The sequence below is a fragment of the Microcebus murinus genome, chromosome 16 (genome assembly GCF_040939455.1).
Source record: "Microcebus murinus isolate Inina chromosome 16, M.murinus_Inina_mat1.0, whole genome shotgun sequence".
NCBI lineage: Eukaryota > Metazoa > Chordata > Mammalia > Primates > Cheirogaleidae > Microcebus > Microcebus murinus.
In genome coordinates, this window is record NC_134119.1 from 19,779,031 (window position 1) to 19,851,119 (window position 72,089).

At 39.1% G+C, this 72,089-nt stretch overlaps 1 long non-coding RNA gene across 2 annotated transcripts; it reads left to right on the top strand.

The window, feature by feature from the left end:
• Nucleotides 1–16,638: 16,638 nt before the first annotated feature.
• LOC105880056 (uncharacterized) lies at nucleotides 16,639–29,140 on the top strand. 2 transcript variants are annotated; one of them, XR_001158004.2, is made up of 4 exons: nucleotides 16,639–16,758; nucleotides 18,507–18,622; nucleotides 27,627–27,670; nucleotides 28,933–29,140. It is a non-coding gene; the product is annotated as an uncharacterized LOC105880056 (long non-coding RNA). The 2 variants fall into 2 exon arrangements; XR_012912529.1 differs by lacking the exon at nucleotides 16,639–16,758 and adding an exon at nucleotides 17,602–17,826.
• Nucleotides 29,141–72,089: the final 42,949 nt, after the last annotated feature.

A 72,089-nucleotide genomic window follows, 5' to 3' on the forward strand; every position in this document is an offset into this window, starting at 1 on the left:
TCAGCTGTTATTAATGGGATGAAATCTGGGTAAGACTCAGGGATTTCAGAAGACAAAGGGTGGGTTTGTGTTGGGACTAAGCCCCCTTCAACTCACTTTACCCCAAATCCATATGGGAAGCAAACACCATAAATCACATGCATCTGAATCTCCATCTAATACGGTACTTCTATACTGCTTCCCATATGGATCCATAGAAGAAAATATAAGCCAACAAAAATTTATAACCAATCCCCCTATCCTCCCAACTCAGAGGAGGGGAGTAGAGAGTGGCACAGAATCCTAATGGAATTTAAATCACAAGTGACTGAATTTACTTTGATTGAGCAAGACTAGATTTTTTTTATAACATTGACACAGAGTGATCACTTAGTTATAGAGAAACAAAGTTAATTGTCGGAATCTACAAAATTTGGGGTATTACTATAAGGTAGTGAGGGAAGCAAGTAGGAGAAGCAAAAGAGTGAAAACAAATTGGTGTGGTTTCAGCTGAAGTCCAGACTGGGTGTGATTCCAAGATGAATGGTGCTGTAAACTTCTTGAGGCAAGGGGGCTGGGCTTCTGTATCCCTCATCAGTCAATCATTGGCTGTAGGCTGCTTCTTGGAGGCACAGGTACAGGTGTGTGATATTTCAGGAAAGGCAATTCCCACCAGATGAAGGCAATTCTCTGAGAAGGGGGAAGCTGTGAGCCCTAGCAAACAACGCTCAGAGCAGCTGTTGGTGGTGGGGGGTATCTGCTGGTGAAGGGATCTGGGTGGGCACCAGATCCCATATGCCCTGGGAAATCAGTTGAGTTTTCCCCCACCCCAGAATCCCAACATAGGTGGGGAAAAGCTCAAGGCTCTCTCAAATGTTCTTATTACATTAACTCTCTCGCTTCCTTTTCTCAATTCTCATTCCTCCCACAGCAATTTTCACTAAATCTAACCCAGGAAATTACTTTTACTTTCTTGTGCATTCCTCCCTATTCTACAGCCTATGGTATGGTATGGTTATCCTCTGATAAACTCCTTGGCTCTTAATATTTAAAACCTTTGGACTCAAAAGTCCTGTTTTTCTCTTAAAAACATGGCTCTTGCTATCAAATGTCTCCACTTTCAATACTATAATCTTCACTATCCATTTAAAGAAGCACTAATCAGAAACTTATGAGATTTTTCAAAACCCCTTATCTTTTCTACCCTTTTCAGTCAACACATACCATTCCTTGATTGAGTGAATGAGTGAGGAGCCACCAAAAGATATCTAAAAAGGATGATACCAAGATATCTTCAGAGATTATTTCTGCAAAGTAATTTGCATAATGAAAAAATATTGAGTATTAATTATTATATTTTGGTCTTATCTGAATGAATTAATAGTGAGTGTAATTGAAAAATAAAAAGGATTGATAAAAAGAGAAAGCGTGGGGATTCCCAGAAGACCCGCAGTCATGAAAGACTTCACACAAAGCATACTTTGGGCCATATATGAATTCAGCACCATAGTTGCAATGAAACCTTGAGGTTATTCCATGTTTACTTAATGACTTTAGAAGTGTTCTGAGCAACTTGGAATTCAGTGTTGGTGTTTGGGGGAAGAAGGGTTGCTGAGGAGATCTGGTAAATAAGCATCCTATTATTGCTAGCTATAGCTGGGAACCCACTGAGTGTCTAAGAGATTGAGAAAATAGTGATCAATAAGACTTCAGATAATAATGTATTGTTCTAAGTGTTCAGAAACAATGGCACTTCCTATTACTGAACCACGAAAATCATATTTCAGACTCAGCAATAGGCATCTCTGAACTACCGCAAGTTTCCCAATTGCGGGTATATTTCTGTAAAATCTGCATGAAGAAGATCAGGCTATTGTTTTACTCAGGCAAACTCACTCTCAAGTGGGACGGAAGGGAGGTGGCTGGGCCACATATGTCCAGCTTGCATTCCAAACTCACCAATCCCATAAGTCTTACCGCTCTCCCCAAGTGAGGAGGTGGACTAGAGTCTAAGTGTGTTCAGGAAAAATAACTATTCATGGAAACCAGAGGAGGGAAGAAAAAGCATTTTGACCCTACCTATAATGTTTGAACTACTCATTGACTGTAAAATTATATTAATATGTGTTTCTGGTACCAGTTTTCTAAACTGGCAGGTGAGCTTTATCTAAACGTGATAAAAAGATACAAAGCTGTATGTATTAGTAATTGTAAATGGTCAATCAGTTTTGTTTTTATTTGTTCATATCAGTAAAGGACAAGATATATAAATATTCTTATCTCTCTCTGCTTGTCTATCCCACACTGAAGACATTTTTAGATTCTACCCCATCATGCATGGGGTGCCGTCTGATGACTTGCATGTTCTGGAAATTATTATTTCTGGCGAACAAGAGATATAGGCCAGAGCTTCCTAACTTTTTCTACATCATATAAAAAATGTCAACATTTGTAGATATGCTAATCATTTATGCTAGTTCATATTTCTGGTTTTGCTTCTTCTGAGTACCTTGAAGTATTATATCTTATGTTCTCCTGAAGGTAGGCATCACCATGTCCTCTACTTTAGCCACTGAAACATGAGAAGTGATATGTGTCACTTCTAGGCTGAAGCTTCCAGAGTCAGTGTGTGGTTTACCAAGTTCTCCAACCTGTGCCATAACAATTAGCAATATTCGAGGTGGTGGAGGCTTTATATGCCTATATCCCAGAGAGCTGATATAATGAGTGAGATGTGCACCATCTAGGGGATGGTCATGATGGAGACTCAGACTTTTGGGGGGAGGGGGGGAAATGGGCATTTATTGAAACCTTAAAATCTGTACCCCCATAATATGCCGAAATAAAAAAAAAAGAAATAAACTGTTCGAGTTTAACCTACTTTGATACTGAAAAGTGTTACCTAGCTTATCCTGGCTGATACAGAAAACACTCTGGGGTTGGGGTAGATAGAGGAGGAGATTGCTCTTGCTAGAACTGACCAGCTCAGGGATGTCACCAAGCCCAGGACTTTCTCAGCTGCCTTGAAGGCACAGGGCAGTACAATGTCTGGGAAGCTCTTGCATTGATCATTGCTCTTTTCTGGATTGCTATATGGAAGTCTCCTGTTGCTACCACATTCAAAACGACAGTTGTTCTTTCTTTTAGTTTTATTTTTAATCGACACATAATAATCATACATATTTATGGAGTACAGTGTGTTTTGATTCATGCATACATTATATAATGATCAAATCAGGTTAATTAGAATATATATCACCTCAAACATTTGTTGTTTCCTTGTGATAAGAATATTCAAAATCCTCTCTTCTAGCTATTGTGAAATATACAATACATTATTGTTAACTATAGCCATCCTACTGTGCAACAGAATAACTGAACTTATTCCTCCTTTTTAACTGTAACTGTCAGAGTCGAAGACTAAGAAACAGGGCAGATAGCAGATGCAGGGACTTGCCAGTTGCCTGCAGGTGTTAAAGCAAACAACCCTCAAGCAGAAACTAACTAGAGGGGCTGATAATTTCAGGCAAAAACCAGCTTCAACCAGCTTGTCAGCTGTCTCTGTCACCTTACATAAACTTTGGCTAATTACAATATCATTTATATTGAGGTTTTAACATTTCTCTGCCCTTGAAATAGCCATGGCTGTTCTAAGACAACCATACAAAGTATAAAAGTGAGAGGGAACCCAATTCTAGGAGTTACTACCCAAATTGTTAGTAAAGCCAACTCCTTAGCCTTGAATATTCCTCCCCTCAATTAGTAGGACTTCAAAAGACCAAAACCCACTTTCAACCAGTGCAACTGCTCTTTTCTGAGCCTGCTCACTCTTCCCCCAAGAGTGTACTTTACCACCTGCACCCAGACTGCAGGACCCTGCCTCTGGTCTCAGCTGTTTCTCTTGGTCTCTTACTCTAACGTAAGTTTATACCCATTGACCAACCTCTCCCAATCCCCACTTCTTCCTACCCTCCCCAGCCTCTGATAACCACTATTCTACTCTCTACTCCTATGGGATCACCTGTTTTTAAGATTCCACATGTGAATGAGATCATGAGGTATCTGTCTTTCTGTGCTTGGCTTATTTTACTTACATCATCTAGGTTCGCCTATGTTGTTGCAAATGACAGGATTTAATTGTTTTCTATTGCCAATAGTATTCCATTGTGCATATATACCTCATTTTTAAAAAATTCATTCATCTGTTTGACACTTAGGTTGATTCCATATCTTGGCTGTTGTAAATAGTGCTGCAATAAACATGGGAGTGCAGATATCTTTTCAACATGCTGATTTCATTTCCTTTGGACATGTACCCAGTAGGGGAATTGCTGGATTATATAGCAGTTCAACTTTTAATTTTTGAGGAACTAATTTATATTCCCACCTATAGTGTATAAAAGTTCCCCTTTTGCTTCATCCTCACCAGCATTTGTTATTTTTTTGTTTTTTTGACAATAGTCTTTCTAACAGTGGTGAAGTGATATCTTAATATGGTTTTGATTTGCATTTCCTTGATGATTAGAGATGTTGAGCATATTTTCATATACCCATTTGCCATTTGTATGTCTTCTTTTGAGAAATGTCTATTCAGATCCTTTGCCCATTTTAAAAGCAGAGTTGAGGTTTCTTTGCTATTGATTTGTTGCATAGCTATTGTCCAGAAAAGGTGTCACCCCTGCTGATCCCTAGAAAATTCCCCACTGTTGCTATATACACTCATAGCGGTTTATTCCAACTTGTGGGTCTTCCATATTCAGACAGCGGATGCCATGTGAGGTGCTCTATCCCATCCCTGGTGAACCACAAGCATAGTGTCACCTTATCTAAGAAGCAGCTGAGAACAATGCAATGGATGCCTTTGAGTGATTAAAGGTCTAATTGTTACTTTCATTTATGGCTTGTTGCTTTAAACTATTACTACTTCAGGCATGATATATGATATGTATCTATAATTAAAGAACCAAAAGAACTAGCCACAGTAAAAATTCCTAAATTTCCATATTCCTTCTCTGTCCTCCGACCATATGCCAAGTTGTGGTAGTTCCAAGGCAAAGTGGCAGGGTTTGGTAGTGTGTGCCTTGTGTCTGGAGCTTGCTGTATGTGAAATGATAAGCAGGATTTTTAAAATGACTCCGGGAGCTCTTTCTAATTGCCTGATGATGACTTGGCAGGACCAGGCACTACCTGTACCCTAGCCATAGAGCTTGCCCGAATTCAACCTCTCATGTCTCTGGTGGTGTCCTCCCATTAGGTGCAATTGTGACTTCCTGCAGTTCTTAAGGTTTTCAGAGCCAAGTGGCTGTCTTTCCTAGAGCTCAGATGTATTAGTTAATCTGAATGCTTGCTATTAGTTATCTGAAGGCTTGACTGGGGCTGGAGCATCCACTTCCAAAGTGGCTGGCTCATGTGGCTGGCAGGTTGGGGCTAGTGGTTGGTAGGCGGCCTCGGCTCTTCTCCACGTGAACCTTCCCACAGACTGCCTGAATGTTTGCACAGCATGGGAGCTGGCATCCCCAGAATGAGTGAGAGAGAGCAGGTGGAAGCTTCTGTGATCTAATCTCCAAGGTCAGCACATTCCATCTGCTAGGAGTGGGTCACTAAGTCTGGGAATTCGAAGAGAGGGATGTTCGGCTTCACATTTTTAGAGGTGAAGTGACAAATGATTAGTGAACATATTTTAAAACTATCACATCCTGTAAATTCAGACAGCTTCTACGTGAATTCCAATTTTTTTCTATTCCACTTGTATGTCCTTTTTCAAGCTTGTACCATAAGAAGGTGGAGAAGCAGGAATGAGGCAGATGAGGTGTGCCTGTCAAACCTCAAAGTGCAAACCTACTGTGCCTCTGTTCAGTAATATAGTTTCCTCTTTTGTGAGATGATGGAAGGACAGGAATTGTATGCTTCTTTTTTTTTTTTAACTGATCCTTAGCTTTTATATATACCACATATAGCCTGTTCTTTATTCCATAATGACTTGTCTTATCTTGCCAACTATGCAAAATCTGTTGGGGATTGGTTCCACTGCCCTTGTGGTTACCAAAATCCACCAACACTCGAATTGCTTGTATAAAATGATGTCATATTTGCGTATAACCTAGGCACACCCTTCTGTATACTGTCAAGCATCTCTAGATTACTTACAATAACCTAATACAATATAAATCCTATGTAAATAGTTGTTATACTGTATTGGTTATTCATATTATTTTTTATCCTTCTATTGCTATTTTTCATTGTTTTATTTTTCTGGAATAATTTCAATCCATGATTTATTGAATCCAAGGATGCAAAAATTGTGGATGCAGAGGGTCTACTGTACATAAATAAAACCCATGACACGTGGTCTCCAGGACTACTTGTAATTTGTACCAGTGGGAGTTAATATTCTAGCAATAAACATGAAAAAAGTGGAGGCACTGATACTGTTCTTGACTTCCCAGTCTCAAGGGAGTGGCACTGACATGAAATGCAGCTAATTCTCTTGGTGTATTTACCTCTTCTTCATCCTTTCTTTCCCTCCTCCATCAATTAGTTCTTGAGCAACTACTCTGTACCAGCAAGACAGGCAGAATAGTAGCTCAGTCACCATCTTTCAGTTATTTACCATCTAAAGTTGGTCTTGGAAATCTTCTGAACTATTTATTTAAAATGTGGATTTCTGAAAGCTCTTCCAAATGTATCAAATGAAAACTTCTTGGGTGGCTATTGGGAAATCACATTTAGTAATTTTAAGGACCACTGACTCTTGTTTGATAAAATTCAGTCCTTGTTATCACAATAATAGTTTTTGACTTGTATTTTATGAATCAATGGTTCTCAAACTTTGGCAGGCATTAAATTGCTGGGTCCCATTTCTAGAATTTCTGATTCAGTAGGTCTGGGGTGAGACCAGTAATTTGGATTTCCAGTAAGTGCCCGACTGATGCCAATATTGCTGATTCAAGGATCACACTTTGGGAACCCACAATATAAATACTAATTTGTAATATTTTTCAAAGGCAGATGTGTGTTTGGTCCAATCAGGTCTAATTAAAATCCCCCCGAGTCAGAGAACTTAGAAGCTAAAGTGCATGATGGAGATCATGATGTCGAGATTCCTTCGACACTTGGTTAAACAGATTTAAAATTTCAGTAAATTTGTCTTGGTCCGTAAGCGAGTCAAAGCAGATATAGAAGGATAGCTGGGTTTTCTGACTCGTCTCCCAGTTTGCTCTCTGTTGATCATCCTGCCTAGAAATATTTTTATATACAATAATGTGGTGCATGATGATGTTTCAGTCAACAATGGACTGCACATATGAGGGTTGTCCCATAAGATTATAATACTGTGTTTTTACTGTGCCTTTTCTATGTTTAGTTATCTTTAGATACACAAATACTTACCATTGTGTTTCAGTGGCCTACAGTATTCAGTGCAGTAACATGCTGTACAGTTTTGTAGCCTAGGAGTGATAGGCTATACCTTATAGCCTAGGTGTGTAGTAGCATCTAGGTTTGTGTATGTACACTCTATGATGTTCACACAGTGATGCATTTCTCAGAATGTCAATTTCTCATAATGTCCCAACATTATGCAACCCATCACTGTATGTGCTTCTGGGGACAAATTATCATTGAGATAAAAAGGATAATCATCCCAGCTTAAATCAGTAAAGGTCAGAGAGGATGATGAAATTAGAAGTTTTCATTAAACTGAATAAAAACAACAAGAGGTCATCTGCCTCATAGTTAGAGAAGATGTTGAAAGACTTGTCCTGCCTTTTTGAGTATCTTAGTTAAATCATCAGAGGAGCGATTTCTTTTTATGAGACATTAAGGATAATACAGATATATGAAGCTATTTTAAACAAAGGCTGTAGCTTTGGTTGCAGAGCCTGTGACCAATTGCCAAGAAAAATATTAACATAGAAACTGATAGTCTGAGAGTATATGAATAGTGACATTTCAGATAAATATTTAGCACATGACCCCATGAGGCAAAAATACAGGACAACCTTCCACACTGTGTGGCTGCACAGACCCAAGGGCAATATAATGACTATGTCCAGCTTGTTGCTGACTAAATAAAAAGAAGCTTGATTCATCACAGATGAACAATAATTGTCTTCATCACTAATTATTTATATCATAAGGCCATCTGTGATGGTTTCATGATTTCCAAAAGAGAATGCACTCAGCTTGAAAAGGAGGAAATCTTGCCAGTTTAGAACTGACATCTGGAAGGGTTTGGAATTGAAAGGCTTAGCATGAAAAAGTGGAGCTGCTTACAGGTGCCAAAGCTGAAGCAGGACTCTGAGTAATGGCATCTGTTCTAGAGCTCAGCGTTAGGTTGGGTTCCTCAGAAATAAACCTTAAAACAGGGATGCATGTGCACATAATTTAAATAGGCAGTGCTCCCACGGGAGTGTGGTAAGAGAACAGGCAAAACAGGATGGAGACAGAAGGAAGTCAAACAAGAGTAGAGCCCCAAGGAGGGAAGATTCACCTGCCCCCACAGGGGAACTAGGGACTGTGAGATCTACCTCAAAGTTGTTCCGGGCTTTGATCCCCTTCACCTATCAGCCATTGATCAGAGGCTGCCCCACGTGCTGTGCCTCTGTGTGAACACACACAGTGCTTCAGGAGCCTGGGGAAGTTCTCCATAGAGGAGCCACAGGTGCCGGAAGTTTCAGAAAAAAAGCACACGAAAGCTGGGAAGGGCATACACGATACAAGTCTTCCAAGGGCAGCCCAGTGTGTTCACTTCAAGACCCAATCTCACTCTTGGCTTTAGGGTTGCCCCAAGGGATAAACTTCAGGAGAATTATTAGGGCGTCTGACTGTCTACTCACATGTGATTCATGTTTTCAAATACAGTTTTACTGTTTATAAAGTGATATTTTGATCTCCATCCAATTGATCCCTACATTTTTTTTAGATGGGGGGGGTCTCCCAATGTTGCCCAGGCTGGTCTCGAATTCTTGGGCTCAAGGGATCCTCCTGCCTCAGCCTGCCGAGTAGCTGGGACTACCGGTGTGCGCCACCACAGCTGGCTCTATCCCTACATTTTTTCCCCCTCTCAGTTGGCTTGGAATTATTAATAAAAAGAGGAACAGAAGGTGCTTTTGCTTCTGTTTTATTTTGTTTTAACTCCTTAAACTCTCCCAAATATGTATCAAGGGTTCTCTTGTCTTTGAGTTGATATGAGGGAGCCAGCCTTCTTACAAAATATTTTAGATGACACTGGCTGGTACACAACACTTGGGTGTATCTTAGACAACATCACTTGCTTATCTCATAGTCAAACCTCTAGGCAGCACCTCTGGAAACCCTAAGCAGGCTGCCAAGAATCAATACAGCTGTGCACCAACATGTGCAATATGCTTCCCTCCCTAATTGCTTAATGTAGAACTCTGGCATCCAGGTGCAAGGTCTCTATGCCCTAGTGAGGCAAGACAAAAAAATTCTACATTATAAGACATAGATTTATCAGTCTATAGAAATACATTTCAGTCATGTGTCAATGTCTTGTAAACTTGGCGATTATTTTTTTCAACCAAGTTGGAAATAGGAAGAAAAGAAAAAAAGGTCTGAGAGAGCCATCTTCTGGAGAGATCTGTTATGACCACAGTAGATTGTGCCCCTTTTTTCCCTATATACTTCCTGCACCTCTGCCAAAACTGAACTTACAATCCTTTTTGCCAAGCCTACTTCTCCTCTATAGATGACCTACCTCGATGAAAGGAAGACCATCCGTGCAGTTGCACAAGCCTGGAACCCTTGGAATCATTATAGGTTCCTAGATCTCTCTCCTCGATACATCTAATCTGCCCTCCAATTCTGCCAACTATATCTTTGGCCACTTCTGTCCTTCCCCAACACCAGTGTTCCTTCATATATTTCTTCACCATTAATCATATTGACCAGCTCTCCCATGAGGTCTTCTTATCTTTAGTATTAACTCTATCTAGTACATATTCTATAATGTGTGTAACGTTTTTGTTTTCTCTAAAATGTAGATTTAATTGTGCTGATCTTTGATGTAAATGATTTCATACATCTCCACTGTGGCAGGCAGATAATGGCTTTCAAAGACATGCTCACATCCCCATCCCTGGGACTGTGAATGTTACTTTATTTGGAGAAAAGAGTCTTTGGACATGTAATTCAGTTAAGGATTTTGAGATAAGAAAATTATTCTGTGTGGACCCTAAATACTATCGCAACTATCTTTATGAGAGAGAAGTAGAGGGAGGCAGATTCACAGTGAAGACACTTCGAAGATAGAGCAGAGTGGATGAGGTTGCAGCCACGGAGCTCCAACAGCCAGCAGAAGCTGGCAGGGGCAAGGGAGGGCCTCCCCCCTTGAGCCTCCAGGGGCCGGGCAGCCCTGTGGACACCTGGATTTCAGACTTCCAGCCTCCAGAATGTGAGAGAATAAATTCTTGTTGTTTAAAGTCACACAGTTTGTGGTAATTCGTAATGGCAGCTCAAGGAACCTAACAACCTACTGTCCTTAAGATAATGGTCAAACTATTTTCATGTTACTCATGGCCACTGGTGATCTGGGCTATGCCTTCATTTCCTAATCCAATCTCTTGTTATTTTCCAAATAAACTCTGTGTGTAGTGTCTGGGATAATTGAAAGGTCTTGCTTTGTGCCATTTCCTTCTTCAGCTTCCTGCAATTACATGTGCTCTTACATTTCTCTAAAACTCCCAAATTCTTCTCCTTGTATAATAATCTGCCTAAGTGCATTAGAAAATCTATGTGACAGATGAGTGAGTGGGAGGGGGGGGGAGGATGTGCCAATCTGAAGTTTTAAAAATGAAACTAATTATATGGGGCAATTTGTGTAAGAATGCATTGACACATGTGTGAATTATTGTCATTCAATCATGAATGGAAATGGATATCATAAACTTAGCTTGTACTTATCAGATTTGTAATTATAGTGCTAAGTCATTCTGAACATGATTGTTGATGTTTCAGAAACATAAGTGGATTTTTCACATCTTTAAGGATGAACTTCTGCACACACATGGCCAGAGTGACAGATTTTGTTGGAGTCCAGATCCAATACACTTTACTGAGCGGTGGGACCATGTCCCAGCTGCTGAGGGCCTTGGCTGTGGATGGCTCCCTGCTGTTTTCTTCTTTCCCAGTAACCTGCAGCCAGAGTGACTGACAAGGAGGTACTAAAGACCAGCCCACTTGCCTAGGGCAGGATCAACTCTGTAGTATAGAAAGGGCTCCAGGGTATTCCCTGGGATCATTTGAAGCTTTCTGGCTGAGACCACATCCTTCCTTTGCTCCTTCTTCTGTTCCACCTGTTCCCCTCACCCCATTTCTCCTGAGAGCACTTCCCCAAGAAATCACTTATCCTCAAATTCCCACCTCAGACTTTATTTCTATGAAATGTGACTTAAGACAGGGAAAATTTCAAACTTTATTACTATTAATACCAGTCCTTGTAGCTCAAGTCCTTAATCAGCCAAGCAATGCAGCAAAACCTCAGTTATCTGACATAATCTCATATGCAGTAATGATAATAAATGGAAAGGTAGCTTCAAAGACATCGAATGTCTCATGAAGCCAAATCCTTTTTACATAGCCTTTTACAGAATGCATGAGTGAATGAGTGAATGAATGAGTGTTCTAAAGAAAGAAACAGACTGTAATAATACACTGTGGCAATTTTCTAAAAGCATACACAAGTGCCAACGCTCCTCAGTGAAAGTGTATTGTTACACAGAGTTTGAAACTCAACTTCTCCATAATCTAAGCTTCCTTCTACAACAACAAGGGGAAAAGTGGGTATCCTTTTTTGATCCGCACTTTTCGCCATTATTTTAACAATCACCTGATTCATCAGCTTGGAATCAAAAATGGTTTTAGTAGACAAATCTATGCTTAGGCCCAGGTAACTGGATATTTCCGAGAAGTAGGTACCAGAACTTTTGAAATAACTGTTATTTTAAGAATTATTTCACCATTATCTCACCATTTTTTAAAGGACTATAGCGCTTTTCACCATTATTTTAAGAATCATTTGATTCATCAGCTCAGAACCTAAAATGGTTTTGGCAGACAAATCTATGTTGAAGCCCAACTAACTGGATATTTCCAAGAAGTTGGTACTACAGCCTTTAAAATAACCATTATTTTAAAATTATTTCACCATTATTTTAAGAATGGTAGCAGTTTTCACCATTATTTTAAGAATCATTTGTTGGAGTTGGTTTTTGTGAGAGATGGAAAGTGCAGGTCTGCCGTCAGTCTTTTGTTTGAGTTGATTATTTTGAGAGATGCGAAGTGTGCATTTTTGTGAGAGGTGAAAAGTGTGGATCCTGTTTCAGTCTAGCAAGCAGTGGACCCTAAGAAGAAAACCCATTTCCTTCCTGCCATGTACAGTTTGTATAGCCTTGAGGAAGGTGCTAGATGACATCATAATGTCATGGGGAGGAATCAATGATTCCATACTGTGCATTGTGAAAGTATTACAAAGCACCAAGACCTTTACAAACATGGATCATTATTATTGCTATGTTCAATAGCCAAGAGGCTTATCATTCATCTGTCCTTTATTCATTACACTTACAGGAGTCAAATTTCATGGAAGCAAGTGAATATCTAGTTGTATTAAAAATTAATTTTTAATCTATTTTAGGTCTTAGATTTAATGCAAATTCATTCCACTATTCTACACTGAATGACCAAAAAATTTCCATAATAATGACATTGTATTTAAGTAGAATATGAAATTATGTTTATCAGCCTCTATAGTTCATTACATATACAGAAACTAATTATCTCCTAGGTGCCAAGCACAATCCCAGACTATAAGCAACAGAGGTGAACAAAACATCAGGAATCACTTTGTCCAGAAGGAAAGAGAAGCATTATATTGATACACACGGCAAGGGTCATATATTTACAAGTTGTGGGGACTTTGAGGAAAGAACATAATGAATGCTCTGAGAGAGAAAAGCAGAGGCAGCCTCTGATATACAGTGTTCACAGAAGATCTCTCGGAGGAAGTATTAGCTGACATCTGCATGGTAAGTAACAATTGTCCAGGAGAAGAGTTGGGGGAGAAAACTCAAAATACTGAAGACAACCTCTGAAATGGCCTCAAATAAGAAAAACCTTTGTGCAGTGGACAAATGGACAGGCATGGTGGAATGAAAGTGTCTGTTCTAGGGCAGAGAATGAAGGCATGACATTTTAAAAGGGTAGTCATCAAATCACTGGGGGCAAGATAAACTTCTTTGTGCCCCAGTTTTTTCATTTATCAAATTGAGCTAACAATAGCGCTTACTGTTAAGTTGAAATCAATTAATATGCATAGAGAACTTAAATTTGTGCTCTGCACATAGCCAATGTTTGTACAAGTTTATTATTCTTATTATATTAATATAAACACATCTTGTTATTTTCAAGTTGTTGACTCAGTCATTAATGACAACTCAGAAAATGTAATTATGGTTAAAAGCATAATACAAATGTTTTAAACCTTGGCAAATAGCCCAGCTGAACAGAAATTGGTAGACAGGAAGGGAGAAGAAATGCAGGAAAAGTAGCAGTCTTGATAACTCATCTCACCAAGGAAGAGTCAAAGGCTAAAATCGCTAGATTAGAAAAAGGATAGCAGTGAAAGCTATTCAAAGTTACCAAATACAACCACAAAGGGAATTAAAAACAGAGATATAACTGTTGAGAAGAAGTAGGAAAGGAAGATAGCAGGGAAGGATAAATAGGCTAAATCCACATGAAGCTGAGAATTGCAACCACCTTCATCAGCATCACTTGGTTATTAGGACAAAAAACCAAGACAACCTTTGTCGAAAGGACTTAGTTGTTTGCATCAGAGAAACTTTGCCTGAAAAATATATTATTGTTCATCAGTAAATAACTTTCCTATTGCTCTCAGGAAATGCCAGTAGATCAATTATTCTGGGACAAGAGTTGTCTCAATGACTTACCTGGGAAAATGTTTTGCTTCTCAAACATTTTCTTACCCAGATTCATTTTAAGATCCTCATCTCACAAAGTAACAATCAATGCCCAATCTCAATTGCTTAAACTACTTGAGCGCAGATCCTCAGAACCTATTTAGATGTGTTCTGACTTTCCCCTCTGGGACAGCACTAAAACACTCTCAGGGTGGTATTTTGCCTTAGTGAATTTAGCTTTGCTTTATTAACAGATTGATGATATTTTAGACTTCAACACAGCAAAAAGGCAAGAGATAAGATCTAATTGATAGTTCAAGAGATATTGGTAGAAAATAGTATTTGGAAGATTTGAAGGAAGCACCAAAAAGAGTACAGCAGAAATGTACAGAAATAGTGACTTCAGAAAAAGCAGCTTAGAAACGGTCACCCAAAGAAGGGAGAGTGAAAGCAGAAGACGGCAGCTTTTTATCACAAGATTTTATGCATTATTTCAGTTTCTTGACCTATGGATATTATTTTGACAAAAACTAAAAAAAAAAAAGAAAGAAAGAAAGAAAAAGAAAATAATAGCAACATTAAATGAAAAGAGAGAAATAATTGAAAGCAAAAAACAGCAACAAAATCGTACCCGTCAGTTATCCAAGCTGTCAAACTCTGCAGTCAGGATTTTGCCTGATTTAACTTGGTTCTGCTGGTCCAGCATAATATCTGGCCTCTAGTCAGTATTCATTTAACATTTTTGTAACTTTATATAATTGATGTGTTGCTGAGTTCTCATTAAAGTCACAATGGTTAAAAATGTTTAAGTATCCTCAGTGGTTAAGATGCTGGCTTTTATTATTATTATTGGTCTATTGATTTAAGTTTCAATTGCTCCAGGTGTCAATTTGGGGAGTAAATTTAGAGACCCTCCTTTAGGATCAGGATTAAATGGTCATGGAAAAGAAATGGAAATAATTAACCTTCTTATGTGTCCCTTTACGTTCACTATTGCTATGGACTGAATGTTTGTGTACCACCTCCCCCGCCCCAATATGTTAAAATCCCACCCCCCAATGAGTTGGTATAATACTAGGAGGTAAGGCCTTTGGGAGGTGATTGAGTCATGAGGGTAGAAGGCCCAAGAATGAGATTGGTGTGCCCTTATAAAAAAAAGATGCAAGAAAGCTTGCTTTCTCTCTCTTTGCTCTTTGCTATGTAAGGCTACAACAAAAATATGAGCATTTGCACACCATGAAGCAGGCCCTTACCAGACAGCCAGTCTGCTGGCACCTTGATCTCGAACTCCCCAGCCTCCAGAACTGTGAGAAATTAATGTTTATGATTAGAGTCACCCATTCTATGGTATTTTTTTAAATGTAGAAGTCTGACCTAACTAAGACAATAGTGAATTCTTGAGAATTCAGTGCTGCAAACGTAAGTGTATTATAGCAGTTCCAGGAGTATGCTGCTTAGACATCCCTTTGGGAGAGAACCTTCCATGAGGAGCCTATTAGCTAAGAATGTCCATCTGCTATACCATTCACACAGAGTATCTACTCTTCCTGGGCTATCCCCAGCCTATTTATTGAGTACAGTGAGGGAGCCAGAATCAGGTTATCCCTACGCAAAGCAGAGCTTGTTTTAATGAGCAATCTCTACTCGGGGGCTGCACGTTGACCTGGCCAAGACCTTCTCAGAGCTGTGCTGTGCTCTGAGGCTCCTGGTACCTCCCTCTTCCCTCTCTTCTTTCACAGGTGTTAGACCTACATTGTGGACTGCAGGCTTTCCATCCTGCTCCTTTTATCTGTCACAGGAATTTTCCCCAACACATCGTTCACATCTATTTCTTTGCAGCGAGCTGCTGCTCGGAGAACCTCAATGGCTACCCGTACAGAGTCAGGGACTTTGCCTACGGTGGTGAAACCAGATGCTTACACTTCCTTTCCTGGGAGATGGCAGTGTGGTCCTCTCCCCTCTTCTTTCTTACAAGGAACTTAAGAAACATGTGAAAGCCCTTTTGAAATCTTTCTGGTCAAATGGAGAGGTAGGGCTCTCAATTTGCCATGCTTCTTTTCTCTTGTCAGCTACTTAGGGCTCACATGGACATGTAGATAATAGACATCGAGGCAGCTCCTTTGCATTTTGGTAAATTTTCTAGTGAGAAGAGAGAGAGGACGTGCATCAGTAAAAGCACAGCTTGTACAACACAAATTATAAGAAAGAAAGCACTGTGTGTGAGTTACGGGCAGGGTTTGTGCCACTGTGATTGCCCCCAGCTGCAGGGAGTAGAGTCAGCAGACGGTCTATCATCTCCCCAGGGTCTTCCTCACGAGTTGCCCCCTCCTGGAGCAGCCCATAGCCTGAGAGTGAGTGAAGGGTGGCGGGTATAAAGGCCTGGTCATGTTTGCCAATTGGGGCTCAACTCTGATGGATGATGTAGTATTTACTCCAGAGCTCCCCGCTGGCTGGGCGAGACTTCTACAGGCCTCCCTTTCCATTGAACTTCCCCTCTGTCTTCCACAGGCATTGGTCCTTAATAAACATCTTGAGGGGTATATACACACCTAATGGGTGCAGTGCACACCATCTGGAGGATGGGCACGGTTGAAGCTCTGACTCGGGTGGGGCCAAGGCAATATAGGTAACCTAAACATTTATACCCCTGTAATATGCTGAAATAAAAAAAAACATTAAAAAACATAAACATCTTGAACCCCAAACTCTGTTTCAGCATATGATTCCAGAGAATCCTACCTGCAGCAGTCACTGAGTGTAAACATGAAGGAAAGGAAAAACAGAAAGACAATGAAAATGAATTTGAAGAAAATGTATTTGCAGGATGTGGGCGATAAAGGTAAATATAGATTTGTTGATTTCTTAGAAAACATTTTATCTATCTGGAAAGCCTGTTTGAATTATTATTGTGCACAGGTTACAGAGTGAAAAAAGCAATACCATTGGCCCACGGGGCCCAATAACACAGATACACACAGTGAGTTTTTCCTAAGACCTGGACACAGCCCTAAGTAGGAGAGACACCAGTTTGCCATAGCAATCACTTTTGTCCCCTCAAAGTACACTCTGACAATGGTGGCAAGTCAAATGAATATATTGTCAGTGAACATTGGAGGAACACAAAGCAAACAAGCTACCAAATGAAAATTTATAGGATGGGCATATCCTGAGGGCTCAGAGAGAAAGAGGCATTCGCAAGGGCTTTTTGAACAAGCGATTCTGGAGACAAATTTTGAAAAGCAAGTTTTGTGGACATGAGTGAGGCGTGAGAAATGGTTAGATCACTCCTGGCTCTAAGCTGAGAAGGGGGAATGCTGTCAGCGGCACGCTGCACCAGCACAAACAGGTTTACCTAGAGAGCTCAGGCAGTAGCATCTTTTCAAGGTTAAGGTGTGGCTCATGGAAGTGGGTTCCCATCCAGGCTCTGTCCTGGCTCTGTTACATAGCAGTTCCATCATCAACCTCTCCAGATTTGAACTTCCTCATCACTCAAACAGGGTTAATAATAGCTACCTCTTAGGGTTGTTGTAAGCCTTAATACAATGCACTTGTTTGAGTGAAGTGCTCAAAATGGATTGGTTAATGTTATATTTGGGGATGCCTTGGTCAGTTAGGCAAGGCGTGCCTTTAGGAGGAGGGATATATTGGTTAAAATCTCTTTAGGTGAAATTTACAAAACCATCTGGGAGCTCTGAATATTCAGAAAAGTGGATTCTAGAGGGAGACAGTTACATTCATGGGGTTAAGTCATTATTGTTCCCATCAAAGAGAAGAAATATGCTGAGTCCTCAGAGCTGGCCACTTACTAGGAACCAGCATCTGTGTCCTGGCCTTTTAACAGGAGCTCTCCTTAATGGATGCGGTGATTGGTCCGTTTCCACTTCGTCTTATCTGTGATAATGACTCCGTAAGTATAAATCTCTTTACCAAATTGTATACTGCGGAGACTCAACTGAATACAAGTGCTCAAAAATAGACTGAATTTGAATGCTGGGCAGTTTGATGCCCACCTTCCACACACATACCGCACAATACCTCAAAACGCATTGAAGTCAGCACTTGTGTCCGTGCCATTATTCTCTTTTGAAAAGAAAAACCAAAATGCAGCCAGCAGATGGCGAGAGTGGACCATATTTGAAATACAGGTAAACTAGGTTTTCAGTAGTAGATTTTGGAGACACTACTCTCCTCAACTATTTTTTGTTTGTTGTTTGTTTTGTTTTCCTTTTCCTTTGAATAGAGTCAGGTTTGCACCTCAGAGTGGAATTAGAAGCGTCGTGAAGGTAACTAAGGAAAAATACCAACTCAAAGTAGGGCGTAAGTTCTTTGAAAACATTGTTTTATTTACTCAGGAGGGTAAGCTTTGGAAGAGGAGAAGAGTGAAAGGCCAAATATTTTGGGCAATTGCCCAAATGTAGGTAGCTTGATTAAAATAGTCATTCATTTCTAGAGGACTCAGCGAAACTGCTTCCAAGTTACGTTCTTTGCATTTTACTCTCATGCATAATTACTGCCCCCAAATTGTGGGCTCAGCCCGAGAGGATAAATTTTATGGGTCATAAATGTTCTAAACGTTGTTCTTTTCAGGACTGCACAAAGCAGCATGAATTCCAGGGCTGAGACTTGCTTCAAGTTATCTATCTACCATCTTCAACTGCGTGCCTGCAAATGAGATGCCAAGGGTCACTCTGTGTCAGGACTTGGTAAGAAAAGCCATTGGAATGTTTAATTTTTCTCTGGACATAAAGCTTCTTTGTGCGCACTTGTATTGTAATGCTGGGACACACAGTTGTCCATGGGGCAAAAAAGAAGGGCTATAAAGAATGCAGAAAAAAAAAATAAATAATATAAGCCAAGTGCACAGTTATCTAGGAAGGTAAATGTCGTGATTGGGGAAGTTTACAAAATATGACAATGATAGGAAATAAAACTTATCAACATGATGACTAAATATTTTCTCACTCTTTAAGACACCATTAAAATGGAAGATCCTTAGCTGTTTAAAGGATCCCAATGCTTTAGAATCGTGACTCCACGAGAGAGAAAGAATGCCAATATTTCCAAGTAAGCAAATAAGCAAGGTCAAGTTAGAAGGCCAGAGACAAGAAGCAGAGGAAATGTGGGTATGTGAACGTGTGTGCAGAATATTGTCTTTGCTTTGTGCCACAAATGCTTGGCAAGACTATTGTCTAAGTTTGGCTTTAACATAAAGCTTGTTGTAATATCTATGCCTACATAAAAGGCCCTGCCTCTCTCCAAAATATCCTCTCAGTAATCTGTCTAGTTACATCTATCCACTTTGGGCAATTATTTAAAAACTAAACAACATAGACAGAACTATGAGAAACAATTGTTAAAGAAAGGTTTCAGAATTAATTTTAACTTGGTAATTTTATTCCAATGGATGTCTTCATGGAATATCTTGAACAAAATTTTAAATAGTTAATAATAAAAAGAACTATAACATTTGTTTATTTATAGAAGTGTAAAGACTGGATGTGACTACATAAGAGAAAAAAACCTGAATAAAGTCAATATAAAACACAGATATTTTCAAAACAACTCATTTAAAACTATCTTTTAAAATTCTGAATCTAATAATATTCTTCAGAACATTAGTTGGCTGAATTTAACAAGCTTATTTTTTAAAAAGCAAAAAAAAAAAGGTGCAAAGATTTTGAACATGAACACAGCACTTGTTATATTGGTGTGGCATTCAAAACCATCTTAAGGTTAAAAATCAGGGAAATCATTAGCACACAAAGGCATGTTCATTCATGAAAATGTTTTGTTGTGAAAATAAATAATTGACAGGCAAATTTATTTATGTTCTTAACATTACTGAAAAGTATACGGATACAAAATTGTGCAAACGGTTGGAATATAAGACACCATACATTAAAAAACAATTTCATAGAAAATATGATCCATCAATGAGTCCATAGTAGAAATATTTAGGGGGGTGATGTGATGGTTAACTTTTTCTGAATTGCTGTGTAATTTTCCCCTAAATTTTAATGGCCATGTATTTTCTATAAATATTAAAAAGACATGCACAAACATGTATGCGTACATGTTTTAAGTCACCATTTTGCATAGTTTTATTTCCAGCCTCAGTTTATTCTGCAAAATAAAGACATTCTTATACCCTATGGGTCTTTATCATAACAACCCTCTGAGCACCAAAAAGAGAAAAAAATAGATTCTTAAAATGGCTAAAAAGAGTTATATAGATTTTAGAGGTCATTTTTAATGACAACTATTATTAAACCAAGACTCTTATTAAGGGAGAAAGCATGGATCCTTGGTGATGTGAAAGGAGGCTGATTAGGAAGCTCACTCTTCTCCTATTATAAGGTTTTCTCCACTTACAAGATATTGGTGTCTATATGTGGAACCCTTAGAGACTTACCCCTTTGGATTAAAAATGTTTGCTTCTAGAATTCTTCTTGACAGTAAAAGTCTAGTGGCCTCGAAGAATGCCAGATGCCATTCATTTTTTGCATCATAAGGAGCAGCAAGAGACCGAAGGTGGGGGAGAGGGAGGCACAGGGTTTAAGGAAGGGAGGCTTCTCTCTGAACTAGGGTTCTGCCCCAGGCAGTTTCCAGTTTACATTGTCTGATCACTACAACTTCAACGCTGTTCACAAACTAAAACACAAATAATCTCAGGTGCCTGTAGCCTGCGCCTTAGGGGAAGCAGGATGGCCTGTTGAGACTCAGGCACCCAGGAACCTGAGAATCACCATGCATGATCCCTTACCTCTCCTGCCCTCTCCTCGGCTGTGCAGACAAGCCACCCCTCAGTCTTTGCTCCTCACAGCAGCCTGCCCTGCCTTTGCTGATGGAGAGAGTAGCTGTAGTTAGTCATAGTCAGCAGCTAAGCTAGGAGGGGGAAATGGTTTTGATAAGGGCCATAGGGCTCTACACTTACGGCTGCAAGGAAAGCTGATCTGTGCCTAGAATAATCTACTTGTAGCCCCTCAGCATTAGTGGAGCAATAGTTTGGTGCAAGAATCAAGAACTGTTTATATTCCTCAGGAAAATAAAACACATTCATTTTTAGTAAATTTCCCAGAGCCCTCTTTTCTCCCTCTAAACCCTTCTGTGTGTACTTTTTTCCTACTGCCTATACTAACAATCTGTGAGAAGGTGAGGGGAAGACGGCTGCAAGCTTATTCAGAGGACTTTCTGTGCAAACCCAAGAAAGAGAGACCTATTTGCAACTCTGTGGTGGGGGCTCCCCCCTTTCTGCCCCAACCCTGTCATTCTTTGTCCAGTTTCCTGGGCTTTTGTGGGGGTCTAAAGAACTATTTGTCTTTTTGCATAGCAAGCAAAGGGGCAAGAGGAGAAAGCAGGGTGAGATGTGAGACACAGAAGAAAGGGGGACTCAGTTATGACTTCTTGAGAAAGCATTTAGGATCAGTCATCTTGCTTGTGGGTCTTTGGACCAATTGCTCTGCTTCCAACAAATTCCAGTCTGATTTCCCAATTCTAGTATACGTATTTGGTGTTCCATACTAAGTATTACATGTGCTACAGAATAGTCATAGGATAGAAAACTTCAACATACTCTACCTATAATCAGAATATTTTCAAAGGGTAAAATTCAGCATTTAACATATTGTATATGTAATAAGTAAGATACCCAATCTATGGCCCCTGGAAGCTTCCCCCTCCCCACCCCATCTCCTTTTTCTAATGCATGTTTTATTTTATAGGATCATGATGGTTGCCACAAATGTCTAGTAATTGCTGAAACTTGAGAGTATATATTCGCTGGAGAGCATAAAGAATTCCTAGGATGTAACCAAATTTGTTCATTTGAATTCTTTTGAAATCAGGTACAAAGGCAATAATTAAAATCTTTAGAAATAACCCTAAACTGGCATTGCATGTGCTCATGCAGAAAGCACTTCTACACGTTGTTAAAATCTTTTTGTCTTAAATGCATACGCAAAGGCAATCTCAAAGTGTGTATCACTATTTATAAACATGTTTTAGATATTTCTCCTGCACAAAATCATCTATGATTCCATATGGCCTTCTGTGTGTGTGTGTGTGTCTGTGCATTACTTTTTAGTTAGCTTTGGGGGATTCTTTGGTCTTTCATCTCCCTCACTCTCTTTCTGTCCTTCTCTCTCTTCTCACAACAGGCTGCTAAGTTGTCCTTGAACCAGTTTTAGACTTGAAAGATTTAGTAAACAAAAACACTTTATAACGTTTTTGGTGGGAGTTTTTAACAGATGTATTCTTCCTCTGGAGGCTTTCCCCTCTGTTTGATCTTTTCCTCCAAAGCAATTCATTATAATATGATGGGCAAACACCCAGGCGGGATAATTGTACTGAAACAGGCCAGCAGCCAGCACGCTGCAGCATCCGTCCCTCATGCTGGGGGCTGCCATCCCTGCAAGGCTGCTCCAGCCACTGTGGCTGTGAGCTACTGAGACCCAGCGAATGGACAGGACAGGGAGGCTGTCTGGATTAGGAGATGGGTCAGAAGCTCGTCATTTGGGCTGAGTTTCTATAAAGCTACAGGAATAAGCCTTGCTCACGACCTTTCAGGAACAAAGCTTGGAGTGAAGCTGAGAAGGCAGAGATATTATCAAGATGGCTGATTAAGCAGAAATTTTGAATTATGTTTTTCATTATGTAATGTCGTCAGCTGCTACTCTTTGTAGTCACCAAGTCAACATGGAGAGGAACTCAACTTTTCCAGGACTAGCCACTGCATTTGTGCCTTTAAGCTGTGCTGTTCTAAGGCAAGCACATACCCGTGGCTCTGGGTGGTCGTGTGAAGGGAGTTTGTTGGGGGTAATTCCAGGTAAACACAGACAGAATCCTGCTACCCCTCTCTGGTAGCTTCTGTCACAGGAAGGTACAAATACCTTTAACTTCCCATTTCTTCTCTCAATGCCCAGCCCATATCACGTGGCACTGAGGGCTGTGACACGGAGGGCTGAGACCGTATTCAGTCTGCCCTGTGGTTGGCCTTTGAAGACACCACAGTGTGCCTTTGTTAGCCAAGACTTCTGACGTTGAGCCGTGATGGGCGGAGGTTGGAATGGGGCTGGGCTTCTTCAGGAACACTATTCTGCACCTGTTTAAATCTGACTATAGTCCTTTTGTATCCCATATTACCCCATAACAAATTATCACAGATCTGGTACCTTAACACAAATTATTACAAATTTTTGGCAGCTTAAAATATCTCAAATTTATTATTCCAGTTTCAGTGAGTCAGGAGTCCAAGCACAGGTTAGCTGAGGCCTCTGGTCAGAGACTCACCTCGCTGAAACCAAGGTGCCGGTCAGGGCTGCAGTCTCATCTGAGGTCTACATTCAAGTTCACTGGTTATTACTGACAGAGTTCGAGGCCTTGTGGTTGTAAGACTGAACCCCCAGACCTCAGAAGGCCCACTACTCCTTGTCCACAACGTGGCAGTTTGTTTCTTCAGAGCCAACAGGAGAGTGTCTCTGCTGACTGCCGCTTTCTCTCTGACCTGTAGACCCTCTTCTAAAGGCTTTTCCTGATGAGGTCAGGCACAATCAAAATAATCTCTCTTAAGATCAATTTAGAGTCAACTAACCAGGGACCCTAATTACATCTGCAAAATTCCTTCACTTTCCCCAGATAACATAATCACAATGTGACATCCCACCATAGTCACAGGTCCTTCAAGGGAAGGAGATTCTACAGAGGATGGACTTCAGGAAGCAGAGACCAAGGGAGAGTTCTGCCTGCCACTCTGCTCTGAGAACATTCCCTTTATGTTAAAATTTTAATGTTACAACCAGCTGATGGCCATTTTGGTTTGGATATCCTAACTAGGCATTGTAAATGTTTCATTATCTGCCAATAGTGAAAGAAATTCAAACTAGAAGTACCTCAACTATGATTATCTGTATTGGCATAATTTCACGCTTGCTGAGAATATTTGTAACTCTATGATTAATTGCAACTTTTGTTAACATCACATCACGTCAATCTAACTTGTGTATTTCAGAGAAGCTGAAAGATATAATTTTGAGATAAAGAGAACTTTAGAAATATTTAGTTTAGTGGTTTCAAATTTGGGAGTATCAGAATATATTTATTCTATTAATTACAATTATATAGGTAATAATTCATATACAAGTAACTATTGATTGAAAAAATAAAAAAACATATCTATAATTAATTCAATAACATTTTAATAACCTTATATTTTATTAATCACAAAAATCCATAGACATTAAAGAAATAGTGATATATATATATATATAATATAGATATGTGTGTGTGTGTATACATATAAAATTTGTTCCCTTCATTAACAGTTCATTAACAGTCCTATAGAAAAATTTTATCTATTCTAGTTTACAGATGAGGAATGTATCATTGAATAAATGTGTAAGGAAAATTAGGCAGGTGAATTATGTCATACCCTCAAGGTTCATGAAAGAACTGAAAGTAGAATAAAGACCCCAAGCCCTGTAAAACTTTGAACAGCTGTGCTGCTTCAACTTTGAACCACAGATATCTACGTTTTTCTGCCCTAAGACAGAATGTAAGTTAATAGGCCCTCTTTCCCTGATGTGGCTGAGAAACCACACATTCTCTACAAGGTAGTTGGGAGCAAAGAACAATTGCATGGGCAAGACAGAAAAAGATAAGGAAACTGGGTTAATTCTAAGTTCCTCTTGTTTGAGGCCCTCCTTCCATAACAATTATGGAGGAAGTGAATTAACCGAATCTAGGAAAAATTCAGATTCAACAGTAAGTTGGAAGCCATGCTTTACAAAAAAATGCAGTGATAAATCTCTTTGGATGATCTAGAGTTTGGGATTTTGCATATGGCTGTCCTCTTAAATTAAGATAGATAATGTATATTTGTGTATAACTCACAAGTACATTTATAGATACCTTTATTGAGATATAATTTACATACCATAGAACTCACCTATATTATGATTTTCAGCAAATTCACTGAGTTTTGCAACCATCACCAAAATCTACTTTTATAGCTTTTTTAATCACCCCTGTAAGATCCTTTATATTCACTTACAGTTAATTCCCAATCCACTTCTGCATCTTTTCCTCTGCCTCAGCCCTAAGCAACCATTAATCTACTTTCTGTTTTTATAGATTTGCCTGTTCTCAACATTTCAAATGCATGGAATCACACAATATGTGGTCTTTCATATCTGTCTTTTTTTTGCTTAGTATAATGTTTTTGATGTTTGTCTATATTGTAGAATTTGTCAGAACTTCATTCCTTTTTATCACTGAATGATATTCCCTTGTATGGATAGACCACATTTTGCTTAATCCATTCATCGGTTGGTGAACATCTGATTTGATTTCACTTTGTGTCTATTATGATGATCCTATTATGAACAGTTAAGAGCAAGTCTTTGTGTGGAAATATGTTATTCTCTTGGGTAATACCTAGAAATGGAAGGCTGGGCCATATGGTAAAATAAAGGTGAATATTTTTAAAAGTTGCCAAATTGTGTTCCAAAGGGGCTGTCCCATTTTATTTTGCATTCCCTTCCATAACATAAGAGGCTCCCGTTTCTCTACATGCTCATCAACATTTGCCATTATGCGTCTTTTTGTTTTTTAATCATAGTCACTCTAGAGGAGGTAAGATGGCATCTCATTATGGCCTTAATGTGCATTTCCCTAATGACTAATGAGGCTGAGCATCTTTTCATGTGCTGTCAGCCAGTTATGTATCTTCTTTGGTAAAATGTTTATTGAAATTGTTTTCCCATTTTATAATTGGTAATTTACCTTATGTATTTAGCTATAGGAGTTGTTTTTATATTCTGCATATAAATTTTGTATCAGATACATGATTTATAATTTTCCCCAGTCTATAGCTTGTTTTTTTTTTTTATTTTCTAAATGGTCTCTTTTAAAATGAAAAAGTTTTGAATTTTAGTGATGTCCAATTTGTTGAGTTTTTCCTTTTATGTGTCACACTTTTGGTGTCATATGTAAGAAATCTTTATTTAACTCAAGGTCTTGAATATTTTATCCTATGTTTACATCTAAAAGTTTTGTAGCTTTAGCTCATACATTTCAGTTTCTGATCTATTTTGATGTAATTTTTGTGTATGATGTGAAGTAAAAGTCCAAGTTCACGTTTGGGCATGTGACTATCCAGTTGTCCCAGAACCATTTGATAAAAATACTATGCTATCTCGTTTGACTTGCTTTGTGATTTGTGCTGAACAGCAATTGATCATAAATACAGAGGTATAAACTCACTCTTAAATATGACTCTGGTCTTGACTTTGAACATGAGAGATGTTCTAGGATCTTAGGCCAATAGTAGGATGGTGCTATGAGCAACTGGCAGTTGGTGAGCTTCTACCTGGTTATCACTTCCCTCTCTCCCATTTGATGTTGGTATTATCACTGGCACCACTCCAGCATGTGCAAATTACCAACACGATCTCATATATGTTTTGTTTTGTTTTGTTTCTTAATCAAATTCAAACATGTTAGCATACACCTTCCCTAGGGGGTAAAAACTGATGACAAAATATTGTGATTTCAAAGACATTTCTTCTTCCAACTTTGGATTAGTAGATGCTACATCAAATGAGATAATGCATGTGAAAATGTTTCAAAAACCATAAAACTCCAAACAAATGTTAGGAATTATCATTATTGCATGCAGCGAATAAGAGTAAACAGAAGCAACAGTAATGCTTTTAGAGAGCTTAAGTAGACAGAATAGATGGCAATGTCAACATAAGAAGGTAAAAACCAGATTTGCAGATAATCCACCTATTGATGATTGTTGAAAGTTGACTTTATCTGCATTACCTAAAGTATGAAGGAGTTGGGTCAACATCAAAGAGGCTTCTCTTGTTTAGTTGGATATGGTGGATAAAGCTGTCTTAATAATTGGTATGTTCTCTTGAAGCGAGGTAGAAACTTTGCCCTAAGATATTGATTTCTCTTGTTAATGGATGGCCCTCCTTCCACAGTGTAGGTGGAATTAACAACTGTTTTTATAACGCCAACTTCACTATGTTGAAAGCCCCAAATAACCTAAAATCTTTCCTCTACACAGTGAGATAGACACTTTGCTTAAAATTTCCAGACTTAGTGAACACTTAAGGGCAATTTATGAAAGTCTACATATTTGTATTGAGTTGAGACATTGTAACTTAGACCCCACAAAACACTTTACTAGGATTATAACCCTTATTAATCCACTCACTATCTACTGTCATTCAGCAAACAGCTGAGTCCTGGAGGTTTGCTCATGAGACAGGTCAAATGTGAAGGGAAGGAATTAGGAGAATGTGTGGAACACTATGCAAATTTTTCTGGAGTTGGTAATTTACAGATGGAGAGGTCCAGGCACTTTAATAGGGAAATAAGGTCATTGCTGCTGCAGAGGTTGAAACACAGATCCCAAATGGAGGGCGGGCAGAGGCTGAGGGTTGCACTGTTTTCCTACAGCACAATTTTGCCTCAGGGAAGCCCTGACTTGGTGCTAACGATGAACATTAATGCATTCAGCAGCCAGACTGCTCCAAGTTCTCAAATCTTGAACTGATGACTCTGGTACATCATTTTATTTAGTGTTTCTCTGGGACCCTTTTCCTGAATCCTAATCCTGATTGTTTTATAGCAGTATTTCTTAGCTTTTGTGACCACAGCTCCTAAAGTTTGGTTATTTCTGTTCTCCTTATTTTATAGAACAGAGAGGTTCAGAATCTTGGCTTTCACACAGGACATTAGAGGTAGGTTATGATGATAATTTTAATTCCAAGGCCCTTAACCTACACAGCTTCAGACAATTCTGCCTAAAAAGCTTGAAAATCAGAAACTTGTGAGAAAACCTCTCTATAGCCACTGGGATTTCCCAGTAGCCCCCAATTCACTCCCTAAAATACCTTTTCTGTGAATAGTTAGGCAGTTGGTGCTTATAGCTTATGGCTCAGGAAAATTGGAGCAATGCAGTGATCATTTTTAAAATTCTCTTAGTTCAAAGACACCCTGTAGATTTGTTAATAAATCAAAGCACATATGGGGGGTAAGGAGTCAGAGGAAATGGGGAAGGGCTCCAAGCTCAGAGATAAAAATTGCCAAGAAAGAGCTTGCCTTTAAAGAAAGGGAAACTCGGAGCAGGAAGACAGAGGGGGAGAAATAATAAACAAGAGGTGTCTTCACAGTGCCCTGGTGTGACACACAACAGGGGCTGGAAAACATTCAACATTTGATGCTAGAGAACAGAAGAAGGCAGAAAACACATTCAGAGAATAACCTCACAATCTATCGCAAATGCTTCCATGCTGCTCTCATGCACAAATGCAAAGCAGAACTCTCCATGGACAGGGCCACTGACCACCCCAAATGGTCTTCTCTACCAAGATCATGGGTTAAGCCCTTGTAGAGCAGGCTTTGCACCGGTCCTTTCACATTGCCCAGAGCTGGCCCCTGCCCATCCACTCTCACCCCCTTCATCTTTGTATTTGTCATGCCATTAAGCTCACAGTACGCAGCCAATTCAATAGGGAACACTCATATTTCCCAAATATACACATATATAAAAGTTGGAATTAAAAGGAGCTATTCTCTTTGATTTGGCCCTGGTGTCTTGATTGCTTTTTGTCGGGCCCATCCTGATTTCATCTTGGCCCTAGGCATTTGGGCAGGTACATTTTTATGGCTGACTTGGATTCCCTTTTATTGCACCATCTCCAGTGTTTTTCTCATGAGAATTTCCTTTGGCAGCAATTCTTAATCTTGTCCAACTTACTTTTAAGTGACACTGGATTCTTTTGCTGGCCTGTCCAGGGAACCACATTTAGCAGAGTCAAGAGATAGGGGAAGGTTTAGAAATGTTTAGGAAGGTATTGATACCTTTGGTTACTTATAGATCCTTTTGATTCTACATTTAGGCAATGTCCCTCCTCTGAGGTTCCCCCATGGGAGTTGTACTATTCCATCATTGTGTGGGCATTGACACCAGATTTACTCTCTTCCTTTCCACTTCTTCTAGGCTCAGCAGTCACCCTGGTTGTCTTCACCCACGTGGAAAGTTCCTGCCTTCTTACAATCCCACCCCTTGAGACACCCTGCATCCCACCCCTTGAGACACCCTCTTTCAGGATCTTGGCACTGGTTGGGAAATCTTCAACTCTAATATCATAATTTCTGACCGTAATTATCCCTGCATGTTTTGCCTTCACTTGTTCCCTACATGCAGATTTTCTGGATACTCTGAAATCTCAATTACTCCATCCCTCTTCTTTCTTTCAGTCCACTACTTCCTTCCTTCTACAGCCCACCTCTCCACAGTGAAATATTTACATGGTCAATTTTCATCTTTTCCACATCCTCATGCACAGCAGCGTCAACACAGCCATTCATTTTATCCTTCCAAAAAGTTGCTGATAAATGTTCCTCAAGAAAACCATTCCACTGTGTAGATCTTTGTTGCTATAAATTTTGCCCTCTGATCTCCAGTGAGTCATCATTTGGGCTTGAAAGTTCTTTTACTCCACTATAACTTGCTTACTTCCTCAGTTACCTGAGGATATTCCAAATTGTTAGCAATCTTCTCATTCTCACTTACCCACCTGCTCTTCACTGATGTCACTTGCAGTAGGGGTCCTTGCTGCGTCTTTATGGATAAAACAAGAGCCATGGGCCATAGGCTGCACCAGCTTCTACACTTTCAGTTCAGAGGCAAGAGCAGCTTGTGCTGAATCTCAGCCCTTACCCTGTACTGTGGGTCCTGTTACTCCCACATCTCCTTCATTGCTTGCTCTGTTGCCTGTGTTTTGATCCTCTCTCTCCTCTTCTTCTTCTTCTTAACCTATAAGTACACTCAAATTTATCTTATTTAAAATAATAAAATAGAAAACCTTCTACAATCCTGTATCTTTCTTATTACTGGAATTATATCCTCTTTCATCCCTTAGGGCAAAGGGCTTTGAAAAGATTATTTGTATTCTTGTCCACACATCTCATATATAATTCACTTATTTTTAATATTTCCCATTCTTATACAATTAATACATGCACAAAAATTTAAAAGTCAAATGGTCATTCATGGCCAATCATGAAAAACACCTTGATTCACATCTTCCCCCCCCCCCCCCATTGAGTCTCCATTCCCCAACACTTTTATCTATTTCTTTAGGTACTCATCTCCAAAGCTTCCTTCTCTAGAATGTCCCAACTTTTCTCAGACTCCAGCCAATCTCTTCCATTTGTTTTATCACTCTCAAGGGATAACTTCACTTTTCTTCTCCACAGAGACAAAAGAAACAATCAAATGTATATTCCTGCAACCTTATGCTACCCAATCTATAACCACCCAATCTACATCCCTCTCCATTCTTGCTTCTATAATTTTGTCATGTTTTGGTTTTCATAGGAACCTATGTTTTTATCTAAACCCAATTCCTTCACTGCCACCCTATTCTCTTCCTGTCTAAGCATTCACCACACTGTTGATTATGTCTTTGCTCTCCTGGATTTTCAACCTATTCTTACTACATTTTTGACATCAGCATTATAACATGATCAAGACATTTCCATACAAAAAGCAAAACAAAATGACACCAAAGTATCTTTTTCTCTATCTACAAAAGCACTGTTTATACATTTTGTTTCCATTTCCTTGTCTCCACTCACATCTCAGCCTCTGACCTTAAATTCAGTCTCACTGGCGCAAACAAGCAGTTCTCACAAAAATCATGACAACCTTCCTATCACCAAACCCAGTAGGCATATTTCAGTTTCTATCCTATGTAGATCCTCAATGACATTTGATTCTATTGAATCTTTCTTAGTTCTTAGAACAGTTTCTGGCCTCAGCTTCATATATTAGTGAATTTCCTGCCATCTCCCTGGCCCTTCCTTCACTGTAACCTCTGTAGTTTTATCCTCCTTTACATAGTCATTAAATGTCATATTTCATATGACTTCATCCTACCCCCTCTTCACTTTTTACTATGCTATCACTCGATTGTCACTTCTTCTTCCATGCTCTGAGACACTTATTTTTTTAAAAAAATCTGAGGCTAAGATGAAGGAAGAAACCACTACTTATTAACTGAAACACAAAGCTGAATTTATTACTTACTTCATGGGATTTTTACAGTTTAGAGAATGGGTTGATATCAGTGTACAGTTCAGAGAATGGGTTGATATCAACCTGGAAGCATGATCGCTTGGGGAACACTGCAGTGAGATGGTCAACTTTTTTGTATGTTCACCAGAGTGAAGCTCTTGCCCATTGGTTGTCTTTCAAAAGAAGGACATTATTGCTCATTAACTGGCTTTCAAAAACCTTTCTCTGAGCAAATTATCATGGATTGATTAAGTGGGTTTAAGGCTGATTGTGGTGGTAACTTGTTACTGTAGCTACAAAACAATAAGTTGTTTCTGAGGAGTATAGGAAATTATTAAATTTCTTATTGAGCTTTGTTTTTAAAAAATTGAACTTCAGGCATCCAAATATGTATTCACTGTTCCAACTTGGATATCTCAAAAGCATTTGAACTCAACACATCCAAAGGAAAATGTGTGTTTTTCCTTCCAAACTTTATCTTTCTCTTGAAAGGCACATCTGTCCATCCAGATTAGGATCTGGCAAACTTTTTCTGTAAAGGGGTAGATAATAAATATTTCAGGTTTCGCAAGACATGTAATCTCTATTGTGACTACTCAACTCTGCCACTGTGGTGCAAAGGCAGCCACAGACAGCACATAAACAAATGGGCATGTTCGTGTTCCAATAAAACTTTATTTTCAAAACCAGAAAAAGGCTGGATTTGGCCCATGGGTCATGATTTGGCCATCATGGATTTAGATGATCAAGACATAAACATAGGAAGTATTTTAGATAGTTCTTTCTCTCACAGGTACCATATCTATGCCTATATATTATGAACTTTGCTTTTTGTTGAGCTAATATTGTTTTATTTTCTTACAATATTTCCCCCACACAAAAAAAATATTTAGGAAATATCAGGACTTCCCAATATTAGGACCTTATCTCTGACCTAGTGTTTTTCTAGGGATAAACAAGTGACTCAGGTTTGACTAATCAGGGAATTTCTTTTTAATGGAGTTGACATTTAAGAGAAATTTGTTCTGCTCTGGCTGTGCAGATGGAAACCTAGGACTGCTGGTAGTACGTCGTTCCCCTACCCCCCGCCTCAATCCTCACTTTTGCCTTGTCTGCTGTACAAGTAGGCGGCAAGGAACACAGAGAGATGGTGAGAGGGCCCTTTCTATTATGTTTATCTCATGGCATTTGTATGTGTTGTTCCTTACTTCTGAAATGTTCTTCCCTCGATCCTCTTCATGGATATAAATAGCTCAATTCTGTCATTCAGATCTCAACTCAATTTTCATGTCCCTGGGGAAACATTCCCTCTCTTTACATACCAGATTAGCCCTCATTTTTCTTCACTGTACCTTTTACACTCTGGTGGTACTTCAGAGATTTCAATATATTTATTAGTTATATAACTTTTCATGTTTCATTTTCTATATATCTAAATATTTCCCTACTTCATACATTTTTTGAAGACAAGGATAAGTATCTGTTTTGGTAAATGCAGAATATGAATCTATAGTTCTTTGTGACAGGAAGAACGGCCTTCAAAGATTTCTATGCCTTAATCTTTGGGTCCCACGAATATGTTACCTTCTTCAGCAAAAGAGTCTTTGTAGATTTGATTAAAGTTATGGATCTTAGGATAGGGAAGTTATCCTGGATTACCTAGGGGGGCCCAATCTAATCACATAACTCTGTAAAAGCAGAGGCACTTCACAGAGAGATGTCTCAGAGGGAAAAGGCAGCAGAAGGTGTGGCAGAAAGGAAATCAGAGAGATTTGAAGCATGAGAGGACCCAACTCCTCATTGCTGAAGGTATCACATGAGAGGCATGAGAAAGAATGCAGGCAGCCTCCAGGTGGAGACCATAGCTTGGCTGATGGCCAACAAGGAAATGGGGCCTCAGTCCTCCAACCACAAGAAACTGTATTCTGCCAACAACCTGAATGATCTTGGAAGCAGATGCATCCCTAGAGGCTCCAGAAAAGAACACAGCCCAAAGTGCTGACACTTTGATGTCAACCTTGTTAAACCTGGAGGAGAGAAACCAGCCCAGCCAACCTGGACTACTGACTTAGACTGTAGTGAAGTAGTATATTTGTTGTTGTTGCTGTTTTAAGTTGCTAAATTTCTGGTAATTTGTCACCACAGAAAACTAATATACACTTTGTATGTGCCTGACATGTACTAAGTGTCTAGTAAACTTTTAATGAATGGAGAAACAAATGGGCAACCTCTTTCTTTTCTAAGAAGTCAACTGTTGATGATCAAAGTTGAGTATTCTCAGCCCAAATCTCTCTCCTGGGCTCTAGTCCTTATACGTCCATCAACCTAATAGAAAGATCTAACCCCATATTTTGCAGGCCCCTGAATTTAACATGTCCAGAAGCAAACTCATTTCCTTATCCCACTAACCCTGATCCCCATCACTGATCATCTTCCTTTCTTCACTCCTTTCATTCGATCTATTCTTAATTCCCTTGATTCTGTCTTATTAGCACTCTCATATTCTTTTATCCTTTATTCCATTGCTTCTTTTAGACTCTAACTAAGACTTGACCATCAAAGACTATTCAAGTCTTACATCTGGTTTTCATCTCTTTCTCCCTCTTTCCAGGCTATATGTCTCGACGCATCTACATGCAATATTCTCTCCTGCAGCCTCAGGCCACTGTTTATGGTGCCATCCTGCTGGCGACTCTGGACTCCCCTTTCAAGATACATCTTTTCTTCCAACGTTCATACCAGCTTCTGATCCACCTGCTCATCCAAAGAGATTTGAGCCTTGTCTCCTCTGCACCTCACTCTTCTCTGTGCATGTTTCTTTTTATACAACCTATAACATATTATTACACTTATGTGCCTGCCCTATTGTCCTGGGCTTTATTCAGATGTGCATCACAGAGCTGGACAGAGGGGTGGGACAGGTTGCATGTCACTAATGCTAGATGAATGAATACATGAACCAATGAGCTCTCTGATTGCCTGTTTTTGTGTCTGTGAGCAGCACTAGATAGGTGTGACTTGAAGTGTTGCCCTCTGAACAACAGCAGCAACACTGCCTGGGAACTTGTTAGAAATGCAAATTCTCAGTCCCCACCCACACACCATCTGCCCCCAGCCAACCAGCTTCTCTGGGAGTGGGGTGCAAGAATCTGTGCTTTAATAAGCCTTCCAGGTGATGCACATTAAAGTTTAAGAACCACAGCTCTAGAATACTACTCTAGTTTACTCTTAGAGGGTCCTGTGGAATGCATGTAGCTTAGCTGAGCTTCCCACTACACCCAACCAGGAACAGTGATTAGAGAAGGAGGGGGCAACAGGAGACACCCCAACACTGGAGAAAACTCCTGGCCATAACCAGCAATTGAATAGTCCAGAGTTCATATACAGCAAAGATCTGAAGGCAACCTGAGAATCTCTTTTATGTTCTGGAATTTAAATTGAGGCAGCAAATTTTTGTGGCTTTGCTTTTATGTTTAAATGGCACCACTGGAATTTTGCCTTGCCACAGAGTATGTTAGAATAAAGGAGAAAGGGGTGGAGATCTGTTTTAAGAACTACAGAGAGTAGGCTGAAGTATCAGCACAATTTTTCCTCCAACAGTACATTCTGGCCACAGAGAAAAGTAGCAAAATTCAGAACTAATTTCTCTTTTTCTCAAAACCTGGCACTTTCCCAGCCACCAATTGACTGCTGGCCCCTGAACCTGACTTGTGTGGCCCTGATGCTCTTACAAGAGTAATTTTTCATGAGTCAGTATAATTATCACCAAGGCACATTGAAACAACGCAGATTGGGATGTCGCTTTGCAGAATAGGGAGAAAAGGGGTTCCCCCAACTTCCTCCCCCAAACCCTGCATGTGACAAAATATCTCATATCTTCTTACACAGGATCAGATCCACCACCCAGGAGAATGAATGCATGTGTCTCACTTTCCTTTTTCTTGCAAATATTTGGTTGTGTGGGTTTGTCTGTGTGTTTGTGTGTTTCTGTGTGTGTGTACACATGCAAGTATTTCTCTAAGACCATTATGCTTTTGTGTGGCTTTTGCTATAGACAATAGTATAGTAACAGAAGTACATACTGTTTTCTACCTATACATAATCACAAATGGTGAAAAAAAAATCTGAAAGTTTTTCCAATTATTGATTTATCTTTTCAGCTTCCTTCTTTCTTCCAAGTAGTATTTATATAACACTCTCCGAAAAGCAATGCTTGTAATTGTACCCAAGTGAATCATTGTAGTTTTCAACAATTCCAGGAGGCAATGGAGAAGTATCAAGTCTTTGAAAAAAAGACTGGCTCCATAGAAGTAATTACACTCACTTGACCCAAGTGAGCGTGCTGTGGAAAGAACACTAGCATTCCTCAGACCAAGGCATGCTATTTTCCATTCTTTGAGAATTAAACATATTATCCTAGTCAAAATATTTAAGATTTAAGAAATATCTGTTGGGTTCTTTTAACTGGAGTTTTTAAGCATTTCTTTTCTATAGAGCTTGTGTGCAAGCGTTCATATACAAAATTAGAAAAAAAATCTTTATGTAACTCTAGAAAAGTAATGCTTTTCAAGCCACCCAAAATAAGTCTATAATATTAATATTTGCATTTAAAATTTCTCTAATTATTGTAATGGCATTTGTTACTTATGCCAGCCATTGCCTTCAGTATGGCCTGCAGCTTCAAAAACAACAATGATTGGGCATTCCTTTTACCATCCGGATGGCTAACGAATTAGCAGATTCAACATTACTTTTTGAGGAGATAACTCCCTTTTATTTTCTCTGTGAAAGTCGAGTATAACAGATAAATGTGAGCATATGCCTTCTAATGCTCTACATATTACCAGAAATAAGTGAAGAAAAACTACTCATTTTGGACTTTTATAGAATGATCGGGCTTAGAGGTTTTAGGCATTCATCATCCATGACTCTGAGTCAGAGTGATCCAATCTGCCACTATACCAAAGAGAGCTGGTCCCTGTCCTTATCCCAACTAGTTAGGACAACTAAAAGAAGCTGAGGAGGCAGAGGTAATTCTATCCACAGGAAAATGTCCCCATTTTTTTCTTCTTTCCATATGCTCTGAAAGTGATGGATTTTTTTTCTTCTTCTTGTAGTCACTGTTCAGCCAAGTGTTGTTTTTACCCAGTAAGGAAGTTGTAGCTCTCAGACCACAATAGAAATAACTCCTATACCATTTATTTCTCAAGGAAGAACTCTCTTGAAACATGAAAAGGCTGCTTCCCAGTTAAAAATATAAATAAAATCAAAGTTCAGGGCTTCTACTCAATCCTCAAGGTTGCTTTCCATTAACAAGAGCCTCCACCACCTTTGGTTTCTGTCATCGCTAATGTTTTCCTTTTATTAACTTCTGCACTCATGTGCTCTTTGAACAATTTCTAAAAGTTAACTCTTCTTTCTCTTTTTGTTTCTGTTGCCATTCCTGCTGCTATGTATCGCTTTCTCCCCCACACTTCGGCACTGGTCCAGAGCCCAGAAAATTTCCCTGGAGGAAACCCTAGCATCTAGACCTTATTGCTACCTCATTTAGCCTCACTTCTAGACTGGACAGCATCAAGAGGAATCCTAGCACAGGTGCTCCACTGGAGAGCTGGGGCCAGGGAGAGCAATGAATCCATCAAGTATGTAGGATACTGGTCTAAAATATATAAAATCATCTTGCTGATAACCCTCTGGATTAAATTCTGACTCCTAAGGGAGAGTTCTTAGACAAACTGGAACATAAATTAGGTATCCTACATATTTTTGTTCCTATAGATGAAAAATAATGTTCACAAGACTCCCTAGCTTGGAACCATGTCAGCATTTTAAAGGAGGAACTTCATGGCGTGATGTGTGAATATAAAGAGGTGATCTGGGAAAGGGGTTCAGGCTCTGTGGAAGAAAGTTGAGGGAGGTGTATTATTGGCAAGGAAGGTCTTCCAATCAGCCTACAGAGAGTGTCTCACTTGTCCAGCCCTACATATAACAGAATCTCCTGAGGAAATGGAAAACTATTTCATGTTTAATTGTGCTTTAGGGATGTAAGCCTAATCCGTCAAGATCACCCTGTGCTTTTCAGAGTGCTTTAATGCTCTTCCCATTTCTTAGGCTGTAGGCTCTGCAGTGTAGAGGGGACATTCCTTTCCTGTTTCTCTTCTGTGCTCATTGTGGTTATCCTGCCTGCTAAAACAATATTTCCCCAATTTATCATTGGAACAAATGGTATTAGGCTGATAATTTCCCACTTAAAAGTTGAGCTTCTTGGGACAAATTGTGTCATATACTCATAACATTTTGAACTTGCCACAACTCTCTTTTTGGGTATCTTTTTACAATATGAATTGTAAAGAGATCTATTAATTTGTTTATTTATTTATTTAAGTTTGTGGGCAAGCCAAATACATGTTATATACTCACTCTTTTCTAATGTAGATGAAAGGTTCTCATACTACATATTATACTTCCCTTACTTGGTCAGTTTGTCTAAGAACTGTGGCCATGGAAGAATGATCCTAACAGGGTGTATTAGGCTGGTGTTGGAAAATAATTTTATGGTCTGAAACACTACCTTTCTCCAGTTTTTGCAATTCCAATCATCTTCTTGAACTAATCAGTTGGATTGTTATCCAGGAATTACATTTCTCCTCCCTTAATGTCGGAAAGTTGGAGTCTTCCTTGCTGGCCCCAGACTCCATAAAGAAAGAGATACAGTTCAGGCTGACCAAGTATTATATAAACAAATGACTCTGTAGGAATATATGCCTTTCCTAATGAATTGCTTGAGTATAAATTTCTTGGTAGTTATAATAAAAAAGCTAAAGACTAGTGATATCTTCTATTGTTGGGTCAGTGATGTAAAACATTACTTATAGAATATGGTTGGAAAAATAGCAACATATTTTCATTTATTAAATTTATCTATAATTAGTAACATGAAATATCTTTACCGCTAATAATCTGAGCCCTTTTAAGACCTAGAGAACTTCGAGGAAGATTGCTACTTTTGGATTTCCTTGAATTGTTGACATTCGTGTATTTTATCTGATAAACCTGATTATACATGAAAAATCGTCTTTAAATATGCTTGCATCAAGCAGATATCATACAAATGTTGTCAAGTAGATTTCTAGTGCAAACTGTGGTTTCGTCACAGGGCTCCTTTGGGCATTGGCTTGCTCCAGTAAAAACTTATTTTCTACTACTTTACTTCACTCTGTGTCCACTCATAGCCCAATACTTACCGGTGGTCTATTAAGCTCTTTTTCTATTTGCTCATAGTTTTTTAGCTCTTCAACAAATTTCCCTTCCCTTCTCTAACTACTCTGGTTGGGCCAATGCCTGACTTCTATTTCCTGCTCCTCTTCCTTGGTCAGTAACTGGGCCATGTTGGTGGGTTAGGAGCAGGTGCAGTGGTTCTTCTGGGCTCATCACAACCTCGGGGGCTTTCCATGCTGGGCCCTTGTTCTACACTTTTTTAGGCTCATACCCATTTCCTAAAAAGTGTGTTCAGCTGGAGGAGCTCTTTCCTCCCACCCTACACTTGAAGACTTCTCATGGCTCACTTCTTTAATACTTCATGTGTCTTCTTGGAAACAATATTCCAAATAAGCCTTCTATGACCCCTTATGACTAAGTTGAGAGCCTTTTCTATGTGTTACCAATACACCTGTGTTAGCCTTTATAGCAACACTTAACTCTGTATTTTGTTTCCCAGTTATGACCTGTATGTCTCCCCTGTTAGACTGTAAGTTGTTGGAAAGCCTGGGACTACGGGTTCCCCAGCATAAGCACAAAGCTTTAATAAACACTGAATGGCTAAATGAAGAATAGAAGGAGTGAATGATGGTATTAGTCAAAGAAGAATAGAGGATGATTTTAAGCTTGGGGATGATGCCCCTTGAACCTTGAAAATAAGTTATGCTATAACTCAATGATAATGAATCAATCACAACAGGTCTTTCCAATTTAGCCAGAATTAATACAAGGAGTGTTTTAGGGGTGCATGAAGCATGTGGCCATAAGGTGGCTTTTAAATACAACGTAAGAAGAATTAAATATTTTCTAAGATTTCTATTTCTTCCCAAAAAGTCTAGATTTTCTCAGTATAGAAAAGTCTATCTCTAGTACTATTGACTTTCAGGTTACCAGAAATGTATAAGCAGTGGCTGCAAAAGGGTGTCTATCAGAGGGGCTAAAAGTAGGATCCAGCCATAGATGGGATCTGCTTATAGCATGAGATGGGGAATTCTCAAGAGGCTCCTGAGAAGGCACTAACAAAACGTCACATCTGCTGTCTGCTGAACCCTACACTCCTGTCTACTGGCACTGCACCATAGTGGAATACCTTCTGTTCTGCCTATCCAACCTCATCCAAGCACTTCTCATTGGAGGAATATAAACTGGAACTCTGTAGGCAAAGCAATCTGGGAAATGTAGTTTTCAGGCTTCTAACTCTGATGATAATGGGGAGAGGATTGACAGGATCTAGCAAGGTCATTTTTTTTTTTTTTTTTTTTTTTTTTTTTTTTTTCTTTTGGCATATTATGGGGGTACAGATTTTAAGGTTTCAATAAATGCCCATTCCCCCCCTCCCCCCAAAAGTCTGAGTCTCCATCATGACCATCCCCCAGATGGTGCACATCTCACTCACTATGTATGTATATACCCGCCCCCCTCCCCCCTCCCACCTGCCCAATACCCTATTACTGTAGCACCTATGTGTCTACTTAGGTGCTACTCAGTTAATACCAGTTTGCTGGAGAATATATCTGGTGCTTGTTTTTCCATTCTTGGGATACTTCACTTAGTAGTATGGGTTCCAGCTCTAACCAGGAAAATATAAGGTGTGCTATATCACCATTGTTTCTTAGAGCTGAATAGTACTCCATGGTGGACATATACCACATTTTATTAATCCATTCTTGGATTGATGGGCACTTGGGCTGTTTCCACAGCCTTGCAATTATGAATTGTGCTGCTATAAACATTCGAGTGCAGGTGTCTTTTTTGTAGAGTGTCACTGGATCATTTGGGTAGATGCCCAGCAATGGGATTGCTGGATCAAATGGTAGATTCACTTGTATCGCTTTAAGGTATCTCCATATTGCTTTCCACAGAGGTTGAACTAGTTTGCAGTCCCACCAGCAGTGTAGGAGTGTTCCTCTCTCTCCGCAACCACGCCAGCATTTATTGTTTGGAGATTTTTTGATAAAGGCCATTCTCACTGGGGTTAAGTGATATCTCATTGTGGTTTTGATTTGCATTTCCCTGATGATTAGAGATGTTGAGCATTTCTTCATATGTTTGTTGGCCATTCTTCTGTCTTCTTTAGAAAAATTTCTGTTCAAGTCCTTTGCCCACTTTTTAATGGGGTTATTTGATTTTTTCTTCCTAATTTTCGTGAGTTCTAAGTATATTCTAGTTATCAGTCCCTTATCGGATGCATAGGATGCAAAAATTTTCTCCCATTCTGTAGGCTGTCTGTTTACTTTCATGACTATTTCTTTGGCTGTGCAGAAGCTTTGTAGTTTGATCATGTCCCATTTATTTATTTTTGTTGCTGCTGTGATTGCCTTTGGGGACTTCTTCATAAACTCTTTGCCCAGGCCGATGTCTAGGAGAGTGTTTCCAACTTTTTCCTCTAGAGTTCTAATAGTTTCATATCTTAGGTTTAAGTCTGTTATCCAGCGTGAGTTGGTTTTTGTGAGAGGTGAAAGGTGTGGGTCCTGTTTTAGCCTTCTACAGGTGGCTATCCAGTTTTCCCAGCACCATTTATTGAAGAGGGATTCTTTTCCCCAGCGTATGTTTTTGTCTGCTTTGTCAAAGATGAGATGGCTATATGAGGATGGTTTTATATCAGGATTCTCACATCTGTTCCACTGGTCAATATTTCTGTTTTTGTGCCAATACCATATTGTTTTAATTACTACAGCTTTGTAGTATAGTTTGATATCTGGCATATTAATGCCTCCCATTTTGTTTTTGTTGCCTAGAATTGCTCTTGATATTCGGGGTCTTCTTTGGTTCCATACGAAGCGTAAAATTATTTTTTCTATATCTGTGAAGAATGCTGATGGGATTTTAATAGGTATTGCATTGAATCTGTAGATCAGTTTGGGTAGTATAGACATTTTGATGATATTGAGTCTGCCGATCCACGAGCATGGTATGGATTTCCATCTGTTTACATCCTCTGCTATTTCCTTCCTCAGTGTTTCATAGTTCTCCCTGTAGAGGTCTTTTACCTCTTTGGTTAAATATATTCCTAGGTACTTTAATTTCTTTGTTGCTATTGTGAAGGGAATTGAGTCTTTGATTTGGTTCTCAATTAGATTGTTGTTGGCGTATATGAATGCCTCTGATTTCTGTGTATTAATTTTGTATCCTGAGACTTTACTAAATTCATTGATCAGTTCCAGGAGTTTCTTGGTTGAATCCTTGGGGTTTTCTAGATACAATATCATATCATCAGCAAACAGTGAAAGTTTGATCTCTTCTGCCCCTATTTGGATACCTTTGATTCCATTTTCCTGTCTGATTGCTGTAGCCAAGACTTCCAGCACTATGTTGAACAGAAGTGGAGATAGTGGGCAGCCTTGTCTGGTTCCAGTTCTAAGTGGGAATGATTTCAATCTTTCCCCATTCAGTATGATGTTGGCTATGGGTCTGTCATATATGGCTTGTATCATTTTTAGGTATGTCCCTTCTATGCCTATTTTCTTAAGTGTTCGTATCATGAAAGGGTGTTGAATTTTGTCAAAAGCTTTTTCTGCATCTATTGAAAGGATCATGTGATCTTTGTTTTTGCTTCTGTTTATGTGGTGAATTGCATTTATAGATTTACGTATGTTGAACCATCCCTGCATCCCTGGGATGAAGCCCACTTGGTCGTGGTGGATTATTTTTTTGATAAGTGTCTGTATTCGGTTAGCTAAGATTTTGTTGAAAATTTTTGCATCTATATTCATTAAGGATATTGGTCTGTAGTTTTCTTTTTTTGTTGCATCCTTTCCTGGTTTTGGTATCAGGGTAATATTCGCTTCATAAAAGGTGTCGGGGAGGTTTCCGTTCTTCTCGATGTTGTGGAATAGTTTCTGCAAGATAGGTACTAGTTCTTCTTTGTAAGTATGGTAAAATTCAGGTGTGAAGCCATCTGGACCGGGACTTTTCTTTTTAGGGAGATTTTTAATTGCTGTTTCTATTTCAGCTGTTGAGATTGGTCTGTTCAGGGAATCTATTTCTTCCTGGTTGAGCCTAGGGAGGCTGTGTGTTTCTAGAAATTTGTCCATTTCCTCCACATTTTCCAGTTTGTGTGCATAAAGATTTTTGTAGTATTCATAAATTGTATCTTGTATCTCTTTGGGATCAGTTGTGATATCTCCTTTTTTATTCCTGATGGAGCTTATTAGAGATTTCTCTTTTCTGCTTTTCGTTAGCTTAGCCAACGGCGTGTCAATCTTGTTTATTTTTTCAAAGAACCAACTTTTTGTTTTATTAATCTCCTGAATAGCTTTCCTGTTTTCAATTTCGTTTAGTTCTGATTTGATCTTGTTGATTTCAGTTCTTCTGCTGGGTTTGGGGTTGGTCTGTTCTTCTTTTTCCAGCTCTTTGAGTCGTTTCATTAGATTGTCTATTTGTGATCTTCTTGCCTTTTGGTTATAGGCATTTATGGAGATAAACTTTCCTCTCAGAACTGCTTTAGCTGTGTCCCAGAGGAGTTGATAACTTGTCTCTCCATTGTCGTTTTCTTCATAGAAGTTTTTTATTTCCGTCTTGATTTCTTCATTTACGAAGTAATCATTTAGTAGGAGGTTGTTTAATTTCCACGTTTTTGTGTAGAAATGTGAGTTTCTGTTAGGGTTGATTTCTAGTTTTATTCCACTGTGATCTGAGAAGGTACATGGTATGATTTCTATTTTTTTAAATTTCTTGAGATTTTCTTTGTGTCCTAGGATATGGTCAATCTTAGAGAATGTCCCGTGAGCTGATGAGAAGAACGTATATTCAGTGGATTTTGGGTAGAATGTTCTGTAGATGTCTGTCAGACCCAATTGTTCTAGAGTTTTGTTTAAGTCCATTATTTCTTTATTAATTTTCTGTTTGGAGGATCTGTCTCGTGCCGTCAGTGGGGTGTTGAAATCCCCGGCGATTATGGAGTTGCTATTAATCCATTTGCTTAGCTCCAGTAAGGTTTGCTTTATGAATCTGGGTGCACCTAAGTTGGGTGCATATATATTTAAAATTGTTATCTCTTCTTGTTGGACTGTGCCCTTCACCATTATATAATGACCCTCTTTGTCTTTTACTACTTTTGTTGGTTTAAAAACTAAATCGTCTGAAATTAGAACTGCCACACCAGCCTTCTTTTGGCTTCTGTTTGCTTGGAATATTGATCTCCACCCTTTTATTTTTAGTCTATGTGCATCCTTGCAGGTTAAATGTGTTTCCTGAAGACAGCATATACTTGGCCTGTATTTTCTTATCCATTCAGCCAGCCTATGTCTCTTGAGTGGAGAGTTTAAGCCATTCACATTTATTGAGAGAACTGATAGGTAAGGTAGATTACTGATCATTCTGTTGGGTTGGATGTTGTTGCTATGATTTGTGTCTTGAGCCATTGTAATATCTGGCCTTTAATATCTTTGGGTTTTGGTTGTTTTTATATCCGTGGATTATTATTATGATGTTCCGTGCATAACGCTGTTTTAAGTACTTCTTGTAGGGCTGGTCTTGTCTTGGTGAATTCTCTGAGCCTTTGCTTGTCTGCGAATGTTTTTATTTCTCCTTCATGTATGAAGCTTAGTTTTGCTGGGAATAATATTCTAGGCTGGGCATTGTTTTGTTTCAAAAGAGTGAGAATGGGGCCCCAGTCTCTCCTTGCTTGTAAAGTCTCATTAGAGAAGTCTGATGTTATTCGAATTGGCTTTCCCTTGTATGTCACTTGCTTCTTTTGTCTTACAGCTCTTAGAAGGGCCTCTTTAGTTGATACTTTGGTCAGTCTGATGACTGCATGACGTGACGTCTTCCTGTTTGCATTGAATCTCCCAGGGGTCCTCTGGGCTTCTTGAACTTGTATATCGAGATTTTGAGCAAGACCTGGGAAATTTTCCTCTATTATATCTTCAAAAAGCTTGTCCAGCCCTTGAGTGCTGTCTTCCTCCCCTTCGGCTAAACCTATGACCCTCACGTTAGGTTTTTTCACGTAATCCCACAGCTCTTGTAGACTTTGATCTTTTCTCTTGTTTCTCTGCTGTATTTCTGTGACTGATTTATTTAATTGGAAGGTGTTATCTTCAAGCTCTGAGATTCTTTCTTCTGCTTGATCCACCCTGTTCTTGAGACTTTCCACAGTATTTTGTAGTTCTCTGAGTTGATTCTTCATCTCCAGGACTTCGGTTAAAGTTTTCTTCACTGTGTCAATCTCTTTGTTGAACCTTTGTTCCATTTCTTGGAGGTTTTTTGTGTTTTCTTGGTGTTGGTTATTGAGTTGTTGTTGCAGCTGGGTGAGTGTTCTTATGATCCACATACGAAATTCCTTTTCTGTCATATTGGTTGCCTGATTTTGGTCGGTGTCCGTTTGTAGGGGGCTGGTGCTCCTCCTTGGGGGTGTGTTTTCCGTTTGGTTCTTCATATTTCCTGAGTTCTTTCGCTGATTTCTTCCCATGTCGATCAGTTGTTGTTTCTTTCCTTAGGTTATTGTTTGGGTATTCACACACCTTGTTTAGTTTCTGAGGCGTTAGGTGGTGCCTGTGGGTGAAATTGGACCACTCCCTGTATATTGAGTCAGTGGGTGCCGTGGAAAGGCTGTGCAAGATGCTGTCCCTGTCAGTAGGTGGCGTTTGCTTGGAGGAACAGGCTATGGTGTTGATTTTGAGTCCTGTTATCAGCTCTCGTTCTGGGCGGAGCTGGGTTGGGTAAGCCTGCCCTCAGGCCGTTAGCAGGGGTCAAAGTTCTGTTCTCTGCTGTCAGGGCGGGGCTGGGATGGTCCCGCTCAGCCAGAAAGTCTGGGTGTGGGGGTGGGGCTGTCTGAGACCCACAGTCTGCAGCAGGCCTCGCTTCTTTCCACCCTCCCCAACTCCGCAGCTACTCCTGAGCCTCTGCCAGCAGGCCAGACCACAAGCCACCAGGCCTCCCCGGACTGTGATGCCGGCGGGGAGGTTCCCTGCACAGGAACGCCACCTGGGTTGGGCGCACGGCCTCCTCCTGGGACGTTCCGCCCGATCCGCCCCTGGAGGCACACAGACCTCAGTAGGCTGTTCACGTATAATCCTTCTGTGCCCCGGGCAATGCTAGCCCTCGGTGCAGGGGATCTGGTCTGCAGGTCCGACCTCTGGGTCCCAGAGTTCAAACTGTATTCCCACCAGGGAGAGGGTTTCCGGTCCTAATTCACCCACAGGGAGCCCAAGCTGGGTCTATGTCTCTCAGCCTCTGAGTCGGCACCGTTTTCCTGGGAACAAGGTGCCAGCAGCACCTGGGAGGGCGGGCGGGGTCCCAAACGGGAAGGTCCCGTTCCCTGGAGGTGCCTCCGGCTGGTGGCTATATTGTCTCTCTGGGCAGCCGCGGGTAGGGTCGGCGGAGAGGAGGAGGAGGCAATATGGCGCCTGCCGCGCGGCTCTCCGTGCACACGGAGGTGCCCGGAGGAAGTTGGGAACCTGGTGCCACGTCTGTTACAGGCTCACCGTTGGCAGGCGGCGGCAGTCTCTGGGCTGATGTCCGCAGGTCTCTCCACCCGCTGGGGAGCCCACCAGCAGTCCCGAATGCAGGGGAGGGGAAATAGCAAATCCACCTACCCTTGCCGCTGGTCTCCGGGCTGCTCCGGTGGTCTCAGCCTCCAGTTCTCCTCCGCAGCCTCCTCCCGTGGAGTCTCCCGGGGTCTCAGGTACCCCTCCTTCCGGCCCTTGTCCGCTGTATGCTCGTCTTCTTGCTTCTTTTCTCTAGTTTCTCGGATCTAGCAAGGTCATTACATGACAGACAATTCCAAAGGGGGGGGGTCTCTGGGCCTCCCACAGCTGTATCTGTGTCCCAGTCAACATTCTGTCATTACTATGGAACCTTAAAGATGTTGTGAATCTCCTCCATGCTATGAGATGACCTTGGGAAGAAACAGGTCTTAGACTCTTTGTCTGCCTAAAGGATGATACACAGTTTTTCTAACCAAAAGAAGGCCTCACAGGATTCCAGAGAAGAAACACAGTACAAAACTTGGCATCTTCTTCCTACCTAGGTTTCCATTATCTCAGAACACCCAGACCACAGGGGCATTTGGGCTGAGCCACTTATGAGGTTGATCCCCTCTGTATCACTTCACAATACTCCTCTTGGCCTAAGAAAAGTTTTTATTCACTTGCTGGGGGGAGCAGGAAACTGTACTCACTATAGCCTGTGTCTTTCTTCTTCTAAGGTTTGGGGTAAAATCCAGCTAGGGGAGTTTTAACAAAACACTCTCCTAGCCCAAGTGCCTGTGTGTATGTTTTCTCAACTTTGGGTTCAGTGATGTCACACTGGTAGATTGAAATTGGGCATGATAAAATCTTTATAATACAGAAATTGTCAGTGCTATAAATCAGGACTTTTTTTTTTAAGAGCTGCTTGTTAGTTATTATTATTATCACCCCACACTGCTGTTTGTTTTGAAACTGAATCCTGAGCAATAGAGGTAATTCTGTCGTTGTTTCTGCTGGAAATCTGCCTTCTTCTTGAGACCATAGCCCCTCCACTGTCCTGGCCAGGATAGTTAATGTTCCCGGGAACAAACAATATACGGGGTGTTATTTCAAGATCTTATTCTACAACAACCACTTTCTACTTGTTGCTTCATTGAAAGCTCATACCAACATATATCCACCTCTCTATCCCTAATGTTTTATGAATGACGAAATAGATGACAGAGAGATAAGCAAATTGCCAAAGTTCACCTGAATAATTATCGCCATTGTCAAGACTTATCTCTGACACCAAAGCCTGCGATCCTGCCACTCCTGCAGCTCCCCTGCACACTGATCAAATGAAGATATTATATTTCTACCGGGCTAGGATTTCCAATGTCTTCGGCAACCCTTTTCTGCATTTAGCACAACCATTTCTGCTTTTAAAAGCCTAGAGCTGAAAATCACTGAGTTTTAGTACAGAGCTAGAGGAAGCTCATGAACGGAATTTGAATCTGAAATAATCCCATTGGAAAAGAATTGATTTAAAAGGTCTCCAACATTTGAAATTGTTAGGCTAAGAGGGCGGAGAATTTTAAGGAATGCAGGAGGAAGCAACACAGGCACCATATATGCTTTTGCTAAAGAAAATGGAAAGAAAAGAGGCATTGACATTTCTTATGCGATGACAAAGTACCATCTGAGAATGGCTTTATTGTCAGATATGGCACATCCCAGTAACACAGGGCTGCCAAATGTAGCAAATAAAAATGTTGGACACCAAGTTAAATTTGAATTTTAGATACACAATAAATCTATTTTTTAACATAAGGATGTCTCAAATATTGCTGGCAACCCTAAAATAATAAGATATTGGCTTTCTTTTTTTCTGCAATCTACTGGCTGATATTTTTGAACAAATAACATTTTCCATCGTCTGTGATATCTAGACATCCTAAAGATTATTTGGTTTATGTGTTTTAGTTAAATTATAAGGTCAATATGTATACAAAGATCTGAAGAGCTAATTGCTTTTTATCATACTTCTGTGACATATTCTGTCTTCATTAAAAATAAGGATTAGGAAAAACCAGAGTTGCTTTTTGATTAAAAAAAAAAAAAGGATTTAAGTCATTCAGGCATTAAGATGGGGGTGCACAGAGAACAGAGGCATGGACAAAGGGAGAGAGAAGAAAACTCACAAACCTAAACTACACATTATTAAGGCCATGAGCAATAACTGCTTCTGAGAACAAATGTTTTTAAGCCAGAAATGAGCTAATGCAGCTTAAAATGAAGCCTAAGAAAATGTCCAGAGCACATAACATCAATGTATATAATTTGTTCTACTTAGTCATTCAAGTGTTGAAATGCAGTCCTTAGCTTGCCAAATAGACTGTACAAGTATCTTAGACCCAGAACAGCAATTCAGAAGAACAATTCCTGTAAATGTCACAAAAGCCACACATACTGAGTATGGGGCACATGGGGAATGGTCATCAACGCTGATGTTTACAAGGTAAAAGCACATATCACTGCAAACAGGACTAATACGCAAGGCCAGGCAGGCTGGTCTTTCCTGGTAATGAGACAGCCCTACACCTGCAAGATGCAACAGGCCTGAAGGGGCTGTCACATGCCAGTACATAGTGAGCCTAGGCTGAGCTTTTCCAAATGCAATACAACCACATACAGATAAGTCACTGGAATGTTGCGTGTAGTCTTTTAGATCTGACACGATAAACTCAGTTTTGGAGGAGTTTTTCCACCTCAGTATTAGTGTTGCCTGAAGGGTGTGTACCTTTTAGTATGTTGATTTCCTATGGAATGGCACTCTGGCAGAGGGTGGTAAGTCCTGTTCCCAGGTGATTATTTTACTAATACTACAACTACATTTATAGATCTCTGTGCAATCCCTATCTCTACTTTTTGCTCATTTTAGCCCCAGATAAGATCACTAAGGTCTAAGATACCAGGAGCTAATGACAGGAATCTCTGGTTTTTTTAATCTCCTCTTGGGTTGCCCCAACAACATCTCTGGTGATATAAATCTATATAACAACAGGACCAGCTGCCTAAAGAAAAACAAAGCTAAATATAGCAGAAAGTGTCATGCTGAATTAAAATCAAAAAGGAGGTGTATGTGTGTGTGTGTGTGCTCTTGCACGTGTCTGTGTGTATGTGTATTTTAAGTGACTACCCATTTCTTAGTTGATTTGAAAAGTCACTTAATAGCCTACTGATGAATCACAAGAATCCAAGAAAGAATTTGTGTGAGAGAATTTTTATTTCTTTTCCTGAATCCTCTAAAACTTTAGGCTAATAGTACCTGTAAAAAAATGTACTTTTTACTGGATTCTTTAGTGGACTTGTCCACTTGCATTTTATCTGAGTTGTGCGTTGGGAAAATAATGGCACCTAGTACTTTTGGAACTCCTCGTTCATGATTTGCAAATTCAGTTATACACATATATTAAATATAAAACACACCTGCAGTGGTGTGGGGGCGGGGCACATGCATGCTCTTCCTCCAAACCCATTTCTGAGCAAACTCATGGTAAAGGGAAAGGCTAGAGCTAAGACCACGCGACAAAGTTGTACTAGGATTCAATGGGGGGAGTGTTTGCTCTGAGCTTCCAAACATATCAAAAAGCAGCCCCTGTTGTAGCATTCTTACAATTTTCTCTCTGGCTGTACACTCTGTCCTGTACAAACTGTTTCCTGGAGCATTTTCGTCATTTCACTACACAAGGTGTAATCTTATCTTGGTTCCTAGTTGCTTAGTTATAGTGGTTCTCAAACATTGTGGTGTAGTAGAATCATCTGGAAAGCTGTTTACTCTCTGGTGACCAGGGCCCCACCTCCTGAGAACTCTGAATGGCAATAGATGGGGCTGGGCATCTATAATCTAATAAGTTTCCCAGGTGATTTAAAGTTATATTAGAGTCACCAATGAAAAAGCTCAGGTCTAAATTTTCTATCTCAATATCACAGGTCCCCGGGATCTGATTTTGTTCTACCCAGGCATGTTCTTTCTTCTGATGAACACTTGGTAATTTCCCTACGCCCTTGTTTCTCAGTATGCTCCCAGTGCAGTAGTGTCTGCAAGCTTGTGAAAAATGCAGAATTCTAGATGCATCCAGACAAACTGAATCAGCGTCTACATTTCCACAAGCTCCCAGCTCAGTTGTGCATTAAGTTTGGAGAAGCACTGCCTTAGAACTTAAAGACACCTGGATTCTCTCTCTGCATCCATTATGCCCATATCCAACCCTGACTCTTAATTATCTGCTATTCTAATCTGGAATAATCTCTTTTCCTTCCAAGTGTAGGTTACCACCTCCTCTGCTCTGAGAACTTATTTCAAAATAATTCCAGCTCATATTACACTTTCACATTTCTGGTAGTCCCGTAGCAGGTAAGATCCCACAGGGTTTGCACGTAACTTACAAAAGCTTGACCAAAGTTGAAAAATAAATTAATTCTTCATGCTTGTCACTCTCTGTCTAGCCACAGGGCACTTATGTATGTGGTTTCTGCTACCCAGAACTCTGCTTCCTCACTTTTTTATTTTTTTAACTTAGTTAATTTTTAATTTTCCTTCTGAGATTAGCTGAAGACATAATTCCTTAGGGAACCTTCTCTGACTTCACTAAGTAACACATATCCCAAAGAGATTCTTATAGTACTCCTTTACCCTTTCTCCCAGGTACAATTTTATTGTGCTTAAACAAAGATAAAGAGTAGAATTTCTTCTGAAGGCAGATGTTAATATCAGTGCAATAGTTGGGAGACTAAACCTTGTACAACAGAGGTAGGGGGAACTAAGATCCAGGAATTATGCCTACGGGACCTGGAGGAAGGCTTGGAATGACTCCTAATAGGAGCAAATGAAAATCTTCTTTGAAGAAAGGCATCTTTAATTTAAACCTCTAATTTTCCACAGATTAAGAGTAAACAATATATATATATTAAACACGGAACTAAACTACCATGTAATAAAGTCATTAGAAATAACAAACCAGAAATTTAAACATCCAATGAATTGAGATATTGAAACTATGGGTTGGAAAGTATATTTTAAAACCCTAAATTACATAATACTTAAAGATATAAAAGGTGAAATCAATTATAAAAAAGGAGTAAAACAAAAGACATCATCAGTAGCAATCGGAGAGATTAAAAAACAACTACATAGAATGTTTAGAAATAAAAATGATTGCTAATTTAAAAACCAAGTATGTATTTTAAACACTCATTTAGATAGTGCTGAAGAGAGAATTAGTGTGAGAAAGACTAGATGTAATGAAACTACACAGACTGTAATACAGAAAAGAAAGGAGAAAAAACTAGGAAAAGGAAGCTAAAGGTGTGGAGAATAGAAAAAAACCTCTAATGGATATGTCTAATCTATGGTATAAGAGAAAAAATAAAGAATGGGGAGGGAATACAATTTGAAAATATAATGCTGAAAATTTTTAGAATCAATTAAGGACATATTTACACAAATATAAGAATCAGAATTATATCAGTAGGATTAACAAAAATAAATGCACACAAATATTGAAACAGCAAAAAGAAAGGACTATTAAAACACCTTTAAAGATAATCAGAGAGAAAAGTCACCAACAAAGGAAGGAAAATTATATGAATAATGAATATTCATTAGCAACTTTAGAAGCCTGAGGATATTGTACTAATAGTTTCAAAATGCTCAGAGAAAGTAACTTCAACTTAGAAAAAAAACTTTAAATAAGCATAAAATAAAGACACGTTCAGATTGAGAGAAAAATAGAGATAGAATTGATCACAAATAGATCTGCACTAATTAAGCAAACAAATTAATAATGCAAATTAAAGAGCTGAGTAATAAAATTAACAATCTTGAGGGTTTTTGTGCTCAAAACTTAAGAGATAAAGATCTTTCTCAAGAACATATGAAACATCTAAAAAAATTATCCATGTATTGGGTCATAAAACAAGTATCAACAAACCTAAAAGGCTTGGCATCATAGATATCCTCATATCTGATCATGATGCAACTAAAATAGAAATAAACACTGGCAATATAACCCCCAAACTTTCATATATTAATATTTGAAAATATAGAAAGACACTTTTAAGTAATATCTATGATAAGGAATTTTAAAATACTTAGAATCTATCAATCTCTTTTTTTTTTTTTTTTTTTTTTGAGACAGAGTCTCACTTTGTTGTCCAGGCTAGAGTGAGTGCCGTGGCATCAGCCTAGCTCACAGCAACCTCAAACTCCTGGGCTCGAGTGATCCTTCTGCCTCAGCCTCCCGAGTAGCTGGGACTACAGGCATGTGCCACTATGCCCGGCTAATTTTTTGTATATATATATCAGTTGGCCAATTAATTTCTTTCTGTTTATAGTAGAGACGGGGTCTCGCTCTTGCTCAGGCTGGTTTTGAACTCCTGACCTTGAGCAATCCGCCCGCCTCGGCCTCCCAAGAGCTAGGATTACAGGCGTGAGCCACAGCATCCGGCCTATCAATCTCTTTTTATAGTTTCCAATTTCCTACTGAAGGTTTCAGGTGCAATGTTACTTTCCTTGACCATTTTTTTTTAAGTGTTCAGGAAGTGTTACTTTTATTAGCTATAACAAAATTCATTTCAGATTTATAATCATGAATAATTTAAAAACAAGTTTAACTATCTTACAATAAAGGAAATGATTAAAGTTATATAGTACATATAATCATGGAGATTTAAAAATGTTAATAAAATATTTTATATAACAATATAATATTTCAAAACAATATGAAGTATATGATTACTTTTGTTTTTTTTTTAAATCATTATGTTTTTTCTTTTCTTTTTTTTCTTCCTTTTATTTCATCATATTATGGGGGTACAAATATTGTTAGGGTTACAAATATTTCTCCTGCCCCCCATTTTAAGTATTGTTGATTAGTTATCAGGTACTATTCTGTGCCTATTTATGATACTTTCCCTGACTGGAGTCCCTGTGGATCTACTTATATTATATGTTCTTTCTCTTTCTCAATAAGCCTTGTTTCCTTCTTTCCCTGGTAGTTTGTTTTTGAATGATAAACATTTATTTAAAATGTTACTTACAGGAATATTTTGAAGCCTAGAATATAATTTTTCTATAGACAGAAAAAAGGGAGGAAAGGTAGGAAGGAGGGAGGGAAAAGGAAGGAAGAAAAGACAGACCCTGGAGGTTCAACAGCCCCAGACAACCTTAATTCAAGCTTAAGGCCCAAGGTCAACTTGATCACCAGACCAAAAGAAGTCCTCCAGGGAGGACCATTATTACTGTGTTATGCTCATTTGAGGGAATAGGTTCTCTGGTCTTTGCTCAAGAAGGGATGGTTTTTAAGATTTCCTATCCTTAATAGGGTCTGAGTTTTGATGTCTGCCCCATCCCTGTGAGGCTGTGAAAAGTTCAGCTTAAGTTTATAGCTGCTTTCTTAGAATCAGAAAATTGTGTTCCAGGCAAAGGGAATTTGGATTAACTGTGCGTGCATTTCCGGGTTTTGGCTTCTCCAAAAATTGTACAGCCCGATTTTTTTCTTTCCTGTCTTTTGAGGTCTTTGATGCTTTTAAGATATTTTTGTTTATTTGTTCGTTTTTGATAATTCAACCAGTTTTTTCGATAGTCCTCAGTAGGGGGGTTATATGAATCTGTTCTACTGTCACTAGAACTAGAAATTTAGCATTTTAAAAAAAATTTAAAACAAATATTTATATATATTTATGTATGTGTAAAAATAAATATAGGCTATGGTTGAAACAAAATTGTTTCCTTTTTATTTGCATAATTCTCCTGGTATAGGGACTGCCATTAAATTTTCCCTTTGTATGGGATATTTCTGCCTTCCCTCATCATTCTCTGGTCCATGTTTTATTTCAGTCACTGCCATGGCTAGATAGTTCACACAGGTGGAAGTTGGCAGAAGTTCACATTAGATACAAGGTTAATCTCTCTTGCTTTCTGCTCTGGGCCTTCTTCACTGCATGGGACGCCACTGGGAATCTGCTCAGCATGTGCTATATGCTCTCCTTTTGTCCCTGAGACGGACAATTCTGAGCTGCACCTTATGTGGTTCCTCAAATTGTTCCAGTGGTGTCATTGAACTGCAATTAGGGTCAGGGAGCAGAGAGGAAAAAGGGAAAAAGAAGAAGGTTGCTTGACAACAGGGCAAATTTGCCAAAAGATATGTCCAGAGCAGTTATCCCTAGAATTTAATTTGAAATTGTCTGTGTTTCCTGAATTAGCTCCTTCAACTCTTATTAACACTCTGTGGGTGAGTGTAAAAATGTACAAAACCTGGATGTTGTGGTCCAAAATGGGGATATGCCAAGATGACCCAAGACCGAGGTTCAGAGTGAGAGCAACAATGAGAATATGTGCTCCTTCTCCCTAGGAGCTGGGAGAAATGATGCTGGGTGGGAGATGGGTCTACTCTTCTCTGGATCTAAAAAGTGGATGCCTCAGGCTATCATCAGGGATCGCTCGTTTAGCATATCTGAGCACTCAGTCTGGTGATGGAAATGTAGAGGGTGATTGCTGGTTGGCTGGTATCACATCTAATATTCAACATCATGAAATTCATTCATTCCACAAATATTTATTGAGAGCATTCTATATGCCACACACTTGTTCTAGGTAGTGAATACATGGCTGTCAACAAAGCACATGAAAATTCTTATTCACAGACGTTACGACTTAGTGGAAGAGAAATAAACAAGGTAAATAGGTGAAACTAATAGAATGTTTGATAACAATGATATGAGAGAAAAGAAAGATGGGCAGGGGATAAGAAGGTAACATGCTATTATCAAAATAGATATGTATTCCAGATTCAAGGAACAGAATAAAGTATTTTACTTTTTAATGCCAAAAAGAGTGGTTATGTAGGGATAAAGGAATAAGAGTATTAGTATATAAATTCTTTGTATTTAAATTCCAGACAACCATAGATACAGAGGAATTTTTTGAAAGGACAAGCTAAGAAGACCTGGAAGAAAAGTTACTCCATTTTTCTCAGAGTTTGTCTTCCTCAGGGATTTGACCTGGGAAGATTTCTTTCAGCCCCAAGGTTTGGAAGCAGAATGAAGAACCTTCCAACACCTCCAGAAAAGGAAACATATAGAGAATCAAGCCTCAAAAGATAACAAAGGTATCCTTAGGACTTGCAGGTCAGGGAAGGCCCAGAGAAAATAGAATATTTTAGAATCACTAGGCAGGCCCTTACATGTGTTCATTACAAAATCTAATTGCAGCAGGAAGGAGAGATAGTTTGAACATTTCCCAAACCCAGAAGGCATTAGGAAGGAATAATTGACACGTTGACCCACTCAAAAAAGGGCAAGGCAGAGTCAGGACTGAATTTTAACCATGAACTTACCATGTGTAAAAGATCTTTTCCATTAGTGGAAGGCGTTCTTGCTAAAATTAACAAAAGCAGACACTGTCCAAACCCTGCACATCTTTCATTGGGAGAACTCTAGCTTCCTTGACCATTCATACTCCAATTGAAATGGTCTTGGCTAAGGGACAGGATGTAGGAATATCTCCATGGTTTCTTTATTTCCATTTGAAAAACTAGCTGGAACACTGGTTTGTTGTCCTCTTACATGGAACACAAACCAAGGCTGTTCCTGATATACAGCAAGATATAACTAAAGAATTTTCTGTTTGAATCCAACAGCTTAGCCTCCTAATCATTACCTGAAGTACCTAGGAAATTGTGGTCTCATATTGCTTCTAGCATCCTCCATATTACTTTCTAATGGTTGCATGCTTTCTTAACACATCAAACAAAATTTTACCCTAGGTTTCTGCAATATAATATGGGAAGTTGAATTAGAAACTTATTTCAGAAGCAGTCCCATTGTAGAGCATGTTTTTAATAAAACAATGAAAACAGAAAGACAGGAACTCTCTTCCCTCCCCCAACATGGGGCTGCTCTCAAATAAACAGTAGTGCATATCTTCTATCTAAAAACAGGCAAAAAGAAGAGATTTTTATTAGCATTTTGTTCATGCTAGGGTGAGGCTGCAGCATTCTTATCCTCACCGATTTTCATTTTTGCTTTAAAATACCATTGGGAAATGTGCTTGTGGATATGGGGAATACTGTAATTTTTTTGATGCTTAGAAATTGTGAGCAATTTCCTTAGTCAGGAAGCATTGGGTGACTTTGGCTCTTTCTAATACTCTGATTTCGAGATGAAATAAAGAGAGGACCTGAAAGATAAGTATGTCTGAGGAGTTATTCAGTCTATATGGAACCAACTATTGGAGTCTGGGCTCATGGTGGCAAGAAAAGGATGTCATCCCCATTTTCAAGTTTCAGATGATAGCTCTTCAAGTCCCACAGGTCTTTTGTGTTTTCCAAGGAGAAGCAATGAACTCTAAAAGCTGGTTGTAATTACCAAACACTTCACCACAGGGGTGGCTCCAAAAAGTGGACACTTGCAATATTAATCAAGACTTGCCCAGGGAAACCAAGGCGGGAATATTCTTTACAATTTGATTTATAGGATTTAAGGCTCTTTATCTGGCACACCCTGCCATGCCACTGATAAAGATTCACCTGGCTTAAAGGCTTTATCTTCATCAGTGGAGGTCTGAGTGGAGATGATTAAGCCTCTAAGCCAAGTTCAATACCTTCCTGCAATGACTCAACTTTCTGCTCTCCTGACCTAATCCTAGCTGAACACCAGCTCTTTATAAGCACTGGAATTTTGATCAGCAGTACAGATGGGGGCCAGAGCTAGAAGGAAAATGCATGAAAGGTAGAAGGAGAATATCAGTCATTTCATGTTTTGCTCATGGCCTGCCCCATTTCTCATGTAAATTCCCAATATCTTGTAAAGAGAGACATGGATTACATTGGGGTGAGAGGAACACTCTATCCAATGACTCTTTGCCTTGGGATGCTAATAAAAATGTGTATGTTCTTTTTAGGTCATGATAGGGCAAATTTAACAAGCTTCATAGCATCTGTGCTTTCCTTAGACAGGAGAGAATGGGCTTCTCCTTTGTTCCCTTATGCCCCTTTTGGTCTCACTTTACAGAGTGACACATGGCGGCAGTTATGTGTTAGGGGTCTCCTTGTTGAGATATATCCTCTTCCCCGACCCTCCCAAGTGGCTCTTGGCTGCCCATGGGCATGTGTAATGGGAATTAACAGATGGCAGCATGAAACTATGTTTCTAATCCCAGTTTCAACATGACAGAAACCCACCCAAGAGGAAGACAAAAGGTTCTCTGGATGGATTCTGGGGGTAAAGCCTCCAAGGCAAACAGCACCAGAGCATGCAGCCTGCAGGTGGAGGTGCCCGGATTCTCTGCAACAAAGAAGGCTGCTTCAAGTGGTGACTCTGGGGCAAAATGAAGAGCAACAACCTTAGCTTCCTCACTGCTAAGAACAGGTGAGGACAGGTGAGGAGAATTGGGTGAAGCCAAAGAGCAAGAAAGAATCCAGGGGAATGTTGCTTCTCAGAAATGAACAGGAAGTAAGATAACGCTGAATCTCTATTACCCAGAAGGTACAAGTGCTGGCTGCAGTGAAGAATTCATGAAGTTTTTCTCCCACATCCCTCTCTTTTTTCTTTTTCTTTCTTTTTTTTTTTTTTTTTCCTCAGCTGGCAGAGTATTCCCTTCAAATTATCAATTGAAACAAAATGGAACTTATTGTCTGGAAAGCAAAGGTAAGGACAGGCATGAATTCCTAAAGGTTAATGATTAGTTTAAGAAATTCTATTCTCCCTCCCTCCCTTTCTTCTTTCCTTTCTTTCTTCTTTTTTCTGTTTTTACTTTGAAAAAAAAAATATGTATATCCAAGGGAAACAGATCACTTTCCAGAAATGCCACCATGACTCGGGGACCTGGACACTGCTGTTCTCTCAAATGCCCCCTAAGGAGCCTGCATCTAAAAGGTCCCCTGGGGATGTGTCCCCATCAGTAATACCCTTTGTTACCAGGAAGAACCCTTGGACTGAATTCTGTATTAAAATTAAATAAAGATTTGCACTGAAAACATGCACATGGGGAATGCAGAATGTGTTTCCTATTAAGGCATCTTGAAGTGAGCTTAGGAAAAAAGCCTATTGTTTTTGTTCATCAGAGCTGCCACCAAATGTTCAGGGATCACAGTGGCAACCCAGTCCAGTTCAAGGAGAACAGACTCATTAAAAGATTCTTCATTTTCTTGACCCAAAAAAGCTGATCACAAAGACAAGCAAAATTGCCAGAGTTAGGCTGGAAAAAATTTCCACATTTGGAAATTGTGCTAGCATCGTCAGAAAGAGGGCCCTTGGGTCTTTTTTTTCCCCCAGGCTCTAGACTAAGACCAAAAGAAAGCAACCATCAGAGTCTTCAACCTGGTTAAAAGTGGCAGAAGACCAAGGTGACACAGGAGCTCTTTATTCAGTGTGCAAACCTCCATGAGTATATGCAGCTACCAAGATGCTGCCTTTGTGATGTGTATCTTCTTTAGCATAGATTAACATGTAGAAAAACTGCATGCACCAAGGATGCTCCATATCTTAGCTTGGTACATTTCTGTGGATCCTCTTTAGAGTCCTTGAACTGCTTTTAATACCCACTGTAAGCAAATTGGGGAAAAGAAAGCCTCGCCTTTCTTTACTTCTCTTTTCTTAATCTCATTCTTCTTTCCTCTTCCTTTCTTTCTCTCTCTTGTCCTTTTTTTACTCTTTTCTCTCTCTGTTTCTCTACACAGTATTTCTTAGATGGAAATTGTGTGCTATCCCTAAAATGAGCACTGTCATGGGGGTCTGTAGCCTCTGGCTGAATGACTCTCAAGCTCCTGGTTTCATTACAAACTAATATCTGTATTTTCTTCCTTACTCATAGAAGCAGCTCTTGCTTTTAGAAATCCTTTAAGCAGCTCAGCCTTTTTTCAGTTTTCCATAGCTTTTGTTTTTTCTTTTTTTTTTTTTTTTTTTTTTTTTTTGAGACAGAGTCTCGCTTTGTTGCCCGGGCTAGGGTGAGTGCCGTGGCATCAGCCTAGCTCACAGCAACCTCAAACTCCTGGGCTCAAGCAATCCTCCTGCCTCAGCCTCCCGAGTAGCTGGGACTACAGGCATGCGCCACCATGCCTGGCTAATTTTCTATATATATTAGTTGGCCAATTAATTTCTTTCTATTTATAGTAGAGACGGGGTCTCGCTCTTGCTCAGGCTGGTTTCGAACTCCTGACCTCGAGCAATCCGCCCGCCTCGGCCTCCCAGAGAGCTAGGATTACAGGTGTGAGCCACCGCGCCCGGCCAGCTTTTGTTTTTTCTATTTAAAGGTACCTGGTGGGTGGGCCACGTTTTGTCTGATTGCCAAGAGGACAACAAAAACTGAAAAAGAAGAAAACAATCTTAATTAGAAGTCCTTTGGCTCAAAAAAGAGAGGTAAAGATATTCTCCTTTCCAGAGTTCTTAGGACTCAACCAGGTGGCCACTTCTTACCAAGAAAGCAATCTGTCTCTATGACAGGTAGGTACATGGGTCAGTTTGGAGAATGGCTTCTCTTGGGGTCCTTATGTAGGATAAATAAATGTGCATTGTGGAAGTGGGAGGAGATGGCATAGCTGGGAGAAACCCACAGAGAAGTGGCCATCAGCAGACACATGCTGACTCACAATCATCACGGAACACTGGAATGCTGACTGCGCCAACAGGCAACTTCAATCACGGTATCCTCTGAAGCAGGGCCTTCAGTGAGCAAACAGGCTGATCTTGTGTCATTTGGAAGAGGGTGGGATTATAATTCTTCGAGCTGAAGGTGAAGCCCCAGCCAGGAAGAGATCTGTACTTCCAGGAATAAGGCCATACTGCTTGTGCCTGCATCCACGAGGTTGATTTAGAGATTAAGGTCATGCATGTGCCAAGTGACAAGGCTTACAGAAACTCAAGGAGCAGAATGCTAAGCCCACACCACAAACAATATGAGGGGACATTTGTACCCCAGGCCAAAGCATTATTCCAGGGTTTAGAATTAATTATATGAATGCTTTGTTGGAAAATTGCAGCTAAAAGCAATGTTCATGATTATTGAAGCACTGCTATGGGTATCTCTTCCAAGTTTTATTACAGACTATTGCAAATCAGCTAATGTTTCCTGAGGGAAAAAAGACTTTAGAAGGTCATGTAACAGGGTTATTAAGAAAAGTAGAAAAAAAGAAACAGGATTTTGTACTGTTACAATGCCAATTCTCCAAACTCAAAGATCTTTAATATTTCACAAATCCTTATAACCACCCCATGAGATTTTACACAATACTTCAAAGGAAAGCCTTTTTATTCAGCCTTTTTTTTTTTTTAGAATAGGGAGTTCTGTTCTCAACTATTGGGTGCATGCAAGGTCCTGGTCCCAATCCCAGATATCAATACACTGGACTTAATTGGACTTGGATGGAAAGTGAATTCTCCATCTGTGGGCATTGCATGGATATCAGTTTGGTTCAATTCCTAATTTCCAAGACTGGGAATCACTGGAAGAAACTTCTACGTGGTGTGCCTTGAGGTCAGTCCTTGGAGGACTTATACAGGATGCAGAAGCACAACGTCTTGAATCATGTTCAGATTAAATTTGGCTATTTTGATTATTGAATTTAAGGGTAGAATCAACCCTGAATGTCTCATCTTTGAGCCAAAGGACTATACATTTACTCCAGATAAGACTATTCCAAGTGGAGCAAATCTAGCATTTTGACTTGTTGTCTACACAAAGATAGATAAAAGAAAAATGCATCCAGGAAAGCCATTGGCATCTTTCTGACAAAAACCTCCCTCCTCCTCAACATACTGTTGCCATTAGTGAAGGCAGTGAGACTGGTTATATGGGTCTAAATGAGGGTTAGGCTACAACACATTTTATCCCATATATCTTAAAGGGTGGGGTTTTGGACAACAGAGATCCTATTGGATCTTACAAGATAAATAATAAATAATCTCCTATCCTTCCTCCCTTTCTCTTCCACCCTCTATTCACCTCTTGTTTCTCTATCACTCACAGATAATATATACACATCCGTTTTTGGTTTTGCTTATTTACATATCACCATGTTCCACATAGACCTTGAGAAAACTTCCAAAAGTACTCACAAAAAGATAATAAGTGAATCAGAAATCCTGAGGAAGGAGAATTAAGGGTTTCTGTCTGTAAATTTGCTTTTATCTGGACATTTTATATAAATGGCATCTTTCAGGCAGCTGTAACAAAATGTCATAAACTGGGTAGCTTATAAACAACAGAAATTTATTTCTCATAGTCCTGGAGGCTGGAAAGTCCAAGATCAAGGTGCTGGCAGTTTCAGTGTCTGGTGAGGGCTGCTTCCTGGTCCACAGATAGCACCTTCTCATGGAGTCCTTACATGGTGGAAGGAGTGAGGGGTCTCTCTTGGGTCTCTTTTACAAGGGCACCAATACCATTCATGAGGGCTCTGCTCTCATGATCTAATTACCTGCCAATGCCCTCACCTCCTAACCCCATCTTACTGGTGACTACCTTTCAACACATGAATTTTTGGGGCAACACAACATTCAGATCATTGCAAACAGAATTATACGCTATGTAGTCTTTTACATCTGGCTTCTTTCACTTAGTGTATCTTTGAGGCTTATCCACGTTGTAATATATAACAGTAATTTGTTCCTTTTATTGCTGAAATTCCATTGTATGGATATATTACATATCCATCAGTTGATGGATATTTGGATATTTTCCAGTTGGGGAATATTATGAAGTGTCGCATATATTTTGCACATTATCAGCTAGTTCTTTGTCATGTTTTATATTCATCTGTTCTTGATTCTTATCTTCCTTCATATTCACTTTTAATATATTTGTTTTAAAACTTTTAATATACTTTTTATGAATGTTCTTATTCTCTCTCTCAAAGGACATAAATATACTTTTAAAATTCATGTTGAGAACACTCTACCATTTTCATTTTCTCAAGAATCATTTCATCTCCTACTTCTTTGTTGTTAATCATTTTCTTTTGTTAGTTTTTGCCCTTTGTTTTGGAAATTTATTTTGTAGGTTGTTTTTGTTTCTCTTGCTTATTTCTCCCTGGTGGTGTTGCAGTTGCCTCAACCTGGGTCCCCGCAGGTTCTCAGTGCAGAAGCAGAACTTGTGCTGCGTCTCAGGATTCCTGCTCCACAGTGACAAGGGGAGTGATGGTTCCATTACTGTGCCAGTCTTAGGCTTCTGCAGGTTCTAGCCATGGGTGCTATGTGCTCCCCTGTTAACCAGCTAACTTTACACAGCTGTCATTTCAGGCAGGAATTTCAGCTTTCTTTTATCTCCCATCATGAGCAGTGAAATCCCACCCAGCCCTCCCAGTTGTGAGAACTCCAGTTGGTGAGTCTAACTGTGGTAGTTTGCATTGTATGCAGTGTTTGGGGCTCCAGTTGACCTGTAGAAATTCAAATCTTTGATGCCTTCAAATAGTTCTGGTATTGGAGGCTGGCAATGTGATGGTCCTTGCATTATTTAACACTGTGGGTTTTAGTCTTACTTCGATTCAATTAGATTTTTAATTTGTTTTAGAATATAACATTTTTTAAAAAGTTTTGCAGTATAATATACATGTAAGAAAGTGCACCTACCGTAATTGAACTGGATGAATTTTCATAAACTGAACACACCTTCGCCAAAATCAAGAAACAGAGCCTTACCAACACCCAGAAGCCTCCCTCCAATTCTCCCTTGCAGTCACTCCCCATCAAAGGTAACATTTCCAGATTGCTGTCTCCATATGTGTGGTTTGGCTCCTATTTAGGTCTATTACAAATAGTGCTACTATACACATACTAGTACATGTTTATTGATGAACATATGTGCACATTTCTGTTTGGCATATTCCTAGAAGTGGAGTTTCAGGGTTATAAGGAAGACTTTTGCTCAATTTTAATAGATAATGTTAATTTGTTTTCCAATGTAGATGTATCAATTTATACTTCCATCTACAATGTACAACTTGCAATGGCTCCAAATCCTCACCAACTTTTGGTATTGTCAGTCTTTTTCCTTGAAACATGTTTATTCTTTAAATAAAAAGAAATATATGTATGTATGGTAGCTTCTTTTTTTTTTTTTTCCAAAGGGGGAAGGAATTGGGAGCTCTCGGCACAACTCCCAGCTCTGTCTAGACCTAATCAGTCTAATATGTGTTCTGTAGGGGCCCAGCCACCAACACAGTCCCTTTCTCCCAGTTTAGCTGCTTCCTCTGAACCCCCAGGGATGCTTTCAGACAGGTTATGGAGGTGGTTTTTATTCTTCAAGACGAAAGTAAGGCAGTAGGTGGAAAGAAAGGCATGTTTCACCTCTGTTGCCTTTTGTTCAAGTCTTATTTTGACGCTTCCCAAAGTTGATTATTTTGTTCTGCTCTCAAGAAGGTGGTACTCTGACAAGAATAGAAAGGGCAAGGGAAACTTATCTTATTCATGGAAAACCCCACTGGCTTCTTTAACCCTTTCATAAGTGTTTGGTTTTCCCCCATTCAGTTGAAGGCCTTGGAAGAGAAGGAAATATGTTTCAGTCTTAGATTTTGAGATTTATCAATAGATTTTTGAAGCATACATTTTTACAGTTATCAGTTAATCTCTGAAATGTCTTTTGAGGATGGTGTAAGTGATTAAATGATGGTGGAAGTATTCCTATGATAGCTTTACATGGTATAATGCAAGCATTCACAAAAGGGTGATACATCAAACTCTATCATCATTTACACCTTAGTGAGAACAAATTTGGCTGATCATATTTATGAGAGCTGTGTATTAAACTTGAAAAAAGGGAAAATTTTCTACTTTTTCGCAATATGTCATTATAGCTCTTCATATCAAACATGGATTCCTGAATGTGATGGTTCTAATCAGCATGGACGCATGTAGGTTTGTGCTAGACAGTTGGAACTTGAAGCCTATGAAGTGACTGGCTAAATGTAGGACAGGCTGGGTTGGCCTCAGTGGGATGAGCTACTGAGACATTCTATTCATAGGTTTTGAAATCATTGCACTGCAAAATAGCATAATTCCATGAAGAAATGTGAGAAGTGGCTGTGTGGCATAAGCTTCTGAAAAAGTGACTAAAATGTGATATTAGCCATATACATTGGATTTATCCTGTTTTATGTTTCTCATGGCATTATAATTTTTGAAGTGCTCTAAAATAAATGATCAACTTGATTATGGAAAAAAGGGGCTTCTATTTGCCATCCCTTTGAATTTAGGATGTCTTTGTGACTTGCTTTAGTTAATGGAATACAGGTAAGAGGTAGTGTGCTAGTTCCAAGCTTAGCCCTCAAGCGTTTTTGTGGTATCCACCTGCTCTCTCAGAACTGTGTCAGCATTATGTACAAGCTCAGGCTAGCTAAAGGATAGAGGCAAAATAGAGGAAAGATAATGTATCCCAACCAACAGCTGACTGGTTCAAATGCAAGGAAAAAAGCACAGTGTACCTCTGCAAAGCTGTCCCCAACCCACAGCTGACCGTAGGGATGTGAGTTGGCTCATCCAAGACCAGAAGGTATGCCCGGTTGACTCCTACACTCCTGAGCAACACTAAAAGTATATGGTGTGAAGCCATTGAGTTTTGGGGTCATTTCTTTACCTGGCAATAGCTAAGTTATATAGACAGATGAAGACAGGCCAACTGAAGGGAGGGCATAGACCTATGGGAAAAATAGTCTGTAACAAACTTTCCTCACTTCACTCTTCCTTTTCTCAGGGCTGGCCATAATTCTTTCTTTCTTCCACAGGATAAATGCAGTTTATTGATTGTAATCCTTCAAAGGGAAATGCAACTTACCATATGAATACTCTATAGCTAGAAAAATAGCAAATACAAATGTCTTCTGTGACTCACATTTGGATCCAAATTTTGGCCTTTCCCAGTTGCTGATTTGTGGGAAGTCACCTATGCTTTCTAAACTTTGTTTTCTTCTCAAGAAAATGGAGATAATGACATTAACCTTGCCAGGCCATTAGAAAAAAAATCAAAGAGTAGCCAAGAGTCTCTAACCTTATGAGGGGATATTTCAGACCTGATTTTGCAATGAATCAACTCTGTGACCTTGGCCAAGTATTTCAGCTTTTGAGATCTAGTTTTCTGAGCTAAATTGGTCATCATAATAATCCTTATCTTACTACACTGATTTGAAATTGAATAAGAGAAAGCATATAAAATCCAAGGTTTGGTATGATAAACACTGCCCTTCATTTTATTGCTCATGTGATAGTATATTCCTTTCTTCAAGTCTTGGGCTATGTAAACCCCCTTGGGCTCTCTCCACCCCATCTCCAAAACTATAAACACATCTCTCATGACACTGTTCCTCACTGTTGCTTGCTTTTCTTTTAAACCTCAACACTTTAGACACAAAACCAGTTTTGCCTGCATAAATCATTTGTGACAGTTGCCTTTCACCTGTCTTTCTTGTTTCTTGTTCAACCCTTACGGTATGCATATGGCGGCAGTGGTGGTGTGTGGGGGGTTCTCTATGTATCCTTCCAAAAGACAAAAATGTTTCCACATGTATTTGCAACACAAAGCATGTTAAAAGAACAATAGGTGTTAATTAAGCTATGTCACTTGCTCCATAATGTATACCACACAACAACAAAACAGCACCCAGCTACAGAAATGGTACATTAAAGGGCGAATGCTGAAAAGAAATAACCAAACAGAGCCAAATACATTTGAGTTTAATTTCTTAGCTATTATCAAAGTCAGAGTCAGAACAATATAGCATAAAGACAAATTTTGACTTCGATGACAGGCATGGGGAAAAATCACATCAAATTTTATCATAATGAATAGAGCAGAGCCTTTTTAATAGGAAGCACTTATTAGAAAGGTCCCTCAAATTTTGACGTGCGCACACAGAAACTAAAGTGTTATGCACGTACTATTATCATGAGCTATGGGCATTATTGTCTCCATAATAATATGCACTGTTTATTGAGAGCCCTTTTTGTGCTAACTACTTGTCTTTCATTATCTTTTAGAGCCCTCACCACAATTCTATGTAGTAGAAAATATAATTTCTTTCTTTTTTACAGATGTGGAAACTGAGACACAGAAATGTGATAAAACCTGCAGAAGATAACACAATTAGTGGTAGATTCGAGATTCAAATCGAAACAATCTGATTCCAGTGCTCATGTTCCCAAGATTACATAGCATTGCTGCTTCACATGTGTGTATTCACAGCATCGTATGTGTATATATATTTATATGTGTCTTCAATGTATTTATATATTTCAGTTTCACTACCATCTAATGTAATATATCCCCATAATTTATTCTCATACTTAACCAGATGGAAACAAAATGAAGAAATGAAAATTAAATTTGTGACTACATTATAAGAGACATAGATAATGGAAAAGACACTTTTGATATATTATTACATTTAGTCCTTAAAACACACTTAAGTAGTGGATTAGAACTTCACTTTACAATTAGGATACCTAAATTTAAAGGATTGAGTAATTTGCCCAAGGTCTTATAGCTAATAAATGGCAGAGTTGAAATATGGACACTACTGTGACTCCAAAACCCACATTTTTGTACTAAGTCACTTTTCCCATTAACATGTTTATTTCCAAAGTTTTGAGGGTATGTGTTGCAACTAAATCCTCTCACTTCTCACAGAAGAGATTATTCAGACTTAGCTTTTTCTTAAAAACTATTTTCACCTCAGTTTTCCTGCTCCTCTGTAAATTCTCCTTAAGTACTTTCTTCTTGCTAAATCTCAGTTTGGTTCATTGGGATTTCTCTTCTCTAGCTAGAGGGTGAGTCAGTAATTTAAAAAGAAGTTTTAAGTGCATGCTTATGCTTTTTTTAAGTTTCCAAATGCCTCCAAAAATTCACTTCTAAAGCCCAGGGAGGCAGAGGCCATAAATACTTAAAATGGGAGTATATTGTTTTAGTTAAAATTTATGGAGTGATTCAGGACTCCAGTTCAATTTTCATAAATCGACATCATAAGGTCTAGATGGGAAATCTGCCTTAAAATTACCACGGGGCTCTCTGGAAGATGAGCCTTTTAAAAATGCCTTCATTTCAATTGTTAGCAAGTTCGTGACTTCAGGTTCAAGCAGATCCAGGAACTAAACAGTCCATCCCTGTTTTTATTATCTTTCTTATCTTCCTGAAAGCAATTTTGATGGAGCTTCATGTGTCACCACTTCCACCCTTGAAGCTACTCAGGCTGGCAACGTGAACAACAATTTATCTGAGCAAAAATTTGGTTCTAGTTTTAGAAAACTCTTTTTTACTTTTCATGAAACTCTCAAGAAATCTAGAAGAAAATCAGAACTAATTTTAGGACATAGGCTGTTTCCCTTTGTTTGTGAGTTTGAGTGCTAATTTATCAGTCAAAAACATCTTCTGATGGTATTTTGGGGACTTAATTAATTGGTTGACATTGTCATGACATTATTTAATTTTTTGTACTTGGCTCCAAACTTGGAGGTTTGGGAATTTAATTAAAACATCACTGAAAAATTTGGGGAGTAAATAAATCAAACTAATCCAACTATAGCCTGAGTGACAGCACAACTACGAAATAGATGAAACCTCCTCAAGGACAGGGACTGTTTAGACTGGGCATTGTAGCTGCTGAAGCTGGGGAATAAATAGTTTTTTCAAATTTCAGTATATTTACAGGATAAAAGTACAGTTATGCTACATAGATTTGTTGTATACCAGTGAAGTCTGAGCTTTTAGTTCACCCATCACCACCATAGTGTACACTGTACCCAATAGGTAATTTTTCATCCTTCACCTCCTCTTTTTCTACCTTCCCATTTTTTGAGACTCCAATGTCTATTATTCCACTCTGTATAACCATGCATACCCACAGCTTAGCTCCCACTTTGGCATTTGATTTTCCATTTCTGAGATACAAGATAATGGCCTCGATATCCATCCAAGTCGCTACAAAAGACATGATTTCATTCTTTTTTATGGCTGAATAATATTCTGTGGTGTACATATACCACATTTTATTTATCCACTCATCTATTGGTGGACACTTGGTTAATAAATATGTGAGTGCAGGTGTCTTTTTGATATAATGCCTTCTTTTCCTTTGGGTAGATACCCAGTAGGGGGATTGCTGGATCAAATGGTAGGTATGTCTATTTCCTATTTAAGGAATCTCCGTACTGTTTTCCATAGAAATTGTACTAATTGGCAGTCCTGCCATCAGTGTATCAGCATTCCTTTCTCTCTGAATATATGCCAGTGTCTAATGTTTTATGACTTTTTAATAATGGCCATTCCAATAGGGGTAAGATGGCATCTCATTGTAGTTTTTTTTTTTTTTAATTTTTTTTTAATTTTTTTTATTTTGGCATATTATAGGGGTACAGATTTTAAGGTTTCAATAAATGCCCATTTCCCCCCCCTCCCCCCAAAAGTCTGAGTCTCCATCATGACCATCCCCCAGATGGTGCGCATCTCACTCATTATGTATGTATATACCCGCCCCCACCCCCCTCCCACCTGCCCAATACCCTATTACTGTAGTACCTATGTGTCCATTTAGGTGCTACTCAGTTAATACCAGTTTGCTGGAGAATATATTTGGTGCTTGTTTTTCCATTCTTGGGATACTTCACTTAGTAGTATGGGTTCCAGCTCTAACCAGGAAAATATAAGATGTGCTATATCACCATTGTTTCTTAGAGCTGAATAGTACTCCATGGTATACATATACCACATTTTATTAATCCATTCTTGGATTGATGGGCACTTGGGCTGTTTCCACAGCCTTGCAATTATGAATTGTGCTGCTATAAACATTCGAGTGCAGGTGTCTTTTTTGTAGAGTGTCACTGGATCATTTGGGTAGATGCCCAGCAATGGGATTGCTGGATCAAATGGTAGATTCACTTGTATCGCTTTAAGGTATCTCCATATTGCTTTCCACAGAGGTTGAAGAGTTTATGAAGAAGTCCCCAAAGGCAATCACAGCAGCAACAAAAATAAATAAGTGGGACATGATCAAACTACAAAGCTTCTGCACAGCCAAAGAAATAGTCATGAAAGTAAACAGACAACCTACAGAATGGGAGAAAATTTTTGCATCCTATGCATCCGATAAGGGACTGATAACTGGAATATACTTAGAACTCACGAAAATTAGGAAGAAAAAATCAAATAACCCCATTAAAAAGTGGGCAAAGGACTTGAACAGAAACTTTTCTAAAGAAGACAGAAGAATGGCCAACAAACATATGAAGAAATGCTCAACATCTCTAATCATCAGGAAAATGCAAATCAAAACCACAATGAGATATCACTTAACCCCAGTGAGAATGGCCTTTATCAAAAAATCTCCAAACAATAAATGCTGGCGTGGTTGCGGAGAGAGAGGAACACTCCTACACTGGTGGTGGGACTGCAAACTAGTTCATTGTAGTTTTAATTTGCATTTCTGTGATGCTGAGCATTTTTTCCCTATGTTTGTAGGCCATTTCTCTATCTTCTTTTGAAAAACTTCTGTTCATGTCTTGCTCACTTTTTGATGGGGTTGTTTGTATTTTTCTTGCTGATTTGTTTGAGTTCTTTGTAGATCTGGTTATTAGTCTTTTGTCAGAACATTTCCTTCCATTCTGTAGGTTGTCAATCACTCTGATGATTATTTCATTTTCTGTGCAAAAGCTTTAAAATAAATAAATGGGACCTCACTTTGTTCCTTTTGCTCAGTATTGCTTTGGCTAATTCAGGCTCTTTTTTGATTCCATATGAATTTTAGGATTGTTTTTCTAATTCCATGAAGAATGATGTTGGTATTTTGATAAGAATTGCACTTGAATTTGTACATTGGTTTGGACAGTATGGTCATTTTAACAATTTTGATTCTTCCAGTCCATGAACATGGGATGTTTTTCCATTTGTTTGTATCATCTAGGATTTCTCTCATCAGTGTTTTGTAATTTTCCTTGTAGAGATATTTCAACTTTTTGGTTAAGTATATTCCTGGGTTTTTAATTTTGACTAAAATTAATTAAAAATTTAATTAAAATTAAAATTTAATTTTAATTAAATTTTAATTGCAGCTATTCTAAATGAGATTGAGTTCTTGATTTGGTTTTCAGCTTAGTCATTATGGATGTATAGAAATGCTACTGATTTGCATACATTGATTTTGTTACCTCAGACTTTGCAGAATTCATTTATCCAATTTAGGAGCCTTTTGGAGAAGTGTTTAGGGTTTTCTGGGTATAAGATCATATCATCAGCAAATAGATATAATTTGATTTCTTCTTTTCCAATGTAGTTGCCCTTTATTTCTTTCTCTTGCCTGATTGTTCTGGCTAGGACTTCCAGTAATATATTGAAAATGAGTAGTAAATGTGAGCACCAAATAACCAATTGATGAAAGTGAATTAAGTGCCCCCAAGAGTATTATGCACCCAAGAAAATAAATCTGTGCTTTTAGTAGTTTACCTAGGAACTGACTCTATGATTTAGAATATTCCCTTAAGACAGTGATTCTCAACCTTATAGCTTTTGCCCTCCAGGGGACATTTGGTAAGATCTGGAGACAATTTTTTTTTGTCACAATTGGGAGAGGGGTGCTGCTGGCATCTAGTATGTGGATGCCAGGGATGTTGCTAAGCACCCCACAAGGCACAAGACAGCCCCCACTCCAAAACAAATATTTATGTGGTTCCAAATGTCAATAGTACTAAAGTGAGAAATTCTGCTTTAGTTTTCCTTAAATTCAAGCTAGACATGAAATCCCAGGATCTAGAATTTTCAAAGTGAGGGTACATGGCAAAGAATCCTTATCCAAATCTTATTATTTTAAGAGTTTCAGGAAAACCAGTTATAACCCAGCTTATCCAGGAACTCGAGAGGAAATGCAATCTTCAAGACCATTTGCTAAACACACTAGGAAGAACCAAAATTTATTTTTCTGTCTCACTCTCTTGGCTCTATGCCTCTCAAGGATCCTCCCCTACTCCAAAGGACAGCCTCCTCCTAAGCATTCTCCAAGTATGTTGGTTGTAAAAGCAGAAAACCACTGGGCACTCTCTGGGTGAGATGATAATCACATACCAAGAAGAAGTTCAGGGCTTTCATAATTCACTTGGGGAAGTGTACAATAAGTCTGTACACTCTATAAATCATCTTTTAAACATCTTGTGCTTTTTGCCTTCATTTTTAACTGGAAAATTAAAGAATTAGCTCCTCAGATCTCCATTTCCTGCTTAAAGTGGAATTAAGTAGTTATATGGCATAATTTCTTCATATACTCATTACATTATTACTTTTTAAAAATTTTCTTATTTTTTCATATTATGGAGGTACAAATATTGTTAGGGTTACATATATTGGCCCTGCCATTCCTCCCCACACCCCCCCCCCGCCTTACCAAAACATCAAGCATGTACTACTCTCAAGTGGTGCTCATCGCACCTATTTTGTAAGTGTAAATACTTCCCCTCCTTCCCCCTCCCATTTGCCCACCACCCGACAAAAGTTTGTTTGTTTCTTCGTTTTTTCCCTTTTTTGGACCTTTGGGTTACATTGTATATCTTAGCCTTTCCCTTGGAAGGTTTAGATATATTCCCTCTTCCCCCCACTATGCTCACCACAACCCTAAGATGTGTATCTCCCCTCCCCCAAACCCTAGTGGGCACTATGCAATAGCATTGTTGGGCATCTACCCAAAAGAGCTTAAGACATTCTATTATAAAGACATCTGCACCCGAATGTTTATGGCAGCACAATTCACTATTGCAAGATCATGGAAACAACCCAAGTGTCCGTCAATTCACGAGTGGATAACTAAAATTTGGTATATGCTCACAATGGAATACTATTCAATTCTAAGAAATGACAGTGAATTAGCACCATTTATGCTATCCTGTATTAAGCTTAAACCCGTTATCCAAAGTGAGGTGACACAAGATCAAGAAAATGGGCTCCACATCTACTCGCCATCAAATTGGTACTGACTGATTAAAACCATGATACATTATTACTTTTGATAAAGTCAGAAAGAAATATGACATGCTCTTATTTGTCATTCAGCTATCAAATGGAGCAACTGGACTGACTGGTAAGCCACTAGTCAAACAGCACAACTTAAACTCATGTAATGGAAAAAAATATTGGTATGGAATTGGGGATACTTTGGTTCAACTTCTGGCTCTCTAATTGATTCCACAGCTATAGGAACATTGCATAATCTCTATGGTTTTCAGTTTCTTCATCTTTAAAACAAGGATGTTGGATTACAGGACCCAGCTTTTTTGATTCTAATTTATCAGATGGAGTAATTTCAATCTGATGCTATGATTAACGGGGCAGAAACACAATGACTTGTACTGGTATACAGATACTCCTCAACTTGAGGTGAGGTTATATCCTGATAAACCCATTTCATT